The sequence below is a fragment of the Triticum urartu genome, chromosome 5 (assembly GCF_003073215.2).
Source record: "Triticum urartu cultivar G1812 chromosome 5, Tu2.1, whole genome shotgun sequence".
NCBI classification, from domain to species: domain Eukaryota; kingdom Viridiplantae; phylum Streptophyta; class Magnoliopsida; order Poales; family Poaceae; genus Triticum; species Triticum urartu.
In genome coordinates, this window is record NC_053026.1 from 247,399,029 (window position 1) to 247,471,117 (window position 72,089).

The following is a 72,089-nucleotide window of genomic DNA, read 5'->3' on the forward strand; positions in this document are numbered from 1 at the left end:
GCGGAGCTTCTGGACACGATGGCGCAGCGCGGGGACGACGGAGAGCGCGGCTACATCGGCGGTGCGGCTGCGGCAGCGTCGGCCATGGCGAGAGAGGGCGAGGGAGAGAGGCGGGGGGAGAATGGATGTGTCCAGGGGTTCGGGGAGGCGTCGTGGAGGTCATCCAGCACGTCTAGAGGCGAAGCTGAAAGCAGGTAGCGCCGTGGCGAGCTCGCGCACGCTGGCGTCACCTCCCTGCCTGCCTGGCGGGGAAGAAGCAGCTGGCTGGCACGGGCCAGCACAGTGCTGGGCCGCCAGGTGGGCTGGGTGGTGGGTTGCGGCCAGGTAAGTTGTTTTTCCTTTATTTTCGGTTTTCTTTTATTTCCGCAAGTTTTTGGCATTTCCAAAATTCACCAAACTGCACATGCTCACTGTATGGAACATATCCAACATGGAACATTTCAGTTTGGGATTATTTGGACATTTACAATAGTTACTAGCACTTAAATGCCCAAATGCAAGTTACATATGATTTAATTCAATGATCTTGTGACCTAGAAAATTGTGAACCCATTTTGTCAGAGGTTCTAACCCAAGACAAAAAAGGTGGACTTTTTAGAAGGGCATTTCAGGTTCATTGAAAATGATTTTAGTAAACCCTAGTTGTTTTCAAGGGGGGGTGCTGGGGGTTCTATCATCCCCATTTCAAGTTTCTGGAAAAGTAAACATGATGCAACACTCTAATGCATGAACTAGCTAGGATGTGACACGGGCGCCGCCAGGAGGCTCCAACTCCGGACAGCCCCACAGACTCTCGTTTCTCTGTCCAACCCTCGCCTTTAAATGAGGCTCTGGACATAATGCGATCACTCGCCATTACGGAAGGATCGTTTCCGAATTATGCCCGTCCCAGACTAGGGGCTAAGAGCGGGGAAATTTACGTCCCACCCACCACCCACTTCATAGCCACTATCGAAGATCTAACCGACATGCTGGACTACACCTCCGAAGACATCAACGGTATGGACGATGATGCCGGAGACGAACAAGGCCAAAACCCTTTGTTTACCGGACAATGGACGACCACCTCCACATACGATGTGTAGAGGATGGCGACGAAGGCAAGGAGGATCCGGTTGAGGACAAGCCTGCCGAAGCCCCTTTGAAGCGTCGACGTCAGCGGCGCCGCTCAAAATTGCGTCGCGACAAAGACGACAATACCGGCACCGAAGACAATAATACTCCGGATAATGTTGAAGACCCTTAAGCCCCTATAGAGCCAACATCCGAACAGGATGATTGGGAGGATGGGCAGGTAAACCCGATGATCCTATCGAGAACGAGAGCTCGTAGGATAGTAACTACCTACCGATCTCCGTAGAAGATGTGAGCCTCGGTGACGAAGATTTCGTCGTGCCGGAGGAACCCCTCGAACAAGAGCGCTGTAAGCGTCGGCTAATCGCCACTGCAAGAAGCCTGAAAAGGAAGCAGCAACAACTTCAAGCTGATCAGGACTTACTCAATGACAAATGGACTAACGTCTTGGCAGCCAAGGAATACGGCCTCGAACGCCCAACAAAGAGCTACCCGAAGAGCAAGCTGCTACCCCAATTCGACGATGAGGCTCTGGAGCCCATACCGCCAACGTGTGGCTATAATGATAGACCTGACCGACCACCACGTGGCCGGGACAGAGCGGCAATACAAGCCAAACACCAGCCCACACCACTTCACCGTAAAGGCAGGGGAACAGCAGCTCCGGGATACACCTACGACCTACGATAGGACCTGGGCAATTGAGCCGGTCAAACCAGATCAATCTATGGATCAAGGGGACGTGCCCCAACGCGGTAGGACGGCCGTCAGGCCTGGCGCGACAAGCACAACCTCACTCGGCCCGAAAATCGCATACAGACTTCATCTGAACTGTGTCGCGACATTGCCCGATATAGGGGCGCCGCACACCCGCTGTGCTTCACCGATGAGGTAATGGAGCGCCAGTTCCTGGAAGGATTTAAACCCGTGAACATCGACTCATACGACGGCACGACGGACCCCGTAGTCTGGATTGAAGATTTTCTTCTCCACAAACACATGGCTTACGGTGATGACCTACATGGCATCAAATATCTCCCTTAGAAAGTTAAGGGACTGGCACATCACTGGTTAAATAGCCTCCCAGAAAATTCTATTGGTAGCTGGGAAGATTTGGAAGATGCCTTTAGAGACAACTTCCAAGGTACCTATGTACAACCCCCGAACGCCGATGACCTCAGTCACAAAGTCCAGCAACCCAGAGAGTCAGCCCGGAAACTCTAGACAAGTTTCTTAATTAAAAAGAACTAAATTGTCAACTGTCCAGACACCGAAGCCCTCGCGGCCTTTAAACATAGCGTCCGTGACGAATGGCTCCCCCGACACCTCGGCGAAGAAAAGCCGAAGTCCATGGCAGCCCTTACCGCACTAATGACCCGCTTTTTCATGGGAGAAGACAGCTGGCTAGCCCGCAGAAGCAATAGCACTGGCGACCCTGGCACCTCTGAAGCCTGGGACGGCAATGGCAAACCACGACGGAACAAGCACAAGCGTCGAATCAATACTGCAAGTACCGAAGACACAGTGGTCAATGCTGGATTCAGCGGCTCTAAACCCGGTCAACGGAAGAAGCCATTCAAAGGAAACGGAGATGGTCCATCTAGTTTGGACAAAATACTTGATCGTCCTTGCCAGATTCACGGCACCCCCGATAAGCCTGCCAATCATACCAACAGAAACTGTAGGGTCTTGTAAGTGCATCTAGTGCCACCCCTAGTTGGTTTTGGAGTATTGACGACAAACCTAGTTGAGGGACTTATGAGTTGTAACACTTAAACTAGATGGTCGTCTGCTACTTATTTGCCACCTTGTTTTGCGAAGATAAATTCCGCATGTGCGACGATAAATTCCGCACTTAGCTCATTCTGCAGACGTCCATTTTCCATTATGCATGTCATTATCTTCATATACTTTCACATGCATAGTGGATTGTCATCATAAGTTGAAGTGGATCTCCACAAGTACAACCTGCCATGTGCATTTGCATTCCAAAAGGCAAATTAACTTATATGCCCATCTTCAGGGGGAGCCCTTGCAACTTATGAAGACAATTCCTTATCCTTTACAATTTCACAGATTATATTCCCCATTGAAAACTTCAACTAGTTTGTCATCAATCACCAAAAAGGGGGAGATTGTAAGTGCATCTAGTGCCACCCCTAGTTGGTTTTGGAGTATTGACGACAAACCTAGTTGAGGGACTAATGTGTTTGTGAGAGTTGTAGGATAACACAGGTAGAAGTCCCTCATTGATTCGGTTTTACTACCAGAGATGACCCCTAAAAATGTATGAAGACATTGAAGTCAAAGGTGGTATATGAAGATATTCACATTGAAGACTATGACAAGATAAGACACTATATGAAGCCTATGGAGCTCGAAGACTTAGATCTTTCATAGTTCTTTTTCTTTTGTGTTGAGTCATAGGAACCACCGTACTGTTAAGTGGGGTCCAAGAGAACCAGTCAGAATGACTGAAGTGATGCCTAAACCAAAAACCTATGTCTTCGAGTGAAGACTATGAGAGCGAATCTTGTCCAGAGTCGGACAAGTCAACTTTGCTTGTAGCCCAAGTAAAGTTGCCGTGTGAGTTTGAAATCTGACCGTTGGAACACATGTCAGTTCCTTAGTGACCCAGGGACATTTCAGACAAATCAGGTCGGGTTGCCAAGTGGCTATAAATAGCCCACCCCCTACAACCATAAATGGTTGGCTGCTCAGATTGAGAGTACGACTTTTGTCGTTTGAGAGCAACCCACCTCGAAGCCTTTGAGAGAGAATTCCTTGCGAGGATAAAGCCCTAACCACCAGAGCCAGAGAGAATTGGGCATCACTTAAGTCTTCTTCTCTGTGTGATCTGAAGACTTATTACACTTGAGGATTGTGCATCCTCCAGCCGGTTAGGCGTCGCGTTCTGAGCATCCAAGAGACATTGTGGATTGCCCGTGAACAAAGTCTGTGAAGGTTTGGGAGTCTACCTTGAAGACTTACCATAGTGATTGGGCGAGGTCTATGTGACCTTAGCTCAAGGAGAATACGGTGAGGACTGGGTGTCCTGAGCTGCGTGTTCAGGACTGGGCATCCGGGACTGTGTGTCCTAAGGTTTAAATACCTAGCCGCTCCAACCAGACGTACAGTTGTCACAGCAACTGGAACTGGTCCAACAAATCATTGTCTTCAACGAGTCACTGGTTTCATCTTCACTTCCCTTTACTTACTGTTACTCCTTGTGAAGTCATTGTATGTTTGCACTATCATTTGTCTTAACTGAGTGACTGCGTGTTCTGTTTGGCTTCACAATACCTTCCTACCCGATCCTTACTACCTAGCTGCTATTAGTCTTTGTGCTTTCACTTCATTGAATACTTGACTATGGTTTTCCTAGTGTAGTCTACCTTCCGCTGCATGGTAATAGGTTTAATTTTATCGTTTGTCTTCAAAACTTCTATGTTCTGAAGACTTTCATAAAAATCGCCTATTCACCCCCCTCTAGTCGATATAACGCACTTTCAATTGGTATCAGAGCAAGGTGCTCCCTTGTTCTGTGTGATTCGGTTTAACCACCTGGAGTTTTAGCTATGTCGACTGCAGGGATAATTAAAGTCTCCGCTGCGTGCCCCGTCTTCGATGGAACTGAATATCCCTACTGGAAGAATAAGATGTGCATGCATCTTGAAGCCATTGACGTCGACCTATGGTATGTCGTCGAGAACGGCGTTCCCAAGGCTGGAGAAGGTGTCACTGCTACTGATGTCAAGAAATTCGTTCAACTGGACTCTACTGCCAAGAATATCATCTGTGGTCATCTGACCAAAGGACAGTATGGCCGTGTGAGTGCTTTGAAGACATCCAAGCTGGTCTGGGACTGGCTCTCCAAGGTCAATGAAGGCATCTCAACCCAGAGAGATCAGAGAATCAGTGTCCTTCGCAACCTCTTCAACCGCTTCAAGCGAAATGACAATGAGAATGTCCAGCACACATTTGACCGACTCACTGATATCACAAATGAGCTTCAAGCCCTCGACGCCACTGAGATTACCAAACACGAAGTCGTCAAGACGCTGCTGAGATCACTTGATAGTTCGTTTGACATCCTGGCCCTGATGATTCAAGAACGTCCTGATTTCAAGACACTCGATCCGTCTGACATACTTGAGAGGCTCAACACACATGAGTTTCAGCTTTGGGAGAAAAGAGATATCTACGGTCCAAACTATGGGCGAACTCGTGCCTTGAAGGCAAAAGCTGTCTCCTCATCTGAAGAAGAATCTGACAGCAGTTCTGATGATCCTGAAGACATTGGAAGGGAACTTGCTAGGGTTGTCAAGAAGTTCCAAAAATTCACCAAGAAGAAATGCTCAAAGTCTTCTTCCAAGTCTTCCTCAAAGTCTTCATCACACAAGAAGAGCTCATCTGGCAAGGCACGTGCTTTTGTCGGCAAGGAAATGGATTCAGAGGAGGAGTCTGCTTCTGAGGAGGTGGAGGTGGATTCTGAGGAGGAATCCGACTCAGGCGTCGCAAGTCTGGCTACATCATACGTTGTCAAGTCCATCTTCAACATTGAAGACAATGACTTCATCCCCGACACCGATGCAAATGACAAGGACTACTCCGCTTCTACCTACTGCTTCATGGCACGCGGTGCCAAGGTAAACACACGCACTACTCACTATCAAACATCTAGTGATGATGACTCTTATTGTGATTCAAAACCTAGCTACAAAACACTTGCTAAAATTGCAACTGAACAACAGAAAGCTATGGAACATATTCAAAAACGGTTAGACAGAAGCGATGATCTATTAGGTGCTGAAATGACTCGATCGGAATCCTTAATTGAAGACATAAAAAATCTTCACGTTAAGTATCAGGAACTTGAAAGTCGTCATGAAACTCTCTCAACAACTCATGAAAAGCTTTCCTATGATTATATTCAAAGGAAGCAAGATCTTGAGAAATTGAGAGCGGTTCATGAAGATCTTCAAACGGAAAATGAGTCACTTCGCGCCAAACAGATCAGTCCCGCTCAGGAAGGATTTGAACCACCATGTCTTAAATGCATTGAGCGTGATAATGCTACTTCTGTTGCTGAATGTTCTACTGCTACTGCTGTTGCAATATCTTCAACTGTTGATGTGGTAACTAACCCCTCTGCTGAGGATACCACCGCTATTGCTGATGAGAATGCTAGGTTGAAGACATTGCTTGAAACAGGGATGTACAAAAGTCTTCAAGGGCATCAGACACTATGTGATGTCCTCAAAAAGTAGATTCTGAACCGAAACCCTAGGAAAGAGGGTGTTGGGTTCGTAAGGAAAATGAATGCAGATGGATCTTACTGGAAACCTGAGCAGTACCCCAAAACTATGTGGGTTGCTGCAAAGGAACCTTCAGCAGATCCATCCAATCTATCTGGCTTCACTTGTGCTAACCCCATTATCATTGATGAATCCTTTGATGCAAACTATATACTGTTTAAGAATCAGAATGGTGAAGTGTTTGCCAGGTACATTGGTACTAACTGCAGGAATGGACCGCCTATGAAGAAGATCTGGGTTCCGAAAAGGTGTCTGGAGAGTCTTCCTGTGGATGTCATGACACCTCACGTGAAGAAGAAAAACCTCAGACCAAAGGCTTCATACGGTCCAAAGGCTTCATACAGACAGAGGACTCACCTAAGTCGCACTAACGCAAACGTTTTGCAGGGAAACCACACTCAGGCATATGAATATGAGAGCGGTTCATCAAACCGCCATGTTCATAAGACCAAGAACTATTCTGCTTATTCTTATGAGTACTATTGTCCGCCTGCAAGACTGTTTGCTAGGGCTTCAAAGCCAAAATTCTTAGATGTTGCACTTAGACTTATTGCTTCTAAGCCACCCTTGAAGATGTGGGTGGCTAAGAAAGCTTAACTCTCTTTTGCAGGGAAAGGTCTCCAGCAGAAAACCAAAATCGTCTGACGCTATTGCTGGGGACCTTAAACATCTTGTAGGGTGGAACATCAAATGCCTGAATGGTCTTATTATGTACTTCATTCCTGAATCGCTTGCTACTCTCCCTATTAGTCCTAAACTGGACCTAAGCTTTCATAACCCACCGGTTTGTCAAATGTTTTTGCTTCACAATGCTCTTGGTGAAGCCTATCCCCCTAACTGCACTGTAGGGTACGACACCAGCGTCTTCAGAATGGATTATTGACAGTGGGTATACAAATCACATGACTGGCAAAAGAAGTCTTCTTATGGACTCAACCTTACGTCCATCCGACAAGAGCCACATCACATTTGCTGACACCGGTAAAAGTAAGGTATTGGGTCTAGGTAGAGTTGCAATCTCAAGGGATCAACACATGGATAAAGTCATGCTTGTTGAATCCCTTGGCTTCAACTTAATGTCTATCTCAATGCTTTGCGATTTGAACATGATCGTAATATTTGGAAAATATCGTTGCCTTGTACTAATGGAATCTGACAAGTCTCTAGTGTTTGAAGGGTATCAAAAAGATGATTTGTACGTGGTAGATTGCTCAGCAGGACCACAGCTTGCAGTATGTCTTCTAGCAAAGGCTTCAGAATGCTGGCTCTGGCATCGGAGGCTTGGGCATGCTGGCATGAGGAACCTCCACACCCTTGCAAAGAAGAAGCATGTCATAGGCATCGAGGGCGTCAAGTTCAAGAAAGACCACTTATGCGGTGCCTATGAAGCAGGGAAGATGACGAGGGCCAAACATCCCTCGAAGACAATCATGACCACTACTCGACCCTTCGAACTGCTTCACATGGATCTTTTCGGTCCCACTCATTACTCAACTCTTACTACTACTGCTTTCCTCTATGGCTTCGTTATTGTTGATGATTATTCTAGATATACTTGGGTGCACATAATCCTTTACAAGACTGAAGTGCAGGATGTCTTCAGACGCTTCGCCAATCGAGCTATGAACAATTATGGCGCTAAGATAAAGCACATCAGAAGTGACAATGGCACTGAATTCAAGAACACTGGCCTTGATACATATCTTGATACCTTGGGCATCACACATGGATTCTCAGCCCCGTACACGCCACAGCAGAATGGCGTCGTCGAACGCAAGAACAGAACACTAATTGAGATGGCCAGAACGATGCTAGATGAATACAAGACCCCAAGAAAATTCTGGCCCGAAGCCATTGATACTGCATGCCATACAATCAATCGTGTTTATCTTCACAAGCTACTGAACAAGACATCTTATGAGCTCCTTACTGGCAAGAAGCCAAATGTCAGTTACTTTAGAGTATTTGGCGCAAGGTGCTGGATCAAGGACCCACATCACACCTCAAAGTTTGCACCAAAAGCACATGAGGGTTTTATGCTTGGATATGGAAAGGATTCACACTCCTACAAAGTCTTCAAGCTCTTTCATTACAAAGTGGTTGAAATAGTGGATGTGCGGTTCGATGAGACCAATGGTTCACAAAGAGAGCAACTGCCAAATGTGCTAGATGAAGTTCCATCCAGTGAATCAATCAACCTAATGGGAACTGGAGAAATTATACCTTCTGAAGCTCATCCTGAAGAAGAACTTATCATCTCAGCACCTGATCAACATGAAGACAATGCTCAGCCTGAAGACATTCCTTCTAACAACGACAATAAACAGCAAGAGAAAAGTCTTCGCCCTGTACATCCTCGCGTTGCCAATGAAGTGCAGATTGAAAGAATAATTGATAGCATCAATGCACCTGGTCCACTCACTCGTTCAAGGGCAACTCAGCTAGCAAATTTCTGTGGGCACTTCGCATTCATCTCAATAACAGAACCCAAGAAAGTTGAAGAAGCCTTCATGGAACCTGAATGGATTCAAGCTATGCAAGAAGAGCTTCAACAGTTTGAGCTGAATAATGTATGGGAACTAGTTAAGCGTCCTGATCCACGGAAGCACAATATAATAGGCACCAAATGGATATACCGCAACAAGCAATATGAGCATGGTCAAGTTGTCAGAAACAAAGCTCGTCTCGTTGCTCAAGGATATACTCAAGTGGAAGGCATTAACTTCGATGAAACATTTGCTCCTGTGGCTAGACTTGAAGCCATACGCATACTGCTGGCCTATGCAAATCATCATAACATACTTCTATATCAAATGGATGTGAAGAGTGCCTTTCTCAATGGCAAGATTGAAGAAGAAGTGTATGTTGCACAACCGCCTGGCTTTGAAGATCCAAAACATCCTGACATGGTATACAAGCTCAACAAGGCACTGTATGGCCTCAAACAAGCCCCTCGGGCCTGGTATGACACACTCAAATACTTCCTGAAGAGCAAAGGCTTCATACCTGGTTCCCTAGACCCCACTCTTTTCACGAAGACATATGATGGTGAACTGTTTGTGTGCCAAATATATGTGGATGACATTATCTTCGGCTGCACCAATCAGAAGTACAGTGAAGAGTTTGGATATATGATGCAAGAGCAATATCAGATGTCTATGATGGGAGAGCTAAAGTTCTTCCTGGGTCTTCAAATACGACAACAACGCAATGGCATCTTCATATCTCAAGAGAAGTATCTCAAAGATTGCCTGAAGAAGTTCGGTATGCAAGACTGCAAAGGCTTCACAACACCAATGCCAGCCAAACATCATCTGGGTCCTGACAACAATGGTAAAGAGTTCGATCAAAAGGTATACCGCTCCATGATTGGTTCTTTACTTTATCTATGTGCATCTAGGCCAGATATTATGCTTAGTGTTTGCATGTGTGCTCGATTTCAAGCGGCACCAAAGGAGTCGCATCACTTAGCTGTGAAGCAAATTCTTCGATATTTGGCTCACACCCCAACTCTAGGATTATGGTATCCAAAGGGCTCAGAGTTTGATCTGGTTGGATTTTCAGATGCTGATTATGCTGGTGACAAAGTCGATCGCAAGTCTACATCAGGCACATGTCACTTTCTGGGACGATCACTTGTATGTTGGTCTTTAAAGAAGCAAAACTGTGTATCTCTCTCCACTGCTGAATCTGAATACATTGCTGCTGGATCTTGCTGCGCTCAGCTTCTGTGGATGAAGCAAACACTCAAGGACTATGGCATTCATCTAAAGCAAGTGCCACTTTACTGCGACAACGAAAGCGCCATCAAGATTGCCAACAACCCAGTTCAGCACTCGAAGACAAAGCACATTGAAATTCGTCATCACTTTCTCAGAGATCATGTTGTGAAGGAAGACATTGATATCATACACGTCAACACTAAAGAGAAATTGGCAGATATCTTCACCAAGCCCTTGGATGAGAAGAGGTTTTGCAAGTTACGGTGTGAGCTAAATATCCTGGAATCCTCAAATGTCCTGTGATCAGGCACACATCCTAACCCTTATGCATATTGATGACTTAGATGTGCAACACACGAAGTAAAGTATATCTTCAATCAATGAATACATACATTCTAAGTGTGAATACACTAATGTGGAATTTGACTTCGGAGCGCCACGATAATTGTGCGCCGTGTCTGGGTCTACTACTTCCTATACAGTGGGTAACGCCACCACCAAACGTTCTATTTTGAAGTGTTTCACTCATGGCGTTACCTTGCAATGTATTCACATTTGGTTTGGCTTCGATCTCAACATATTTTCATGTTTATCTTCACTATGTTGATTATAGATATATATATATATATACTAGTGTTCTGTCCTCTACAGCATTCACTTATAGCTATGTCTTCGTGTTGAATCTTTTGAACTAAGTGAATGTGATCGGACCCTAACCTCTCTATGCTTTCTATCTCAAACTCTATCTCTCCAAGTCATATGCATTCTATTGAAACTGTCGAATGTCTTCTCTGCGTCCTTGTCAGCAGAAGATACAGAGACAACCATTAAGTCCGTTTTCAATGCTCATTCCTCCACATGAAATCCGGAGAAGTAGGAACGACCACCCGACAATCCAGGCGTGCGTGGGACATGGAACAAACCCCAAAATTCCGCATAATGGCCACGTGTTCCTCAGATGCGAATCGCCAGGGGCACCTGTGTAATAGCACAGTGCTGCCCCTGTACCTATAAATACACACTCACAGCGGTCATTATCTCTTCTTCCACCCTCGCACGAACCCTAGCGCCACCGCTAGCCCTTGACGACGCCGGCGACGAAACACTTCGCTGCCGCAACCTCTCCGACGTCGTCTTCACGCCGACCGCGGACATCATCCTCTCCGTCGTCGCCGTAGGTGTCCTCCGTCGCCAAGTTAGGGCACGGAGGATCGAACTGCTCGGCTTCATCTTACACTCCGTCTAGCAGTTCTTAGTGTGGTAAATAAAACTTCCTCTTTTTACAGCACCATTGATCCTATGGATTTGTCACTTTCTACCACAAGCAGTTTCTGTTCACACAAGCTAGATCTCTCTCATACTACATCTCATAACATGCCTAGTATATTCACTTGTGCTTCACAAAGTAGTTAGATTCCTCACTTGTACTGATCTGTGAATTCGTACAAATCTGGAACCAACTTCTTATCTATGAGTGAATGTCTTCGCACGATGAGGTCAATGTCTTTTAAACTGATTTATCTTCAAAATCTTCTGAGAATGCATATGACCTCTTCCCCTTCCCTCGCACCTTAATGCTGTCACAGGTACATGTCCATGGGAGAATCCTTTGGTTCTCATAGTCTGCATTCATTTGCAGAATTTTTACAGCATCACATAAATTCTCCCGAAGCCAGTTCCTGTTGGTCCAGCAAGCGGAACCCTTTGAAGCCTTTGAATGTCTTGAAGCCTTTCAAGTTAAAGTTTATGGCTCCAGAGAAAGCAGCAAGGAAGGGTGGCAGAAAGCGTCATGGTGAGACCTCCAGAGATCTGCTAGATGAACTCTTAGAAATGTACAAGACAGATCCTGAAGAGGATTACAGTCAGCGCAAGACCCGAATCCAATGGATTCGAAGATATTGGGCGGGACAATGGTTCAAATACAGATTTGTGACCCAGGAGTATGCTGAGAAAAACGCCATCAAGAGACCGTGGGGAGACATCCTATTCAAGAATCTTCTACCCAGGTCCAGAGATGAAGCCATTGCTCAAGGCTTCTATCCATGCATGGTCCGTGGACCACAGCCTGCTGATGCACACTCGTCGTCACTGCTATGGTGTCGTGACGACAATCTGTTCAAGCGCAACTTCCAGTTTGCTCAGAACTCAGCGAAGTAGAACAAGAAGACTTTTGGGTTAGACTTCAACCCTGGTCCCTCAGCACCAAGGGCAGATGGCACACGAGATGCTGAACCCTTTCGCCAACCTTGAAGGCCTCATCACCTACATCTTAGTTCAAGGGACTGCAGTGAATGAGCCTGCAGCTGACACTGAATCAGAAGAAGCTCCTGCAGCTCTGAAGACAAAGAAGCTGAAGAAGCCTAAAGCTTCAAAACCTGCCCCTTCACCAAAAGTCTCAAGGGCGAAGCCACTGGCAACTGCACCTCCTGAAGACAGTGTGCAGTCTGAAGACTTATCACGCGTCTCCAAGCCCCAGAAGGCCAAGATGCCTCTGCCTCACACTGGCCAAGAGCTAACAGCTGCTGCCATTCTGCGCAATGACGACATTGATCTGTCAAGTGATGAAGATCTTGCAGATGACGCTCTTGAGCAACTCATCAAGAGCAAAGAAGAAGCAGAAATCTTCAATGATCTGCCTCTCTTTGATGTCACCATCATCCACAACTTCATTGACGAGTGGTTTGACACGCCAAACATCAGCTTTGAAGATCTGCAGCTACCCATTGGCCTCAGTGTCGCCTTCCAAGGCGCCATTGTTTCAGAACTTGCTATTGCCCAACGCATTGTTGAACTGAAGCAGAAGATTGACCATGAAAAGGCTCAGTTCAAGAAGCATATGGCCAAGCTCAGCGTGCAAGAAGTGAAGAACTTCAAGACAATGATGCACGAGCTCAAGGAAGCCTTTGTGAAGAAGCGTGCAGAAGCTCAGGGTTCGCGTGAGCGCATGAAGACTCTGGCGGACAGATGTGTGCAAGCCTATAATGAGGCTGAGAAGCGACTGGGCGTCCTGGCATCGACCCCAGAATGGCCGCAAAGAAGAAGAAGAAGCCTGCTACGGCTGAACCTGATGCACCAAGGCAAGAAGCAGTTCCGATTGTCTTCCCAACTAGACTGACTGGCTCGAAGCCAAAAAGCTGGTCAACAGCTTCAGAGCTCAAGAAGACAAGGACTGCTGAGGCTGAAGCCAGGAAGAGGAAACACTCTGAAGCCTCTCCTACTGCCCCCTCCAAGAAGAAGAGGAATACCAAGAAAGCTCGGGCTGCTTCCACAGAGCCCTTAATAGTTGAACCCATTTCTATGGTCTATCCTGAAGCTAAACGACAACTGACAATTCATGAGCCTGCTTCCACAGAGGCTCATGAAGCTGAAGACATTCCAGCAGCTGATCCCATCACTGCTCAAGACATTGGTCATCATGACAATGTAGTAGATGGTGCAGTCCTTCCTTAGTTTGAAAACAGCGAACTCATCAGCATTGGTCGTCCATTGACGCCAATTGCACAGGATGCTTCATGGGCGGATCGCCCACAAGAGGAAGAAGACTATGAGGCCCAGCCCACTCCAACTCCACAGGCGTCGTCTGCGTTCCGCAGGCTTCGCAAAGGTCCAAGGCCTCAAGTCTCTGCTGAAGACATTCTGGCTGCATCAGCCGCAGAAGAAGGAGTCCCACAAGATCCCACTCCCCTGTCCCACCAAGAAGCAGTTCTCCAGGAGAATGTGCTTGTGACCGACCCTCCAGCTAGTCAAGTGGAGGATGAAAATCGTGAGGCTGCCACAATCACAAATGAAGCTAATGTGGAGCCCTCCCCAACAAAGGCATCAGAAGACAGCGAAGCCACTGATCCCGCCACTTCTGTTCCTGAGTCTGCTGCCGGTCCTCAATTTGACTATCATGTTGAGCACAGGCCTCAGGTCCAGAAGCCAATCCCAAGACTGCCAAGGTTTCCAGGTCCTGCATCAGCACCTGGCTCCTTCAACATCAATGGCTTCAGGGCAGACAACACGTTCTTCAATAGCTCCAGGAACCCCTACTCAAGGGAAAGGATATCATCTGATCGGTTCTGGAGCTATCCTCAGTGAAGCTATTACTCTTGCATTCTTTACAACCAAGTTTGCATCTTCCCACACAAGCGCCTTGACGTTGAAGCTATAGTTGGTCTGCCCTGTCTGGAAGAAGCTTTAGATTGCTTCAAGGAAGTTGGACTGCTGCCGTTCATTACTGACGAAGAGCATTGGAATGAAGAGCTGCTGCTTCAATTCTATGCCACACTTCACATCAGAGGGTACAGCAGAGATCCGAAGACTTGGGTCCTGGAGTGGATGACTGGCAACGTTCATCACGAAGCCAATGCATTTGACATCATTGAGCTCACTGGCTTGCCCACTCCTGGCGATCTCTTCGAGCAAGGCTGTCAGGTGCATATTGAAGCTATTGAGAGCATCTTTCAGCAGCCAGAACCTGATATGAGTCAGATGCTCAGCATGATGAAGCCATTGCCCCAAGATGCTGCTTATCCCACAGAGTTCTTCGTTGAAGACCTTGAGTATCTGCCAAGAACCATCTATCACATCATCAGGCGAACTCTCTGGTCTATCAAAGGGCATTCTCCAAATGCCAAGCTTCAGGGTGCAATGAAGACTTTGGTCTTCTATATACTTCATGGAAAATGCTTCAATGCACAGGACTTCTTCATACGCCAACTTGCTGCATTAGGCATTGATCTGTTTGGTTTGAAGTTCTACGCCCCTTGGGTCATGCGGCTGATCAAGCTACACTCCGCCATCTCGTATCAGCCCTCAGCCCGCAACCATCGGATCTTCTTGCCTGACGTGGACATGTCTACTGAAGCCATATATTCTGAGCCTGCCAAGCAACCTCTAAGTCTTCAGAATGCAGAACATCAGAGTTTTACTCAGAACGTTGAAGGCGTTGAAGCAGTTTCTCGGGTGTATCCTTTGGCTGGCACTACACGTGCACCACACCCTGCTTCCACTGAAGCCACTGACAGTGCCACTGCTCCAAGACCCAAGAAGCGCACTCGTGTTCTCAATGACCGAGAGCTTCTTGTGGCTCTACATCAGAAACAGGATAGGCATCATGACTGGCTGAAGCGTCAGATGAAAAGCCTCTTGGTGGAAGTTAATCGTGTTCGCAATCTTGCCACCAAGAATGCTTTCGTTACCCATGAAACCTGTCGCCGCACATGGAAAGGGCTCACGATGATGTGTTCTAAAGCTGATCTTCAAGAGGATGGCTTCATTGAGAGATTCAAGTTTGACTCCACACCTCCTCGAAGGGCTGTGCTTCTAGGAACTCCATCCCTTGAAGACTCTGAGTTCTGTTCCTCTGCTGCCACAGTGACTGCCAGAATTATTGAGGAAGAAGACGATGCTACTTCACCGCCACCTCCTTCAGCACCACCAAGCTCTTCTGCACCACCAAACAACACCAACAACCCTGCTACTTCACCTACTCCTCATGGGAACGAGTAGAGGCTCTATGTCTTCAAACCTTTTTGGTCATTACTAACAAAAGGGGGAGAAGCATATGAGATTGATAGTCTTCAAGCGGGTCCATATGGACGGGTGCTTTATATTTTGCTTCGTGCTTACAACTCTCGTTTTTGCTACATTTGGTTCTTATGAGTTGTAACACTTAAACTAGATGGTCGTATGTTACTTATTTGCCACCTTGTTTTGCGAAGATAAATTCCGCATGTGCGACGATAAATTCCGCACTTAGCTCATTCTGCAGACGTCCATTTTCCATTATGCATGTCATTATATTCATATACTTTCACATGCATAGTGGATTGTCATCATAAGTTGAAGTGGATCTCCACAAGTACAACCTGCCATGTGCATTTGCATTCCAAAAAGCAAATTAACTTATATGCCCATCTTCAGGGGGAGCCCTTGCAACTTATGAAGACAATTCCTTATCCTTTACAATTTCACAGATTATATTCCCCGTTGAAAACTTCAACTAGTTTCTCATCAATCACCAAAAAGGGGGAGATTGTAAGTGCATCTAGTGCCACCCCTAGTTGGTTTTGGAGTATTGACGACAAACCTAGTTGAGGGACTAATGTGTTTGTGAAAATTGCAGGATAACACAGGTAGAAGTCCCTCATTGATTCGGTTTTACTACCAGAGATGACCCCTAAAAATGTATGAAGACATTGAAGTCAAAGGTGGTATATGAAGATATTCACATTGAAGACTATGACAAGATAAGACACTATATGAAGCCTATGGAGCTCGAAGACTTAGATCTTTCATAGTTCTTTTTCTTTTGTGTTGAGTCATAGGAACCACCATACTGTTAAGTGGGGTCCAAGAGAACTAGTCAGAATGACTGAAGTGATGCCTAAACCAAAAACCTATGTCTTCGAGTGAAGACTATGAGAGCGAATCTTGTCCAGAGTTGGACAAGTCAGCTTTGCTTGTAGCCCAAGTAAAGTTGCCGTGTGAGTTTGAAATCTGACCGTTGGAACACGTGTCAGTTCCTTAGTGACCCAGGGTCATTTCAGACAAATCAGGTCGGGTTGCCAAGTGGCTATAAATAGCCCACCCCCTACAACCATAAATGGTTGGCTGCTCAGATTGAGAGTACGGCTTTTGTCGTTTGAGAGCAACCCACCTCGAAGCCTTTGAGAGAGAATTCCTTGCGAGGATAAAGCCCTAACCACCAGAGCCAGAGAGAATTGGGCATCACTTAAGTCTTCTTCTCTGTGTGATCTAAAGACTTATTACACTTGAGGACTGTGCATCCTCCAGCCGGTTAGGCGTCGCGTTCTGAGCATCCAAGAGACATTGTGGATTGCCCGTGAACGAAGTCTGTGAAGGTTTGGGAGTCTACCTTGAAGACTTACCAGAGTGATTGGGCGAGGTCTATGTGACCTTAGCTCAAGGAGAATACGGTGAGGACTGGGTGTCCTGAGCTGCGTGTTCAGGACTGGGCATCCGGGACTGTGCGTCCTAAGGTTTAAATACCTAGCCACTCCAACCAGACGTACAGTTGTCACAGCAACTGGAACTTGTCCAACAAATCATTGTCTTCAACGAGTCACTGGTTTCATCTTCACTTCCCTTTACTTACTGTTACTCCTTGTGAAGTCATTGTATGTTTGCACTATCATTTGTCTTAACTGAGTGACTGCGTGTTCTATTTGGCTTCACAATACCTTCCTACCCGATCCTTACTACCTAGCTGCTATTAGTCTTTGTGCTTTCACTTCATTGAATACTTGACTATGGTTTGCCTAGTGTAGTCTACCTTCCGCTGCATGGTAATAGGTTTAATTTTATCGATTGTCTTCAAAACTTCTATGTTCTGAAGACTTTCATAAAAATCGCCTATTCCCCCCCCCCCCCCTCTAGTCGATATAATGCACTTTCAGGTCTTTAAACAGGCCGGCAAGCTTAACTCCGAACATAAAGGGAAAGGGCTGCCCAGCGAGGACGACGACGAAGAGCCTCGCCCACCGAACACGGGGGAACAGAAGAAATTTCCCCCGATGTAAAAACGGTGAGTATGATATATGTCACACATATCCCCAAGCTGGAGTGCAAGCGCGTGTTAAGGGACGACTACGCCGTCGAACCGGTCGCCCCAAAATTCAATCCATGGTTGGCTTGCCCGATCACCTTCGATCGAAAGGACCACCCAACCAGTATCCGTCATGGAGGTTCGGCAACTGTGGTCCTCGATCCAATCATCGATGGATTCCACCTTACGCGAGTCCTCATGGACAGCGGCAGCAGTCTCAACCTACTCTACCAGGACACTGTCCGCAAAATGGGCATTGATCCGTCAAGAATCAAGCGCACTAAAACTACCTTTAAAGGATTAATACCTGGTGTAGAGGTCCGCTGCATGGGCTCAATAACATTGGAAGTCGTCTTCGGTTCGCCAGACAACTTCCAAAGTGAAGACTTGATCTTCTATATTTTCCCCTTCCGTAGTGGATATCACACACTGCTCGGACGAACCGCTTTCGCTCGTTTTAATGAGGTCCCGCACTACGCTTATCTACAGCTCAAGATGCCCGGCCGATATGGCGTCATTACAATAAATGGAAACACGGAATGCTCCCTCCGTAATGAGGAGCATACCGCGGCCATCGCGTCCAAAGTATAGAGCGGCCATGTCAAGCCGCACACCTCATCGGCCATCAACCCGCTGGACTTTATTAAACAAGACCGGTCAGTTCCGCACACTGACAGCTCGATAATTCCATAGCTGTACGAGTAGTGTAGCCTTCGTCGATCGCCACACACATCCGCGAAATTCGTACCGCGCGTGCATAATTATACACTCAAAATACCTTGGGCATCAGTGGAGGCATAATACGGACAGGCCCATAATACAGTTCGACCCTATATGGCCTTCCCCTTTTCCTTAATTATGTTTTCTCTTTACCACAAGTGAATTAAAACCTATTCCTCCTACGGACTTACAAGGACTCTTTTCGAGCCCGGTTTCAAACAAATAGCCGAAGACCATTCCACTCAAGGAATCTTTCTCTCCAAGGCGAAAGGGGCACAGACGTGCGGTAGGAGGTCCAAAGGATTTTGTAGTCCCAAAATTTATTCAAGAACCTATATAGAGCTTTTCCCCTTCTTCTTAGACCCCTGGCATGTAAAATGGCCTTGGTGATTATGGTGACCTCTGTAAGATCACCTTTTGACGTATCAATCAGATTCAAGTGAAAACAATTTTTATTCGATATCGCCTTTATTCATAGGCTGTTTGCTGTCTCCTATGTTGACTCACTCACACACCTCGGCACAATTGCCAGGGGCTCCATATGGCCACACATGTGTTGCCAAACAAAATCCCAAATAGCTTTATAGCACAATTCAGCGTCCCGAGCTTGGCATTATATGCATCGTCTCCGAATCATGTCTTTGATCAATAGTTGGGTTGCCCGTCTCCTATGTTTGCTACTTTACGTTCCGTTTGTTTGGCTAGGGTAGTAAAGGGAGAACTACTGCGATTGTGTTTCTGGTTTGTTCGGTAAAGCACCTCGGTAGAGAAAGCCAAAAACTGATTATCATGATGCGGCGAGAGCTGGTCAGCCATTCGGCGACTTATTAAAATCTTTAGCGATTGTTTCCATATTATACGAAGGACCGTTTCTCCGGTCACATACGTAACACATCCGCATCCGAATAGCCGCATACATACCAGGGGCTATCCCTCTAGCCGCATCATGAAATTCCTATGGCTAAGTGAGAGTGGTAAAGCCACATAGTCCGATTGCCTGGTTCGCTGCACTGACACCTCCTTCACGGACCAAGATGTTGGTCCAGTGTGATCATGTGCTATTCCGAACACCCCCGCAGTATCTACTTGGGGGCCGAAGCCGACGACTGGAAAACTTTGAGGAATACAAAAACGGCCGCACAGGAGGGAAGAACTTTCATACAAAGGAACAAATATATTACAAAGCCTTGATATATAATACAAACATCCGGACAATTCGGGTACATTTATTCGAACATAATGTCCTTTGAGCATTGGCTCTCTATCAAGCGGGCGCCCTCTAGAACGTCCTCTAAATAGCGCTCCAGCGTGCAGTGGTTCTTGCATCCGGGAGGGCCCTCGACAGCCACTTCGGCAGCCTTCATCTTCGCCCAGTGCATCTTGACGCTGGCGAAGGTCATCCATGCACCTTCTATGCACACCGACCGCTTGATTACGTCGATTCGGGGCACTCCATCGACAAGTCACCGCGCCTGGCCGAAATAGCTACTCGGAATGGGTTCGGCTGCCCATAGCCGAACTATGAGGTCCTTCATGGCTGCTTTGGACATCTTATGCAACTCGGCCCACTGCGCCATTTGGCCGTTCAGCAGCACCGGGCGCTCCCGCACCGTGTACTGTGACCAGAACAACTTCTCCATCGCATGCCCCTCCTGAGCCTAGAAGAATTGCGCAGTGTCGGCGGCACACTTCGGAAGATCCTCAAAAGCGTCTGGAGAAATCCACAGTCGATTAAGAAAGGCATATCTCTGGTCGCCAAACTTAGTCTGTAAAAGAAAGGGCTTACCAGCCGCTATCTGTCCGTCCTGCCGGACCTCCTCACGAGCCGCCCTAGATTCAGACCGCGCCTCTTTGGCCTCCTCAAGGGCCTTGGTGAGCTCAGTTGCTTTGGCTTTATTCTCCTCCTCGAGGGACTTGCACTTGCGGGCGGCGTCCTTGAGCTCTTGCTCTACTACAGATACCCGCTCCTCGACCTGGCGCCGGGTGGCCTGTTCGGCCTTCAAATCTGCAGCCGCTTTATCAGCGGCCGCATTGCTCACTCTCGCCTGCTCCTTGGCCCGGGCAAGTTTACCACTGAGGGTCTCGACCTCAGCAGCGCCATCTGCAATTTCACACATAACAAAGTCTAAGTTTCAACTTTGCATTCGCACATTCATATAGGCACAAATGGGATGTTCGCAGCATACCCTGTGCCTCGTCGAGCCATTTGTTAATAAGGGTAATCTCCTCATCGGCCTGCTTTAGTTGGCGTTTCAGTTTGGAAACCTCCGCGGCCTGGGTGGTTGCCGCTAACAGTGAAGCCTGTTTATTCAACCAAATAAGTATGTTAGTTCCTGAAGATATATATAGATCCTTTGTTTGCCCTTCTTCATGGGCCGACCAGAATCTGAGGGGCTACTATCTATATACAGGCATATTTTCCATATGGAAAGTGGCTAAAGACATTACATCGCATACCTTGAAGCCTGTTAGCAGGCTCGTAAAGGCTTCATTCAGCCCGCTTTTAGCGGACTGAATATTCTCAACCCGTACCCATCAAGGTACGGTGCTCCTCCAAGATGGACGCACTTCGCAGTTCGTCCCTCAGCATGTTTGGCGCCTCCGAATTCATGGAGGTCGCCGCAAGAATTGGCGCTCACCCCTCCCTTGAGGGGGGCGCTCACTCAACTCCGGATCCTCCTCCGGAGCGGTATTCAGGTGGGGCCGAATGATCCAGGGCCCCCATCGTGGTATCCACGGGGGTCGTGCCCCCCGTGTCCTCAACGGCCGAGGTATTACCCTCCGGTGTCGTATTAATGGTCCCCTGCACCTCTCGACGATCTGGAGAAATCCTCTGGGATGACACCTCGATGTCATCCACCCTACGGGGCGAGGAAACATGTGGAGGCATCTCGCTCTCCATCATCTCGGACGGCAAATCCCCTGATGAGGAGGATTGTTGAGGGATATCGCGGGCCGGACTGAAACACATGATTTAATATTATTCTCACAATTCTTAAAGGAGTGGATGTATGTAAAGCGTCCTCGGGCACTTACAATTCGGCAAGGGGCTTGGTCCGGGGGCGGGTCTTGGGGATATCCTCGGTGCCCGAATCCGAATCATCCGAAAGGGATAACTTTCCCCTCTTAGACACCCTCGCCTCCGGGTCTGCGGAGGCTGCCCTCTTTTTCCTTCGAGAGGAGGGTTATCTTCTTCCTCCTCCTCCTCGTCCTCATTTTCGTCTCCCTCGTGAGAGGAGGGAGCCCCGGTCCCTCCGGACATAGCGTCCGAGGTACCTTCATGGTGGGGGCCACTTTCGGCCTCCTTGTTCTTCTTCTTCTTCATGTCCTTTACCGGCACCTGGTATGGCGCCAGGACCAGCATCCTCATTAGGATAGGATAGGCTGAGCCTTCGGGAAGGGGGGTCAGACACCTGATCCGCTCTGCCTTCTTTGCCGAGACCTGTTTAAAGGATGGAATGGTTAGTGTATCCACTTGTATTAACAAACCAAGCTATAGGCGGAAGCTTAGCCCTTACCGGGTGGGGGCGTATGGTTGCAGTCGAGACCAACATCTTTGGACATCTCCGGCCACGACTTTTGAGATTTAAAGAGCAATTTCTAGATCTCTTTGTGCGTCGTGCCGAAGAATTGTTGCAGAGTTCGCGGTCCTTCCAGTTTAAACTCCCACAGACGGAGAGGCCATCGCTGGCAGGGAAGGGTCCGGCGGATGAGCATCACCTAAATCACGTGGTGAGGCGGGTGTTCTTATCTATGGTATTTTTGATGCACTTTTGCAGCATCAGCACCTTGTCGGTCGATCCCTAGTCTGGACCCTTGTTGGTCCATGACACGAGTCGTAGAGGGGGTCCGGATCTAAATACGGGAGTGGCCGCCCACTTGGTACCGCGGGGTTCGGTGATATAGAACCACTCCTACTGCCATGTCTTGACAGTATCCACAAAGACCCCTTTAGGCCAGAGAGCGTGAGGAAGCTTGCTCACCATGGCCCCGCCACAATCCGCGTGCTCCCCGTCAACCACCCTTGGCTTCATGTTGAAAATCTTGAGCCACAGGCCGAAGTGTGGGGGGATGCGAAGAAATTCCTCGCACATGACAATGAACGCCGAGATATGGAGGAAGGAGTCTAGGGCTAGATCGTTAAAATATAGCCCATAGTAGAACATGAGGCCGCGAACAAAAGGGTGAAGGGGAAACCCTAACCCGTGAAGGAAGTGGGGGATGAACATGACGCTCTCGCTAAGCTCTGGGGTAGGGATGACTTGCACCTTTGGCAGAAGCCTGTGTGCGATTTCCATGGTTAAGTACCTCGCCTCCCGGAGTCCATGGATACCCTTCTTCGTCGCGGAAGAGGCCACCCACTTGCCTTGAGAGCCGGATCCGGACATGGTCGGGGAACATGGTGGCAATGGAGAAAGATTGAGACTTGGGCGCTGGAGCTCAACGATGGGATGACTGAGGAAGGAAAATGTGTGGGGTAAAAGATGGGTTCTTATCCCTTTATAAAGGCAGCGAATATCAAACAACCTCGCACAAGCCTAAAAATTTGCCTATTCCCAAGGGGTCGAGCGGATGGCACGGTTGGATTACGCAAGCACTCATTGATGATAATCCCTCAATAAGGGGACATGATCTCTGCTTTGACAAGATGTGCCACTGGGAGTTGCGTCTCTAAACGCGAAACAGAAGGCTGAAAAAATGGTTCGAAATAATAACAAAGCAGGGACTCAATGCCTCACCGAAAAAGTTATTAGAAGACATAACCTATTTTTGTTTAAGTATTTTGCCCTTGCAGTTCAGGGTTGTAACTATTGTACAGAGCCAGATATAATTCTTTTGATCAACTACTTTGGAGTATTCAGAGGAGGAACCCGCCATGCAATGCCGAATAGAATCTGCGCGCCGGAGACATCATCATTGAAGCCTGGTTCAGGGGCTACTGAGGGAGTCCTGGATTAGGGGGTCCCTGGGCATCCGGGCTATGTGACATGGGCCCGACTGGTGGGCCGTGGAGATACAAGATAGAAGGCTTCCCCCCATGTCCGGATGGGACTCTCCTTGGCGTGGAAGGCAAGCTTGGCATTCGGATATGAAGAACCTAGCCCCCTCCGGTGTCCATATAAACCGAAGGGTTTAGTTGGTAGAGGCAATCATAACCATACAGGCTAGACATCTAGGGTTTAGCCATTACGACCTCGAGGTAGATCAACTCTTGTAACCCCTATACTTATCAAAGTCAATCAAGCAGGAAGTAGGGTATTACCTCCATTAAGAGGGCCTGAACCTGGGTAAACATCGTGTCCCTGCCTCATGTTACCTTTTATCATTAGACGCATAGTTAGGGACCCTCCACCCGAGATCGGTCGGTTTGGACACCGACAATGACCTCACGATGTGGTGCTTGACGATAACCACACGATGGTGGTTCATGACGATGGCCTCGAGATGATGGCGCCTGACGATGGCCTCGCGATGGTGGTGGCGTCGGTGATCCAACAGCTGGGCGACAGGAGCAGGCAAATTGTGGTAGAGAAGTACATCCGCGTTGGCATTCGCCACTCTAAGCAGATCAGGATGATGAATGAGAGGGAGGAGTGAAGATGTTAAGAAATCAAGTGGCAATTTTAAGCATGTTAATCTGAACATGTCAATGTTAAGTATGTCAGGTTTAAGTTTGTTAGTGTAAACCTCTTCAGTATGACATTGTTAGCCAAGCTCAGTTTGAAATTAATGAGAATTGAAATTTTGCGCATGCTCATGGATGCTCAAGTATGAATGTGTCATCTGAACATGTCAGTTTCTTAATTATGTGTGTCCTTGTCCATCACCTTCCAAACTCAGTTTGGTAATTGATGGGAATTGAAATATTGTGCATGCTCATGGATGAAAGATAAAATTATGGGCTTTTGTGCCTGCTCATGTATGAAACAATATAAGATTGATTTTCTGATTGTTAAAAACATGGGTTTTCGCTAATATTTGAACTGGCTCAAATTTGAACTATGGGTGCCCCATAGCTTGCCTGTTATTTTTACTAAAAATCATTTTTAGCTTCACAGGTAGGCATTTCATCAAAGAATAGCCAACAGCTTTGCATGATTCAACCCCTAGCCACGGACGACCGCCGCGATGAGTTTGGCCGGATTTTGAAAACATAGTAAAAAATAAAAAAATGGGAAACCTTCGCGTCACATCATCAAATGTGGCCTACCAACTAGCAAAAATATTAAACTTGGAATACTGTCGTTTTCTTGAAAAGGTGTTCTAAAAAATGACCTACCATGAATGAACATTCATGGCTTTCAAGCCAAACAAGCAATGATGTGGCCGCATTCATTGAATAGTTTGTGAGAATATGCCCAAAATTGGCACATGCCTACATCTTGGGTTGGCAAACAATGTTTCCAAAGCGAGGTTCCAAATTGTTTCACAAAAAAACATTTTCCATTTTCTGAATGCTAAAAACATGTGTTTCTCGTGAAGCGGCTACAAAGAGAGTCATTCCAAATGGCGCCATTCCATGTCTATCTCAAAGTAGACCCTATTTTATGGACGATCGCCGAAAATCATGCATTTCCGAGCCTCGTAGATTCTCCCGGCCATTCAGACAACATCGGTTGATTCAGTTGGAACCGACTGAAATCTGAACTACGGGTGCTCCATAGCATGCCTATTATTTTTACTAAAAATCATTTTGAGCTTCACAGGTAGGCATTTCATCAAAGAATCAACAACAACTTTGCATGATTCAACTCCTATCCACGGACGACCGCCACAATGAATTCAGCCGGATTTTGAAAAAACCATAAAAAATCAAAAAAAATCAAAAATGGGAAACCTCCGTGTCACATCTTCAAATGTGGCCTACCAACTAGCAAAAATATTAAACTTGGAATAACGTTGTTTTCTTGGAAAGGTGTTCTCAAAAACAACCTACCATGAACAAAGATTCATGGCTTTCAAGCTAAACGAGCAATGATATGGCCACATTCGTTGAATATCTTGTGATAATATGCCCAAAATTGGCACATTCCTGCATCTTGGGATGGCAAACAATGTTTCCAAAGCGAGGTTCCAACTTGTTTCATAAAAAAACCATTTTCCATTTTCTGAATGCTAAAAACATGTGTTTTTCGTGAAGTGGCTACAAAGAGTCATTCCAAATGGCGCCATTACATGTCTACCTCAACGTAGACCCTATTTTATGGATGGTCACCAAAAATCTTGCATTTCCGAGCCTCGTAGCTATTCCCAGCCATTCAGACAACATCGGCTGATTTAGCTAGAACCGACTGAAATTTGAATTGCAGGTGCTCCATAGCTAGCCTGTTATTTTTACTCAAAATAATTTTAGCTTCACAGGTAGGGATTTCATCGAAGAATAGCCAACACCTTTGCATGATTCAACCCCTATCCACGGACGGCCCCAGCGACGAATTCGGCCGGATTTTGAAAACACCGTAAAAAATTCAAAAAAAATATTAAAAAATGGGAAAGCTTTGTGTCACATTATCAAATGTGTCCTACCAACTAGCAAATATATTGAACTTGGAATAACAATGTTTTCTTGAAATGGTGTTCTCAAAAACGACCTACCATGAACGAAGATTCATGGCTTTCAAGCTAAACCGGCAATGATATGGCTGCATTTGTTGAATAGTTTGTGATAATATGCCCAAATTTGGCACATGCCTGCATCTTGGGATGGCAAACAATGTTTCCAAAGCGAGGTTCCAACTTGTTTCATGAAAAACCATTTTCCATTTTCTGAATGTTAAAAACACATGTTTTTCATGAAGCGGCTACAAAGAGAGTCATTCCAAATGGCACCATTCCTTGTCCATCTCAAAGTAGACCCTATTTTACGGGCGGTCACCAAAAATCATGCATTTCCGAGCCTCGTAGCTACTCCCGGCCATTCAGACAACCATCGGCTGACTCAGTTGGAACCAACTAAAATTTGAACTGCGGGTGCTCCATAGTTTTCCCATTATTTTGATTAAAAATCATTTTTAGCTTCACAGGTAGGTATTTCATCAAAGAATCGCCAACAGCTTTGCATGATTCAACCCCTAGCCACGGACGGCCGCCGCGACGAATTCGGCCGGATTTTGGAAACACTGTAAAAAATGGGAAACCTCTGCGTCACATCATCAAATATGGCCTACCCACTAGTAAAAATATTGAACTTGTTATAGCGATGTTTTCTTGAGCTATTCGGTATGATTTTAACCATTATTTTTACAAAGTTTACAAAAAACCCATGAAAATTTCTGCCTCCAAACCCAAAAGAATTTCCCTCCACTCCCTTTCCCAAAATTTCCCTCCACTCCCTCCCCCACTACCAGGCAGGACACACCACTCCCTCTCTCACTAACACGCAGGATCCCCTCCCCACTCCCCAAAATTTCCCCATTCCCCTCCTAACCCTAGCTCCATGCCCCTCCGACGCCGCCCCGTAGACGATGAGTCCCCCCCCCCCCTCCCTCCCATGCTCCGCGCCGCCCCTCTCCCCTCTCCCGATGAGGAATCCTGCCTCCCCTCTTCCCTCGACGACGGCGGCTGCATCGACGATAGCAGCTACATCGACGACATCGACAGCTACATCAACCGCCCTTACTATGACTACATCAATGACGACGGCTACATCATCCACACCATCGATGATCAATGATGGCACGTACTTCTCCCCTTGGGTTTGGTAGACCCCCTCCTGGTCGATCTAGGGTTAGGATTCGGTCGATCTAGGAGCTCCTGGTGGTTCTTGTTCATGTTCACGGGATGGATTCTAGGGTTAGGAGCTCCTTGTGGTTCGGTCTATCCCCTCCTGGTCGATCTAGGGTTTGGACCTCCTGGTGGTTCGTTCGATCCCCCTTTGGTAGTCTGCTTCATGGGGTTAGGGTTCATGTTGATGGAGAGTACGTGGATGATGTTAAGGGATGGATCCACGGGGATGGGGATGGATTCATGAGGATGACCTCCCTCTGTTTCATGGGGTTAGGGTTCATGTTGCTTGACTACTATGGTTTGCTTGCTTTCTAGCATGTATGGTTAATTAGGGTTTCCATTAGAAGTACTTGCTTGTATCAGTAGCACTTGGAGAAGAAGCTACTAGGGTTTGTATCAACAATACTTGCTTGTGGTAGAGGCAAAGGTGTCCTGTCTTTCGATGAGATGGTGGCTATCGTTTTGGTGGAAGTCGACTTTAATGATCCGACTACAAACATGCGAGGATGTCGCGCCTTAGCAATCGCTAAACCAACTCCGAGAGGTTATTGACCACGCAGGAGTATGATCAGCCTGACCATGAAGGTCTGTTTCCTGCAGGCAAACAAAGAACAAGCAAGAAATTAAGATTGCAATATGGATATTGCGAATATAAGAGGAAAGCTTTATTGATCAAGGTGGGGTTCTGTGACGCCTTTGTCTGGTCGTTGAACGCAAACGAACTACGCGAAGTTGCAGCTATGGCGAACATTAATCTAAACAAAACCCAAAGTCTAACCGATGTCCTAAGGGTTGTATATATGGAAGAGAGAGGGGGAATTCCGTGGCCCTTGGGGAGGGGTCCGAAACCAACCCTAACTCTTGTTTCCCCACACATACGGACTCTAAAAACAACCTATAATCAAGTATTTCGAAATTACATGGGCCTGGCCCAAAAATAAGGTGACACGGCACCTAGAATAGCCTCTGGACGGAATTTATGAAGTGCCATCTTGTATATTTCGTCGAAGGCTTCATGCACTCATTATGGTGGCTTCAAAGTCCTGGAATCATCACTTGTATCTCTGTTCTTGTTCCCCTTGCGCATGCCATCATCTCCATGCTTGAACTTGCTCCAAGGTTCATCTTTCTTGTCCAAGCTAGGCCCTTCATTTGTAAGCAAAACAAAAGTATCCAATTTAGGGAGCATCATATTCTCATGAACATTAGCATCATTACCAAGAAACGAAAGTACCTGGTAATTCAATTGGCGTGCACGAGCTCTAGTAATTGGTCCAGTATGTATAGCAGTAGGGGTTGTGGGTGTAACAATGGTATTGATGTCCTCATCATCCTCCCCTTCTTGAAATGAAGTCGTCCTCGACGGAAGCTCATCTTCCTCACCCAAATAAGGCTTCAAATCTGCAATGTTAAAAGTGGGACTAACCCCAAAATCTGCAGGCAGCTCAAGTTTATATGCATTATCATTTATTTTCTCTAACACCTTAAAAGGACCATCAGCACGTGGCATTAGCTTTGATTTGCACAAATTAGGAAATCTATCCTTACGCAAATTTAACCATACAAGATCTCCAGGTGCAAACGCAACATGTTTTCTACCCTTATCTCTCTCAAGTTTATATTAAGCATTCATATAATGTTTTCCTTAGTTAACTCATGCATTTTAAAAATAAATTCAGTACGTTCTTTAGCATCAAATTTAACCTTCTCCGAAGATGGAAGAGGCAATAAATCGATAGGTGCACGAGGTAGGAAACCATACACAATTTCGAAAGGGCACATCTTAGTAGTAGAATGCAATGAACAATTATAAGCAAATTCAATAGGAGGCAAGCATTCTTCCCACATTTTCTTATTATTCTTCAAAACAGCCCTCAGCATAGTAGACAATGTTCTATTGACTACTTTAGTTTGTCCATCAGTTTGGGGGTGACGAGTAGTACTAAAAAGCAGTTTAGTCCCCAACTTAGCCAATAAACATCTCCAAAAGTGGTTAAGAAATTTTGTATCACGATCTGAAACAATAGTATTTGGCACACAATGCAAGCGAATAATTTCACGAAAGAACAAATCAGCAACATTAACAACATGATTGCTTTTATGACATGGTATAAAGTGTGCCATTTTCTAGAAACTATCCATGACAACAAATATGCTATCCCTCCCCTTCTGTGTTCGAGGTACCTAAAACAAAGTCCATAGATATATCCTCCCAAGGAACACTAGGTACAGGCAAAGGCATATATAAACCATAAGGATTGAGTCGTGACTTAGCTTTTTGACATGTAGTGCAGGGAGCAACAAAACACTCAACATACAGTCTCATCTTTGGCCAAAAACATGTGTAGAAAGTATGCCCTCCGTCTTCTTCACGCCAAAGTGTCCCATTAATCCTCCTCCATGCGCCTCCTGCAACAACAAAAGACGAACGGAGCTAGCTGGAATGCATAACTTGTTAGCACGGAACACAAATCCATCATTAACGACAAACTTGTTCCACGTTCTCCCTTCTTTACAATTCTGCATTACATCTTTAAATCAGCATCATGCACATATTGATCTTTGATGGTCTCCAAACCAAATATTTTGAAGTCAAGTTGTGAAAGCATAGTATAGCGAAGAGACAATGCATCAGCACCAACATTTTCTTTACCCTTCTTGTGTTTAATGACATAAGGGAAAGTCTCAATGAATTCAACCCATTTAGCATGTCTACAATTCAGTTTAGCTTGACTTTTAATATGTTTCAACGATTCATGATCAAAATGTATAACAAATTGATAAAGACTGAACCCCGTGGCGAGATCCGATCCGTTGTTATGGCCCGACCTTTCACGACACTCCACCACCAATAGCAGCAACCTCTCGCCCGCGCACGCGATGTACACGAAGTAGAGGGTTTGAACCTTGTGGCCCAGCACGAGAAAACCAATCTCGACGAAGGTACTCACGCGCAAAACAATTTCCACGAAGAGAAATCGCAACACAGAGGTTTTCTAAAGATCCCTCCAAAACTTGATACGAGTGTCTACCCTGAAAAACACGTCGTGTCTATTTCATATAAAAATAACCTGCTTTACAACGAACACATCATGGCTTTATATATCAGCCAATCCATCTAACTTGAGCAACAAACTGAACTATTCATCAATTGATATCTCTCACGGCTAAACATAAAAGGAAACTAATTCTGTTGTAGGTTTGTGCGTCTTCTCTGATTGCATGGCAGGTGGACCCCATCCAATTTCCTTTAAGGAAAGAAGACTCCATGCACTTCATCTTCTACATGTTCCTCCCTGATACATCTCTTTGCCTGGCAAGAATAAATATAAAAATCTAAATTGCATTGATTTCCTTTTAAACCAGCGTACAACGCCTTTATATCTCCGATTAGAATATTCCCTTGTAAACTCATCCATACATACAACCTTGTGGCCTGAGTATGCACGGCTCAAGGACCGATGAGATCCATGCAAGTAGTACTCACGTTGTAGTTTTCCATTACCATATAACTCAATTCGTTTCTTATCTCCCGGGACCAAATCAAGAAATACACCGTAATTGCATGCGCTCAGAACAAAACAAGAATGATTGTTCAATGATTTGACCACCGAGCCATCTTCACTCAACTGAAAATAATTAGGAGCGTAGATATTTCGCTGTATTGATCCCTCGACATCACTAGCATCAACGTCTGTATCATCCTCTCCTCCTTGAAACAAAACCGTCCTCGGTTTCAGATTAGTCTCTTCAACAATATTTATTTTTGCAGACTGAGCAGCCATCAAAAAAATTCTAGAGTTTCAACCTTCTTCTTTACTTCTGATGCAGCTTGAGAAATATCCCGCTTCTTGCGATCGGCCATATACTTCTCCGATGTGTATGAATCAAGTGGTACGTATTGTCCTCCACATAGAAAAGAAAATTCTCCAGCCGAATGATATGTCAATTGTCTTTTATCTATCCATGGTCTGCCTAGTAGTAGAGAGCAAGCATGCATGTGCATAGGAAGCACATCACACACGACCAGATCATCATATCCAGATAAAGTAAATTTTACCTCAACACGATGCTTGATCATGACAAACTTGTCCTCCTACCAAAGCTCATATGGTTCTAGATGTTCAGTTAACGGCAAGTGCAAAGCATGAACCATGGTCTGACTCACCAAATTCATATTGGAATAGCAATTCATCAATGTTGCACAACTCGCCGGCCCTACACGCACACGCGTAAAGCATTGGTACCACGGCAAAGCACGCAATGGATCCTTCTCCACCGCCATCATCATTTGCGAGCTACAACTTTTCTCATGATAAAAAAATCTTCAATAGTAACTCGAAGAAAAATATTGTGTCGTGAACAACCTTTGCTCTGAATACCACCTGATAAAGACCGAACCCCGTGGCGAGATCCGATCCGTTGTTGTGGCCCGACCTTTCACGACACTCCACCACCAATAGCAGCAACCTCTCGCCCGCGCACGCGATGTACACGAAGTAGAGGGTTTGAACCTTGCGGCCCAGCACGAGAAAACCAATCTCGATGAAGGTACTCACGCGCAAAACAATTTCCACGAAGAGAAATCGCAACACAGAGGTTTTCTAAAGATCCCTCCAAAACTTGATACGGGTGTCTACCTTGAAAAACACATCGTGTCTATTTCATATAAAAATAACCTGCTTTACAATGAACGCATCATGGATTTATATATTAGCCAATCCATCTAAGTTGAGCAACAAACCGAAATATTCATCAATTGATATCTCTCACGGCTAAACATAAAAGGAAACTAATTCTGTTGTAGGTTCGTGCGTCTTCTCTGATTGCATGGCAGGTGGACCCCATCCAATTTCATTTAAGGAAAGAAGACTCCATGCACTACATCTTCTACATGTTCCTCCCTGATACGTCTCTTTGCCTGGCAAGAATAAATATAAAAATCTAAATTGCATTGATTTCGTTTTAAACCAGCGTACAACGCCTCTATATCTCCGATTAGAATATTCCCTTGTAAACTCATCCATACATACAACCTTGTGGCCTGAGTATGCACGGCTCAAGGACCGATGAGATCCATGCAAGTAGTACTCACGTTGTAGTTTTCCATTACCATATAACTCAGTTCGTTTCTTATCTCCCGAGACCAAATCAAGAAATACACCATAATTGCATGCGCTCAGAACAAAACAAGAATGATTGTTCAATGATTTGACCACCGAGCCATCTTCACTCAACTGAAAATAATTAGGAGCGTAGATATTTCGCTGTATTGATCCCTCGACATCACTAGCATCAACGTCCGTATCACAAATTCTTTGGGACATAAATAATGTTGTCATGTTTATAAAGTCGGAACAATAGCATATAATTCTTTATCATAACTAGAATAATTCAGACTAGGCCCACTAAATTTTTCAGAAAAGTATGCAACAAGTTTGCCATCTTGTAATAGCACACCTCCTAATCCAATTCCATTAGCATCACATTCAAGCTCAAAAGTCTTATTAAAATCAGGAAGTTGGAGTAAAGGAGCATGTGTCAACTTATCTTTCATTACCATGAAGGCTTCTTCCTATGCGGTACCCCAAACAAAAGGTACATCGTTCTTTGTAAGCTCATTGAGAGGTGCAGCAATGGTGCTGAAATCTCTCACAAAACGCCTATAGAATCCAGCGAGGCCAAGAAAACTCCCCACTTGTGTGACCGTTTTGGGTTGCGACCAAATCTAAATAGCTTCAATCTTGGCTTTATCAACTTCAATTCCCTATGGAGTAACAACATACCCAAGAAAAGATACTCGGTCGGTGCAAAAGGTGCACTTCCCATGGTTACCAAACAAACGTGCATCATGTAGAGCAATGAAAACAACATGTAAATGTTCCAAATGTTCTTCCAGAGATTTGCTATAAATTAGTATATCATCAAAATAGACTACCACAAATCTTCCAATGAAAACACGTAAAACTTCGTTCATTAGTCTCATGAAAGTACTTGGTGCAATAGTTAACCCAAAAGGCATGACTAACCACTCATATAAACCAAACTTAGTTTTAAATGCTGTTTTCCATTCATCTCCCAATTTAATACGAATTTGATGGTATCCACTACACAAATCTACTTTCGTAAATAATCTAGAGCCACTCAATTCATCAAGCATATCATCTAGCCTAGGAATAGGATGACAATAACGAATAGTAATATTATTAATGCCTCTACAATCAACACACATACGCGACGTACCATCCTTTTTAGGAACTAGTATAATAGGAACAACACAAGGACTAAGAGATTCGCGTATATAACATTTGTCGAGCAGCTCCTGTACTTGACGCATAATCTCCTCCGTCTCCTCTGGATTGGTACGGTATGGCGCACGGTTAGGCAGCGAAGCATCGGGAATTAAGTCAATCTGATGATCAATCCCTCGAATAGGTGGTAATCCCAGTGGCACGTCTTTTGGAAAGACGTCAGTGAACTCCTGCAAAATGGTAGTGACAGCAAGAGGCAAAGAGGAAGGTACATCCTCGAAAGAAAATAAGGCCTCTTTGCACACAAAAGCATAGCAAACAGATTTGCTGAAACCTAGATCATCAATATAAGATTTGGTGGTGAGTAAACATGCACTTTTCAATTTAATTTCAGAAGCAACACTAGATGGTTTATTATTAGGCTTCATTTGTTTCTCCAATTCTTTTGCTACAATCTGATTTTCCCTCTTTTTTTCTCCTGTTTTGCTTTATTAACTCTATTAATACCATCTTTCAAAATGGAATCGGAGTCATAGGAAGCAAAGTAATATTTTTGTCCTTCTAAACAAGAGTATACTGATTGTTTCTACCATGGTGTACAGAATTTTTATCAAATTGTCACGGTCTACCAAGTAATAAGGAACATTCTTGCATAGGTACCACATCACAATCAACATAATCAACATATGTAGAGATACTAAAATGCACATGAACAGTATGTGTTACCTTAACCTTGCCGCTGTTGTTCAACCATTGGATGTAATAAGGATGTCGATGTGGTCTTGTGGTGAGAGATAGCTTCTCCACCATCTCCATGCTAGCCAAGTTGTTGCAGCTCCCTCCATCTATGATGATGCGAACAGAATGTTCCTTCACAACTCCCTTTGTATGGAACAAATTATGCCTCTGATTTTGCTCAGCTTGTGTAACCTGCACACTCAAAACACGTTGAGCAACTAAACACTCATAATTGTCAGCATCTTCAGCAGCCAGGTATTGCGTCTCATGATCAGAATCATCTCCACCGTGTTCTTCACTTGTAATAAGAGCCCAAGTCTCCTCATCATAGTCACTATCAGACTCATACCCACCATCCTCAGTAGCAATCATCACACGCTGAGATTTGCATTCTCTCGCATAATGACCTCTTCCCTTACAACGACGACACATAATATCACTTGTCTGCCCTATTGATGCCATGGAAGAAGAAGAGCTCTGCACAGGCCCAGCAGGTGTGCTCTTGGCAGATAGTGGTGGTTGTGACTGCTTTCTTGTATCACGGCTGGAGGTGGCACCTGATGGAGGTGCTGGTGCAGTGGAAGTAGAGGATGCACGTGGTGTCCATGATGAAGGTCGACCTGTAGAAAAGTTAGTTTGCACCAATGCATGTCGGTCCTGCACTTCACATTCAGCTTTACAAGCAAGATGGAATAAATGATTGATATTATTATACTCCTTATACTCTAGAATGGTCTGAACCACTCTATTTAATCCACCCATAAAACATGCAAGCATAGATTCATTCTCCTCAAGAATACCACATCTAATCATGCCGGTTTGTAATTCTTGATAATATTCTTCTACAAAAAATTTCCTTGTCTTAAACGCTGCAATTTTTGAAGTAATTCACGTTGATAATATGGTGGAACCCAATGAGTACGCATAGCAGTTTTCAAAGCAGCCCAAGTAGCTGGAATAGGATATAATCTACAATGTTCAGACCACCAAACACATGCAAAGCTAGTGAAAGCACAAACAGCAACAGGAACACGTCTCTCCTCAGGATATTGTAAACATGTAAATCGTTTTTCAGTTTCTAACTCCCAAGTAAGATATATATCAGGAACACATCTACCCTCAAATGGTGGAATATTCAATTTTAGTTTAGGAAGATGGTCATGATATCGTACCTCAGGTGGTGCAGCCCTACCGTTGTGATGATATGCATGAGGATGACCTGGTGGTGGTGGTGCTGGTGGTTGCACGTAGTTATGATTTTGATCAACCTCATCCTCGTAATGGTCCTCCACCTCTGTAGTAGCAGCAGGAGCTACAGAAGTATCAATAGTAGGTACAGTGGCACCAGAAGTTTGACCAGGCTCAAGGGGAACGCGCTGTGCTCGTCCCACTTGATTTGGAAGGCGTTGTTGTTGTTGTTGTAGAGGTGCGACAGGTGCAGCGGGCGGTGGTAGTGGAAGACGTGCGAGCAATTCATTAAACTTGTTATCGAGCTTTGTTTCAAACGCCTGCTCAATGCCATCTATCTCCTCCATGGCCTCTTCAAATCTGTTTAGCACATCTTCCACTTGTCCACTCATCATTTGCTGAAACTTATCATGTAACTCTTTGTTCATCATGTTCTCCCAGTCAATATCGTCGGCTTGTGGTCTTGCCATGGTTAGCAGCAATAGAAACACACAAGAATATGATCCTACAGACTACTAGAAAGTGGCAGTGTGTCACAAATCCATCAAGCAAATCTCAATTTCTTACCAGTTCTTACCAAATGACAGGTGGTGATTAGCAACTGTTGTAGTCAAAACTCTCAAAACTTGGATAGAGCTATTACCAGGGAGAGTCAAATGCACGACGTAAATGTATGTGGAGCTGGGAAGGCTTATAATATGGTAGCAAAAAAGGGTCAACAATAATCAATTAAGAGATGCAAAGTTGAATAAACGCTCAACAACGGTACTGTGCTGGTCCTAGGCTAGACCGTGCTAGAGACGCGAGCCTAGAACACTAACAAAATCATGACGCCACACGTAAACAAGGGAGGAGCACACTCTGAATTTTTTTCTCTTTTTTTCACTTTTTTTTGCTCCGCAACAATTTTTTTCAAAAAAGTCTACAAATGGTCTAAAAACTGCCTAGCTAGAATTCTCCAGACTTAGTTTTTTTAAACTGGAACTATTTTCTTGTACGGGTGGCACTGATGTTGGGAAGTCCTACTTTGTCATGACTCGGAGTATGGCGTGATCTGGAGATCGAACACAAAGACACAAATACTGGATTCAGACTAGGAGTGGTGGCGGAGATGAAACTGGTGGAAACTTGGACTGGTGGCGAATATATGTAGGGCGGTCGAACACAGACTGGTGGCGAATCTATGATGGAGGTGGACTCGGATTATCGTGATGGCGGTGGATATGTGGTATATGGTAGTGGCGATGACGGTGGTGGTATATGGGAGTAGTGACAATGACGGTGGTGGTATATGGGAGTAGTGACGGTGGTGGTATATAGCAGCGGTGATGATGATGGTGGTATATGGCAGCGGTGATGATGATGGTGAGGCGGGTGCGTGACAACTTGTCAATAGAACTTGAAACTCTAAAGGACTAGACACTAAGACCAGCAACTTGACACGACGATGCAACCACAAATTCAACAAAGCAAATACAAAAAAGATTATGCAAAGGCTCAGATTGGTTCGGATAGGATGAACTAACCCTATTTTTTTGGCTTTTTCATGGACTATAGGTATGAAGAACAGACTCGATCCAAAACAACGAAAAAACTATAAAATCTCACCGAGCAACCTGGAAATCTGATACCAATTGATAGAGGCAAAGGTGTCCCGTCTTTCGATGAGATGGTGGCTATCGTTTTGCAGGAAGTCGACTATTACGATCTGAATACAAACGTGCGAGGACGTCACACCTTAGCAATCACTAAACCAACTCTGAGAGGTTATTGACCACGGCGGAGCATGATCAACCTGACCACGAAGTTTTGTTTCCTGCAGGCAAACGAAGAACAAGCAAGAAACTAAGATTGCAATCTGGATATTTCGAATATAAGAGGAAAGCTTTATTGATCAAGGTGGGGCTCTGTGATGCCTTTGTCTGGTAGTTGAACACAAACGAAGTACGCGAAGTTGCAGCTATGGCGAACTTTAATCTAAACAAAACCCAAAGTCTAAACGATGCCCTAAGGGCTGTATATATGCAGGAGAGAGGGGGGAATTTCATGGCCCTTGGAGGAGGGGTCCGAAACCAACCCTAACTCTTATTTCCCCACACATACAGACTCTAAAAATAACCTATAATCAAGTATTTCGAAATTACATGGGCATGGCCCAAAACTAAGGTGTCGCAACACCTAGAATAGCCTCTGGACGAAATTTATGAAGTGGCATCTTGTATATTTCGTCCAAGGCTTAATGCTCTTATTATGTTGGCTTCAAAGTCATGGAATCATCACTTCTAACTCCATTCTTGTTCCCCTTGCGCATGCCATCATCTCCATGCTTGAACTTGCTCCAAGGTTTATCTTTCTTGTCCAAGCTAGGCCCTTCATTTGTAAGCAAAACAAAAGTATCCAATTTAGGCAGCATCGTATTCTCATGAACATTAGAATCGTTACCAAGAAACAAAAGTACCTAGTAATTCAATTGGCGTGCGCGAGCTCTAGTAATTGGCCCAGTATGTATAGCAGTAGGGGCTGTGGGTGTAACAATGGTATTGATGTCCTCATCAGCTTGCTTGCTGCTCTTTAATTTCCTTCCTTGTTTGGTTTTTTCTATCAGAAGCACTATGCTTGTTTCTATTAGTAGCACTTTGATTGCTTGCTTGCTTGTATTAGTAGCACTTATGCGCTTTGCTTGCTTGCTAATAGGGTTTGTATCAACATGTTGTAGCGACCCGACCCGAATGGATCAAGTCTCTATGCTTAAGTGTCATCCCTGGATCGGTATGCTGACACACACAGTACTCGAGGATTTATAACAGAGGTAAATCACATGTATAAAGTAACGTAAATACTATTACCTCAATCCAAAATAGCGGAAGTAACAAGGTTGTGGATTCCCATCAACACCAACGGCAAAGTTGAGTGTAGAAATCATAACCCTAACGTATCACTTACTCGTCGTAAGAAATCCTGCAACATGAGACGTTACAGCCACAGAGGGTCAGTACATTGAATGTACTGGCAAATTCACACCATAGAGAATGATGAATAAAGGCTATCACTACATGCATATTTGGCTAGTGGAAAAAGCTCTATGGTTATAAGGTTTTTGCGAAAAGCCAATTTTTCCCTACTGCAAAGGAATAAATTTTATTTAACTATCATGGTGGTTGTTAAACATTGAGAATGGTTGACAGAATTCTCAATCCCAATTAAGTAACATCATTAAACCCAACAAACTTAATTTAAAGTAACGTGATGAGATCAACAGGATAATCCAAGAACTAGATACTCAAGATGTCCATAACCGGGGACACGGCTAACCATGATTAGTTTATACACTCTGCAGAGGTTTGCGCACTTTTCCCCACAAGACTCGATCGCCTCCGTTTGGTTTCTCGCACTACATGGTGTTTGAGAAGACGGATGACCGAGACATAGTCTTTCAGAAGCGCTAGCACCTTACTATGGGTAGACCGTACCACCTACATCCCCTACATCTGCTAGTCTACCACTGTAAGAGTTCGCACGACTTAGTCAACTATGCTAGAGCCCATAATAGCTTGTGGTTGCACACGGAAGTTTCTAGCATGAATGATCTTATGATCCCTTTGAGCCTGGGTGGCGGACCGTAGGATGATCACACAGTATATCCCCGGGATCTCCTAGGACAACACTGGTATATCCCCAGGTGTCCGGGCAAGTCCACTGGTATATCCCCAGGGTGCCCCTAGCAATCCACCCAGATTTGTATTCAAGTTGCCACCTTAAGTTGAACCATTAAATAACAATCTCACATCTGTCATGGATTTCACTCATACCCAAACCACATCTACAAGCATAGCATAGCAATATAAGCAACACATAGAAGTAACTCCCAAGCGTTTGATAGTAACAGGGCAATAGGTTCCTACCTCATCAACTACTTCCCAATCCCACAATTTAATTAGATCCTAATCATGCAATGTTTGAGGTTTGATCTAATGCAATGAAAACTGGGTATGAAGGGGATATGATCAAAGTGTGAACTTGCCTTGCTGATGATCCGCGAAACCTAACGATTCGAAGTAACAGGCGGCGCACTCCGGGTATTCTATCGCAGACAAACAAACAAGCATACAATAAGTACTCATCTAATGCACAGGTAAAACTCAAATAAGAGATCTAACCAGAAGGTTCAACTTAAGAACTCCGGTTGGCAAAAAGAATCAAATCGAACGAAGCAACGAAAGTCAAACTGCAAAAGAAAACAACTTCGTTCTAGTAATCTGGATCTAGGGTAAATTTTACAGTAGAAAAATCTAGTTTAAGTTGGTTAAACGGATAAAGGGTTTCGAGACGAATCCCTAGGCGCTTGAATCGCCTGATTCCGATAAACGAGCGAAAAGTTAAACTAAAACGAAAATCAGATCAGCAATCGCGATCAGAAAAATCGCGGATTTAATCCGAGAAAAAGAAAAACGACGAACGACAAATTCTTTTTTCTCTTTTTTTTCGGCACAGAAAACAAGGCGCGACGAACCTCGGGCGGCGGGATCGTCGTCGTCGGCAGCGGCGGCTCCAGCGGCGCGCGCGGATCGAGGCGGCGCTATTTAAAGGCTGCCCCGGGGCGGTGTCCCGCTCGGCTACGGCCCGAAGTCCGTTCTTTTTTTTAATTATTCCGCTTGGAAGAAAAATAAAAAGAAATACTAAACGGACTCCAAAAATTCCGAAATAAATTTTCACGGGAATCTAAAATCAAGCCGCACAAGGTGAACATTTATTTGGGCCCTAAATGCAATTTTGAAAAACGCACATTTTTCCTAAATTCAAATAAAACACCGAAAAACTCCGAAATAAAATCTTATTTGATTTTTTTATTAAATCCTCAATATTTCTTTATTTTGGGAAATTCATTTTATTCCCTCTCTCATATTTTTGTAATAGAAATAGTTGATGATAAAATAAATAAAATCAAATGATCCTATTCTCAACATTTGAGAAAACTCAAATATGAAAATAACGAAATCCCCAACTCTCTCCGTGGGTCATTGAGTTGCGTAAAGTTTCAGAATTGGAAATATTTTCCAAATGAAATTCAAATATTTTCAACACCCCATGTCATTTAAATAAATGGAAGAAGTCATGCCATCTTCTCTCCAGGGTTTTGTGATGAAAAGAATTTGAATTCTCGGGGATCAAAAGAAAAAGGTGAAAGTTTGGGAAAGTCCTTTTATTCCCTCTCATTTAACTTTCAAAAAGTTTCAAACTTCACTCACTTTCAGACAATCAATCAACCAATCAATCAAATCTATCTATTTGTTTATAACATTGCAAAAATTAGAATTTTGGGATGTTACAAACCTACCACCCTTGAAATGAATCTCGTCCTCGAGATTCGGAGAGGCTAGCAAGAAATAGGTTAGGGTTTTGGGGTCTCCTCAAAATCCATCGATCATCACACGGGGTCTGGAGTGCTACCACCCTTAGAAGCATGGTTACTGTTCCATCAAAACTCATATACTCCATCCTTATTCTTGATAGTGTCGGTCTTCTCAGATCCTCGAGAAATTCCTTCTCTGAGCTCTTCCGGTAGTGGCATAACCTTTACCACAATTTTTCTGTCCTTTCATTTGGTAAGGGTATTCCGAGACTGGGTCTTCTTAGCTGACGGGTCTGGCGCCAAAACTAAACAACTATCGATATCTCATGGTGGTCAACAATTTATGGTTTCTCCTGCAGGAAATGGGTCTGGGTTGATCCTCACCGTATAACCTACAGTTGGCAAAGCTGCCTTGTACAAGGAAAAAAATACCTATACCATTCTAAGGCTTCAACCAAGGTTTAATACCATCGTCTCTCTACTATAGGTAAGTCACTCAGATTTACCATCCCATATAGCAAGGCGAATAATAAGAGTAAGTCGGTATGGTGATCAATCCATCCCGCACCCAAATCATTACCATTTATATAGTTTAGTGAATCTCGCATACTAACACTTGGTCATCCTCACAAGCATTGCAGAATTTCTCTTGTCGACGAACGAAGTTCGGATATATCCATAGATTCCACAAGCCAGACAAGCATCTATCGTTCCTTCACAACTCTCAGGTTTTGTGTTACTCCTATAAAATCGTCTATCGATAAAATCGTAACTTCTTCCAGGGTTTTTCCTTCAGCAAGAATGTGCTTGCTTCTTGGCAGGTCCTGGGGCCTGTGGGTTATGGCCCATCTCATCACTTGTAGTCCTTGAACTTATCATCGGGCAACTGATCATTATTCCAACTTCCAACTTCCTAGTATTCTTAAATCCATCCAATTGTACTGTCTTTCTTCCTTCTATTGGCACCAAAATCGGACATGAGTACTCAGACTCATCATGGAATTTCCCTTGATCCATATTTCCAACATCATACCTCCTTTATATCCAATAGTAATTCATCTCTTCATCTTTGTGGAATATCCCACATACCGAGATAAAACTTATACTTATGAAGTCCCTATTCCACTTCGTGGAACATCATTATCCTTTCTAGGGTCAAGCGTCCTTACAGGGGAATATGGGCCATCTCTGCATGGCACTTCTTAAACTGGGAAACGTGAAACACATCATGAACTCCTGACAGTCCTTCGGGTGACTCCAACTTGTTGGCCACTTCTCCCATATGTTCCAAAACTCGGTATGGTCCTACAAATCCCGGGGCTAACTATCCCTTAACTCCAATCCGTTTAACTCCTCGCAGAGGGGACACATGAAGACATGCTCTATCTCCAATTTCATAGACTACCTCCTTGCGTTTTTTTGTCTGCATGACTCTTCTGCCTGGACTGAGATATCTTCAGTCTACCTCGAATCAACTTAACATTCTCGTCTGACTCCTTGATCACATTTGGTCCAAACAACTGACGGTCTCCAACTTCATCCCACATACTCTTGGGGCATCACACATATCGAGACAAAACTCGTATTCATTTTGTCCGAAATCCATTACAGGGTACTACCACCCTTAAAATGCACAACTCTTCCATAGACCATATTTCTCTTATCCTCAAAAATGGTCAAAATCCTTCTCCATAGAGTAACAACTCATAAAATCCATATCGGTACCAATGATGCTAACTTTATTCACTCTCAATTGATTACAATCTCTCGCATGTCTCAACTCAACACCTTAATATAAAAGAATATGTTCTCACTTCTACTACTCCATTTCTTTTGCTACAAACTCAACTATCTAGCACAAGTTTCCTTCTCCTTGGGGCATTCTCTGGCAAAGTGCCCTGCTCCATTACAACTAAAACATATTACTTCTGACAAGTATCGAGGTTTCCTTTTTGGGCAACTGTTGAGGTAGTGCCCTGACTCCTTGCACCTGTAACAGGTGATATGGCTCAGGTTCTTCCTAGAATCCAATCTGCTTCTCTTCCTAGATTTTTCCATTCCAATCAGGGCTTCTATTTCCTGTGGGTCATATTCTACTTCCTCTGTCGGGAATTATACTAGATCCCCATTCATACAATTCTGGGAGATGTGTCCTTCTTCTCCACATGAATAGCAAGACTTAGTGCAGGGTTTACTCAGGTTCTCTTTAGGTGTGTCCTCCACATCTTCCTTCATCACGGGTTCTTCTAAAATTTCCATAAGGGCTCCTTTCTTTACTTCTTTCTTCTACTGGATGGTTTGTTGTACCATGGGGTAAATGTGACACTGAGCAGGATAGTGGGTAGTCCCTTCACACAAGAAACAAGTAATCTGCCTAGTTGGGCATTCTTCAACTGGGTGACTTCCTTCACAATTAGGGCATTCATACTTGTGTTCTTTATGGGTGTGTCCGATTTCTCCACAAATCTTGCATGCACAAGGTTTCTTCATGTCCTTTCCATAAGGCTTCAACTCCTGGGAAACAAGCCGAGCATTTGGTAGAGTCAACTTAAATTCTCTCCAAGTGGTTACTCCTTGCCATCCATTCATGGTTTGGTACATCCTCCACCAAGTAGCAGCACCTCTTTCAAAGCACTGAAGAGCATGATGGGTCATATCCTTTCCGACTATAGGGTTATTCTTCATGTGATCCTCCATGTTCTGAATCCATCGGTCTGTCTCCAACTGACTCATCGGTCCAGAAAATACAAGCTCATCTCCATTCATCCTCTATTGGGTCCATGTGGGTTTGGGGTAAGATAAGAGAGATAGAGAGGGATACACACAATGCAAACAACAGTTTTGAAAAGACAGATTTTATTTTTGGCCATCGGGAAAAACATCAAACAAATGACAGCTCACAAACGTCGCATCTAACGTAGGTATATAACAGGGGTTTGGTCTTCTAAAGGTCAATAAATCTTCAACGTCTCCAAACTCTTCAAGCCTTGTTCATGCCTCCAATGGCTTCTTCCGATCAGGCTTGTCTTCTCAAGTTCTTTTGCCAGATCATCTCTATTGACGTGAAATCTCTCGTGACATCCTTCAATATCCTGGAGTTGTATTTCAAACTTCTAGGTTTCAACATCCTTGGCATGAACCATGGTCTAGTTCCTGATGAATCTCCGGTTTCTCGAGGTTCTGCTCCTCCAGCTTGGCTACTTTCAGATTATGGGTCCCGTGTTCTTCACGAACTGCTCCTTGTCAAAATACGGCTTCTTGTAGCTCCATCTTAACTTCTTGATGTAACACTCCAAATCCTGGTGATACTCCAGCTAAGGTTAAAACTTCACCTTACTGATAGGTGCTTCATCAGCCTTCTTCCATCAAATCCATTCTGAAGAAATGCATCCTTAACTCAGCACGGTGACAATAGCATCAGCGGGCGATGATATCACGGTTAACTGTGTTTCTGCTTTTGTCATTCCCATGAGCTATCATTCCATAGTTGATATCTCCTGCCTTAGGGTTTTCTTTGACAAAACTTCGAGTTCTCATGCTCCTTGTTTCAGTCTTTCTCCGATACACCTTGATCTCGGGTATTGACAACTTCCATAGTCTGCCAAGTTCCATAAGGGTAGCCTTCCTAGGTCATACAATTCTGGGAATTCTTCAGAGCCTTCAAATTCTCCTTGTCTTCGGTCCTCAACCATTGTAGTTTCCATTTTTTAGATGCACGGAAAATACTCTTCATTCTGAAGTGGCTTTAGTTGTCCGATATCTTGTACTTCTTGGAGTGGTCTCATCAGTCGAATCTTCGTGTGGTCAAAAGGGAAAAAGGGTATGGTCTCACTAAAATGGAATATTTGAATAAGCTCAGAAGAGAAGAGAGGAAAAGATCTTTTTGAAAGGGAAAGTTGTAGAGAAAAATCTTTGCTATGGGCTTGCCAGTTTCTAGGGTCGCGTCCTACAGTCAACATGTGCTCTGATACCATCTTGTAGCGACCCGACCTGAATGGATCAAGTCTCTGTGCTTAAGTGTCATCCCTGGATGAGTATGCTAACACACACAGTACTCGAGGATTTATAACAGAGGTAAATCACATGTATAAAGTAACGTAAATACTATTACCTCAATCCAAAATAGCGGAAGTAACAAGGTTGTGGATTCCCATCAACACCAACGGCAAAGTTGAGTGTAGAAATCATAACCCTAATGTATCACTTACTCGTCGTAGGAAATCCTGCAACATGAGACGTTGCAGCCACAGAGGGTCAGTACGTTGAATGTACTGGCAAATTCACACCATAGAGAATGATGAATAAAGGCTATCACTACATGCATATTTGGCTGGTGGAAAAAGCTCTATGGTTGTAAGTTTTTTGCGAAAAGCCAATTTTTCCCTACTGCAAAGGAAGAAATTTTATTTAACTATCATGGTGGTTGTTAAACATTGAGAATGGTTGACAGAATTCTCAATCCCAATTAAGTAACATCATTAAACCCAACAAACTTAATTTAAAGTAACGTGATGAGATCAACAGGATAATCCAAGAACTAGATACTCAAGATGTCCATAACCGGGGACACGGCTAACCATGATTAGTTTATACACTCTGCAGAGGTTTGCGCACTTTTCCCCACAAGACTCGATCGCCTCCATTTGGTTTCTCGCACTACATGGTGTTTGAGAAGATGGATGACCGAGACATAGTCTTTCAGAAGCGCTAGCACCTTACGATGGGTAGACCGTACCACCTACATCCCCTACATCTGCTAGTCTACCACTGTAAGAGTTCGCCCGACTTAGTCAACTATGCTAGAGCCCATAATAGCTTGTGGCTGCACACAGAAGTTTCTAGCATGAATAATCTTATGATCCCTTTGAGCCTGGGTGGCGGACCGTAGGATGATCACATGATATATCCCTGGGATCTCCTAGGACAACACTGGTATATCCCCAGGTGTCCGGGCAAGTCCACTGGTATATCCCCAGGGTGCCCCTAGCAATCCACCCAGATGTGTATTCAAGTTGCCACCTTAAGTTGAACCATTAAATAACAATCTCACATCTGTCATGGATTTCACTCATACCCAAACCACATCTACAAGCATAGCATAGCAATATAAGCAACACGTAGAAGTAACTCCCAAGCGTTTGATAGTAACAGGGCAATAGGTTCCTACCTCATCAACTACTTCCCAATCCCACAATTTAATTAGATCCTAATCATGCAATGTTTGAGGTTTGATCTAATGCAATGAAAACTGGGTATGAAGGGGATATGATCTAAGTGTGAACTTGCCTTGCTGATGATCCGCGAAACCTAACGATTCAAAGTAACAGGCGGCGCACTCCGGGTATTCTATCGCAGACAAACAAACAAGCATACAATAATTACTCATCTAATGCACAGGTAAAACTCAAATAAGAGATCTAACCAGAAGGTTCAACTTAAGAACTCCGGTTGGCAAAAAGAATCAAATCGAACGAAGCAATGAAAGTCAAACTGCGAAAGAAAATAACTTCGTTCTAGTAATTTAGATCTAGGGCAAATTTTACAGTAGCAAAATCTTGTTTAAGTTGGTTAAACGGATAAAGGGTTTCGAGACGAATCCCTAGGCGCTTGAATCGCCTGATTCCGATAAACGAGCGAAAAGTTAAACTAAAACGAAAATCGGATCAGGAATCGCGATCAGAAAAATCGCGGATTTAATCCGAGAAAAAGAAAAACGACGAACGCCGAATTTTTTTCTCTCTTTTTTTGGCACGGAAAACGAGGCACAACGAACCTCGGGCGGCGGGATCGACGGCGGCGGCGGCTGCGGCTCCGGCGGCACGCACGGACCGAGGCGGGGCTGATGGACTGGGGCGGCGCTATTTAAAGGCTGCCCCCGGGCGGTGTCCCGCTCGGGTATAGCCCGAAGTCGGTTCTTTTTTTAATTATTCCGCTCGGAAGAAAAATAAAAAGAAATACTAAACTGACTCCAAAAATTCCGAAATAAATTTTCACGGGCTTCTAAAATCAAGCCGCACAAGGTGAACATTTATTTGGGCCCTAAATGCAATTTTGAAAAACGCACATTTTTCCTAAATTCAAATAAAACACCGAAAAACTCTCTGAAATAAAATCTTATTTGATTTTTTATTAAATCCTCAATATTTCTTTATTTTTGGAAAGTCATTTTATTCCCTCTCTCATATTTTTGTAATAGAAATAATTGATGATAAAATAAATAAAATCAAATGATCCTATTCTCAACATTTGAGAAAACTCAAATATGAAAATAACGAAATCCCCAACTCTCTTCGTGGGTCATTGAGTTGCGTAAAGTTTCAGAATTGGAAATATTTTCCAAATGAAATTCAAATATTTTCAACACCCCATGTCATTTAAATAAATGGAAGAAGTCATGTCATCTTCTCTCTAGGGTTTTGTGATGAAAAGAATTTGAATTCTCGGGGATCAAAAGAAAAAGGTGAAAGTTTGGGAAAGTGCTTTTATTCCCTCTCATTTAACTTTCAAAAAGTTTCGAACTTCACTCACTTTCAGACAATCAATCAACCGATCAATCGAATCTATCTATTTGTTTATAACATTCCAAAATTTAGAATTTTGGGATGTTACAAACGTACATGATTTCTTGTAGCACTTTGCTTCATTATTCTTTATGTTGTTACATCTTACGGGCTTGTTGATGCATTGACTGCTCGGGTCCGTCATCGTTTGATTTTCTGTTGCATTAATGTTGGGAATGATGTGTTGGGCCCTGCATTGAGGGAGAGATCTTATAAATTGCCTACATAAGCATGATTTCAAGGCCTAGTATTATTGTTAACACCACTTGCTTCTTTATTCATTAACTGTTGGGCAATCAGTTGATATGAATTCATAAGTTTACCTCCATTAGGGAAAACAGATGTGTAATTCATTAGGTTATAGATGATTGCAGGTACATGGATCAAATTGCAAGATAAAACATAGAAGTAATTATTGTAAATAGTTGTTTTTGCTTATCCACCTTGATGAAGTATAATTCATGTGCACTGTATTTGTATCCAACTATGTATACTTGTAATACATGTGAGTTGTGTTCTTGTCTCTGGTACCACAACCTTAATTCACTTAGCTTGGTGTAGTTTGCTTCATATATTACTGCTAATGCATTCCTTCACATATATAGTTTGCTTAAATTTAGTTGCTTGCTAGCTTACATAGGGTTAGGGTTTGCATCGGCAGTACTACTAACACTTTGCTTACTTGTGTACTTTATATGAGGCACTAGACAGATTTCTTGATGTACATTACTACCTCCTGCTTGATGTACTGAATATATTAAGAGATGCTTCATATCTTTCCAGTGTACATGCATGCTTGTTTAGTGCACTTACATGTTTTCATAATTGTTCTAACTACATCACAATATTGTTGATCCATCAAGTTTGCTTCACATGTATTACTACTGATGCATTGCTACACCTGTATGTGTATGCTGGTCCAAGTGCTTTCCTTTATTGATACAAGTGCATCATTTTACTTTATATATGTTGTATCTGATTGTTGTTTATTCTATTTTGCAAGCTATTAGGGTAACCAGATAGAAACAGTCCCACCACCTCAAGATCATCCATGGCAAGGATGTTAAGATCAAACATGAGGTCGGCCGTTGGTATGCAACTTGCTCCTTGTGGTTATACTGCTAGTTTTATAAAAAGATGTGTCTTAATATGCTAAGTGAAATGTATTGCTTTAATCTGGATAAGCTGGCTTAATGGTGCCTGTGTGCTGTTAGTCTTCCTTAGCCGAATAACTAGTATTAAATGATAATGAAATCTCATAAGATATGTTTGGCTGTCTGTCCATGCATTCCAACCATTCAACTAATAGTTATGTTTCCTTTATCATGCAAAGAAGAGCATCTCACCGAGTATGAGAAGGTTAGGGATAGAAATATGGCGAGGAACAATAGGATATTCCGGCCCCTTGGCATCGGTGCAATAGCATCAAAGATTAGGAAAATGAATGATGACCCATAGTACTAATGAAGGTAGAACTAATGAGGTTCAAGAAGGTAGTGGAGTTGGCAATGATGACCCATAGTACAATCCTAAGGAGGATGAAGTTATTGATGGAGAGGAAGCGGATGATGTTGTAGAGCAGAAGACTGTTAAGGTGCAAACTCTGTCTTGCTTGGAGGGTTGGGAGTACTTATGTGCTTTGTGTTTCCTTGTGCTCACATATTTGTCTTATTATCTAATGCGTTTTCTGTGCTATTTATATGAGGCACTGAAGGAATCTAGGAGGAAGAGGCCTGGTGTTAAGAAGAGGAAGATCTTAGAAATATCTGTTGTAATGCCTCCAGGAAGGATGATGGCCCAACCTCCAGGTCAAACAAAAAGGATCCTGGAACCTGGTGAACCTGCCCCTGATAGAGTCACAAGGCAAAAAGCAAAGATGGCGGCTGCAACGGACCATCAGGAAAGTCCGCTGCACATGGACTCGGAGAGCTCGGTGCGAATGGGTGATGAGTTTCCGCCCATGGGTGAAGAAACCACTCTCCGCATGGATGAAAGAGGCACTATCTAACTAGATGAACAAGGAACTATCTGCATAGATGAAGTAGGAACTGTCCACACATACCTCAACACTATTGCACCTTCTGTGGAGAAGAATGTTGTCATCAGTGGAGAAGAACAGCAACTTGTGCTTCAATCAGGCAAGTTCACCTTTGCAATGCTCTCTTTTACTAGTGCATTTTCTAAATGGAAGAGATCATGTATGCTTACCTGTTTGGCAGATCCATTCCCGAATTGGTCGATTTCTCTTCTAATTTATGAGATCAATTTCATTTTTAGATGTAATGACTACCAAGCCTAGAAATAGAAAGGGCAAAGGGCTAGAGAGGATCACCAAGTCGCTTGGTACCAAGGTGCCTATCCAAATTGCCGAAGGGATGAAGCATCCAGAGAAGCCTTTGCAGGTTGCAAAGCTTGCTTCTGAGTGTGGACTCATTGCAAGAAGTCAACTGCCGATTCTTCCTCACTTCAAGGAATACAAAAAAACATTAATCTATTGGAGAATTACAATGGAAAAGTTGATGTAAGCTACTTGTTTCGTAGCTAATGTGCTATCTATTTTCTGTTACACCTATGTATGATCACTAATCTTGTTCCTGCCTTGTTTGTTGTCTTGGTAGGCAAATTCTGAGATGAACACAGACCCGGAGACCATTAAGACCGCGTGTAAAGATATTATGCAGGAAAGTTCAAAGAACAGACGCCATTAGATCAAGAAGAAATATTTTGGTACCATAGTAGCAAACAAAGTCAGCATCAAGTCTCCAGTGCGAAATATGACGGACAGTGAATGGCAAGCTCTGGTGGAGATGTGGTCTTCCCCAAGACATGAGGTTTGTATCTGCTGCTGTGGCATCTTGTCTACATGTAGCTGCTGGTTCATGTTCTGCACATGATATGCTAGTGCTAGGTCATGCTGACAGTATGCTTTTTTGTAGGAAACCTGTGTGTCGAACAAGATGAGTTGAGAAAAAGTCGTGTACCAACAGAGAACTGGTTCCAGGCACTACACATCACACATTTTTGCCACTGTGAGAACTTTTATCTTGAGACTTTACCGTTTGACCCTCGTTGAATAACATTTCCGATTCTTGCTGAATGACATCTTGATTTTTGTTGAAAAGCATTTCAGAAAGAAGAGTGTAAGGGTGAGGAGTTGTCTGCGATTGACTTCTTCAAGGCCACCCACAGCAGCAAGAAGCACGGGTTTTCGGAGCCAGTTAAGATTGCTATAGTAAGTCAGTCCATGCTTTCTCTGAAGGAAATATGCCCTAGAGGCAATAATAAAGTTGTTATTTATATTTCCTTATATCATGATAAATGTTTATTACTCATGCTAGAATTGTATTAACCGGAAACTTAGTACATGTGTGAATACATAGACAAACAAAGTGTCACTAGTTTGCCTCTACTTGACTAGCTCGTTAAATCAATGATGGTTATGTTTCCTAACCATAGATATGAGTTGTCATTTGATTAACGGGATCACATCATTAGAGGATGATGTGATTGATTTGACCCATCCATTAGCTTAGCACGATGATCGTTTAGTTTGTTGCTATTGCTTTCTTCATGACTTATACATGTTCGTATGACTATGAGATTATGCAACTCCCGAGTACCGGAGGAACACTTTGTGTGCTACCAAACGGCACAACGTAACTGGGTGATTATAAAGGTGCTCTACAGGTGTCTCCGATGGTACTTGTTGAGTTGGCATAGATCGAGATTAGGATTTGTCACTCCGATTGTAGGAGAGGTATCTCCGGGCCCTCTCGGTAATGCACATCACAATAAGCCTTGCAAGCAATGTAGCTAATGAGTTAATTACAGGATGTAGCATTACGGAACGAGTAAAGGGACTTGCTGGTAACAAGATTGAACTAGGTATTGAGATACCCACGATCGAATCTCGGGCAAGTAACATACCGATGACAAAGGGAACAACGTATGTTGTTATGCGGTTTGACCGATAAAGATCTTCATAGAATATGTAGGAGCCAATACAAGCATCCAGGTTCCGCTATTGGTTATTGACCAGAGACGAGTCTCAGTCATGTCTACATAGTTCTCGAACCCGTAGGGTGTGCATGCTTAACATTCGGTGATGACCGGTATTATGAGTTTACGTGTTTTGATGTACCAAAGGTAGTTCAGAGTCCCGGATATGATCACGAACATGACGAGGAGTCTCAAAATGGTCGAGACATAAAGACCGATATATTGGATGACTATGTTTGGACTTCGGAAGGGTTCCGGGCAAGTTCAGACAAATACCGGAGTACCGGGGGGTTACCGGAACCCCCCGGGGAGTGTAATGGGCCTATTGGGCCTTAGTGGAGAATAGGAGGGGCCGCCAGGGCAGGCCGCACGCCCCCTCTCCCTCTAGTCCGAACTGGACAAGGAGGGGGGCGCCCCCCTTTCCTTCCCCCACTCTCCTACTCCTACTCTTGGAAGGGTTTGAGTCCTACTCCCGGTGGGAGTAGGACTCCCCTTGGGGCGCGCCTAGGAGGGCCGTCCTCTCCCCCTCCTCCACTCCTTTATATACGGGGGAGGGGGTCACCCCATAGACACACAAGTTGATCAGTTGATCTTTTAGCCGTGTGTGGTGCCCCCCTCCACCATAATCCACCTCGGTCATATCGTAGCAGTGCTTAGGCCAAGCCCTGCGTCGGTAGCATCATCATCACCGTCATCACACCATCATGTTGATGGAACTCTCCCTCGAAGCTCTGCTGGATCGGAGTTCGTGGGACGTCACCGAGCTGAAAGTGTGCTAAACTCGTAGGTGCCGTACGTTCGGTACTTGGATCGATCGGATCGTGAAGACATACGACTACATCAAGAGCGTTCTCATAATGCTTCCGCTTACGGTCTACGAGGGAACGTGGATGACACTCTCCCCTCTCGTTGATTTGCATCACCATGATCTTGCGTGTGCGTAGGATTTTTTTTGAAATTACTATGTTACCCAACAGTGGCATCCGAGCCAGGTTTATGCATAGATGTTATATGCACGAGTAGAACACAAAGGAGTTGTGGGCGTGGGTATATACATATTGCTTGCCGTCACTAGTTGATTCTTGATACGTCTCCAGCGTATCTACTTTTCCAAACACTTTTGCCCTTGTTTTGGACTCTAACTTGCATGATTTGAATGGAACTAACCCGGACTGACGATGTTTTCAGCAGAATTGCCATGGTGTTATTTATGTGCAAAAACAAAAGTTCTCGGAATGACCTGAAACTCCACGGAGCATATTTTTGGAAATAATAAAAAATACTGGCGAAAGATCAAGACCAGGGGGCCCACACCCTAGCCACGAGGGTGGGGCGCGCCCCCTACCCCGTGGGACCCTTGGAGCTCCTCCAACCTCAACTCCAACTCTATATATTCACTTTCGGGGGGGGGGAATAAAAGAGAAGGATTCATCGCGTTTTACGATACGGAGCCGCCGCCAAGCCCTAAAACCCCTCGGGAGGGCTGATCTGGAGTCCGTTCGGGGCTCCGGAGAGGGGAATCTGTCACCGTCGTCATCATCAACCATACTCCATCACCAATTTCATGATGCTTGTCGCCGTGCGTGAGTAGTTCCATCGTAGGATTGCTGGACGGTGATGGGTTGGATGAGATTTATCATGTAATCGAGTTAGTTTTGTTAGGGTTTGATCCCTAGTATCCACTATGTTCTGAGGTTGGTGTTGCTATGACTTTACTATGCTTAATGCTTGTCACTAGGGCCCGAGTGTCATGATTTAAGATCTGAACCTATTATTTTTTCATGAATATATGTGAGTTCTTGATCCTATCTTGCAAGTCTATAGTCACCTACTATGTGTTATGATCTGGCAACCCCGAACTGACAATAATCAGGACCACTCCCAGTGATGACCGTAGTTTGAGGAGTTCATGTATTCGCTATGTGTTAATGCTTTGGTCCGGTACTCTATTAAAAGGAGGCCTTAATATCCCTTAGTTTCTGCTAGGACCCCGCAGCCACGGGAGGGTAGGACAAAAGATGTCATGCAAGTTCTTTTCCATAAGCACGTATGACTATATTCGGAATACATGCCTACATTAAATTGATGAATTGGAGCTAGTTCTTTGTCACCCTAGGTTATGACTGTTACATGATGAACCGCATCCGGCATAATTCTCTATCACCGATCCATTGCCTATGAGCTTTCCATATATTGTTCTTCGCTTATTTACTTTTCTGTTGCTATTGTTACAATCACTACAAAATACCGAAAACATTACTTTCGCTATCATTACCTTTTGCTACTGTTACCACTACTATCATATTACTTTGCTACTAAATACTTTGCTGCAGATATTAAGTTTCCAGGTGTGGTTGAATTGACAACTCAGCTGCTAATACTTGAGAATATTCTTTGGCTCCCCTTGTGTCAAATCGATAAATTTGGGTTGAATACTCTACCCTCGAAAACTGTTGTGATCTCCTATACTTGTGGGTTATCAAGACTATTTTCTGGCGCCGTTGCCGAGGAGCATAGCTCTATTCTTTGAGTCACTTGGGATTTATATCTGCTTATCATTATGAAGAACTTGAAAGATCCAAGAACCAAGATTTATCCCTCAACTACGAGGGGAGGTAAGGAACTTCCATCTAGCTCTGCACTTGATTCACCTTCTGTTTTGAGTAAGCTTGCGACACCTAAACCTGCTTCTGCTATTTATTCTGATATGTCGCGTGTTATTGATGATGCCACTTTTGCTATGCATGATACTTATGATGAAACTACTTCTATGTTTGATACTACTGTGCCACTTGGTGAATTTCTTGATGAAGAACTTCCTAGGGTTAGAGAGAATGAAATTATTGAAACTGATAATATTGATGAAAGTGATGATGAAGACTCTCCCCCTAATAAATATGAATTGCCTGTTGTTTCTGAGGGTTATGTTATGGATGAAGAAGCTACTAGAGCTATTTTAGCTTGCAATGATAGATATGCTCTAAAGAGGTTATTAGCTAAATGGAAGCAGCAATCCCTTACTGCTAGAATGAAACCTGACCCTTCTTTTGCTACTTCACCTATCTGTGTTACTGATAAGGATTATGAATTCTCAATTGATCCTAATATAATTACTTTGGTTGAATCTGATCCTTTTTATGGCTATGAATCTGAAACTGTTGTGGCACATCTTACTAAATTAAATGATATAGGTACCCTGTTCACTAATGATGAGAGAACTCATTACTTTTATATCCTTAAAATATTCCTGTTCTCATTAAAGGGTGATTCTAAGATATGGTTTAATTCTCTTGATCCTGGTTGTGTGCGTAGTCCCTAGGATATGATTTATTACCTCTCTGCTAGATATTTCCCTGCTCATAAGAAACTAGCTGCCTTAAGGGATATATATAATTTTGTGCAAATTGAAGAAGAGAGTTTCCCACAAGCTTGGGGGAGGCTTCTCCAATTACTTAATGCTTTGCCTGATCATCCTCTTAAGAAAAATGAAATACTTGATATCTTTTATAATGGACTAACCGATGCTTCCAGAGATTACCTGGATAGTTGTGCTGGTTCTGTTTTCAGGGAAAGAACATCGGATGAAGCTGAAATTCTATTGAATAATATGTTGACAAATGAAAATAATTTGACACTTCCTGAGCCAACTCCTGAGCCTATTCCTAAACCAACTCTGAATAAGAGAGGCGTTCTAATTCTCAGTCCTGAAGATATGCAAGAGGCAAAGAAATCCATGAAAGAAAAGGGTATTAAAGCCGAAGATGTTAAGAATTTACCTCCTATTGATGAAATACATGGTCTTAATTTACCGCCTATTGAAGAAATACATGGTCTTGATAACCCGACACAGGTAGTAAAGGTAAATTCTCTCTATAGATATAATAAAGCTGAAATCCCATTTACTAAGTTTGCTAGCCCATGCTTAGATGAGTTTGATAAATTTATGGTTAAGCAAGAAGACTTCAATGCTTATTTTGATATAGAATTAAAACGCAGTGTTGATATGCTTGAACACTTGGGTGATTATATGGCTAATGTCAAAGGTGAACTTAAACTTATTAGTAAACATGCTTCTATGGTTACCACTCAAGTAGAACAAGTACTTAAAGCTCAAAATGATTTGCTCAATGAATCAAATAGTAAGAATAATGATTTTTCTGTTAGAGTGGCTACTAGTACTGGTAAAATGACTCAGGAACCTTTGTATCCTGAAGGCCACCCTAAGAGGATTGAGCAAGATTCTCACAGAAATAATATAGATGCACCTAGTCCTTCTAAAAGGAAGAAAAAGAAAAATGATAGGACTTTGCATGCTTCTAGTGAACCTATTACTGAAACACCTGAGAATCCAAATGATATTTCTATTTCTGATGCTGAAACACAATCTGGTAATGAACCTGAAACTAGTAATAATGTTAATGATTATGTTCATGTTGATGCCCAACCTAGTAATGATAATGATATAGAAATTGAACCTGTTGTTGATCTTTATAACCCACAATCAAAGAATCAATGTTATGATAAGAGAGACTTTGTTGCTAGGAAACATGGTAAAGAAAGAGAACCATGGGTTCAGAAACCCATGCCTTTTCCTCCTAAGCCATCCAAGAAAAAGGATGATGAGGATTTTGAGTGCTTTGCTGAAATGATTAGACCTATCTTTTTGCGTATGCAATTAACTGATATGCTTAAAATGAATCTTTATGCTAAGTACATGAAAGAAATTGTTACTAATAAAAGAAAGATACTGGAAGCTGAAATTTCCACCATGCTTGCTAATTATACTTTTAAGGGTGGAATACCAAAGAAACTTGGAGATCCAGGAGTACCCACTATACCATTCTCCATTAAAAGAAACTATGTTAACACTGCTTTATGTGATCTTGGAGCCGGTGTTAGTGTTATGCCTCTCTCTTTATATCGTAGACTTGATTTGAATAAGTTGACACCAACTGAAATATCTTTGCAAATGGCCGAAAAATCAACTGTTATACCCCTGGTATTTGTGTGGATGTGCGTGTTGTGGTTGCAAACGTTACTATTTTAACGGACTTTGTTATTCTTGATATTCCCGAGGACGATAGTATGTCTATTATTCTTGGAAGACCCTTTTTGAATACTGCAGGGGCTGTTATTGATTGCAACAAAGGCAATATCACTTTTCATGTTAATGGTAATGAGCATACAGTACACTTTCCGAGGAAACAACCTCAAGTCCACAGTATTAATTCTATTGGAAAAATTCCATCGATTATTTTTTGAGGTTTTGAATTTCCTCTTCTTACTGTCAAGAAGAAATATGATATTCTTATTGTTGGGGATGTGCATATCCCCGTTGAGGTAACCTAGTGTTATTCAAAAATTCTCCGGTTCCATGTTATTCGGAATGAGTTTGTTAACAAGACTTGATCAACCTTGTTAATGGATTCCTTTTGATGATCATGAGATGGATGAATTTAGAAAACACAACTCTCTGTACCCTCTTTCTACTTTCTGTTATTTATATTAAATAAAATAAAAATAGTATTTTCTGTCTGTTATCTGAATTATCCGTGCAATATAAAAATACCCTGAAAATAAAAGTTCTCCAAATGCCTTGAAATTTAAATATGGTTTTTTCTGGAATATTTGAGAATATTTGGCACTGAGAACACAACAGGGGGGCATCCACCTGGCCACGATGGTGGAGGGTGCGCCCTACCCCCTGGGCGCGCCCCCTGCCTCATGGGCCCACGGTGGCCCTCCTCCACTTATTCCTGCACCCACACACTCCTTCTTCCTCCCACAAACACCATTATCCAGCTCAAGCACGAGTTCTAGCTTATTTTGCTGCGATTTTCGATCTCCTTGCTCAAAGCACTTCTCACAAAACTAATTTGGGGGATTGTTCCTTGGTATGTGACTCCTCTATTGGTCCAATTAGTTTTTGTTCTAGTGCTCTATTCATTGCATATTTTTTCTGCTTAGGTGACCCTGTTCTTGAGCTTGCAAGTCAAATTTATGTGGTTCCAAGTAGTTTTGATGCATAATATAGGCTCTAAGCACTTGTAGGAGTAGTTGCTATCAATTTTGTTGAGCTTGGTTCACTTTTATTTTGAAGTTACTAAAAATTTCAGAATTTTTCCGAAAATAATGAAGATATTTTTGAGGGGCTCATCGAGCCGAAGCTCGAAGGAAAAGCAAAAGGAAGAAGCAAAGAAGCCCAAATATAATATGCCTCGCATCGCGGAGGTTCGGCCGTGTGAATGGTCTTGTGATGATTTCTTGAGAGCAGCCGAGATTTATGATGATTTCTATGAATTGGCTAAGAATGCAGGCCTCACCGCCTTCCTCCGCGACCAGCGCAAACAGCATCTCCTACTCACCAATATCTTTGTGCAAAACTTTCATTTCCATGCTAGGAGCTCACCACCTACGGTGGAGTTTTATTTATATGATGAGCATAAGGAGATGTCACTTCATGATTTTTGTCGGGTTTGTTTGATCCCTTTCGAGGGCATCATAGAGGAACCACGTCATGGAGATGTGGATGGGTTTATTGATACCATCACTATAGGGGAAACGAGGAAGGTTTCCGATGCACGAAATACTAGCATACACTTTCCAGTTCTACGTTACTTTGCTATATTTGATAGTAGATGCTTAATTGGGCGTGGAAACTATGGAAACCTGAATGCCCTTGATATTGTTATTTTGTGCCACGCCTTATTTCGTGATGATACATCCAACATAGGTGATATTATTGCAAAGCGGTTAAATCTTAACCGTACTAAGGGCCCCGTCTTTGGAGGCATCTTCGCCTCGCACCTAGCTGCACATTTTGACATACCTATTAGGCATAATGAGAAGGAAGAAAAATTTCTACCTCCTGTTTATTTAGATTATAAGAGTATGGTAGCACACGATTTTATTATTAAGAATAGGGGAAATGAGCTCAAATACAAATTGTTCTTTGATAAACATCATCCTGAGACTATTACCCTGCCTGCTCCTTCCTTGTTTGATTTATCTGCAGGCAAGTACCTTGTTCCGTTGGAGGCTATTCACGACTACCGGGACCCTACATCAGCCACAGAGCCAGAGTCAGAACCACAAGTTAATCCTCCACGACAGTCTAATTACCAGTGGGATCCGGAGATGATTGCCAACCAGTGGCAATCAGAGTCTTCTTCTTCTTCTCAGTACGACCCCAACCATGGCCATAGACTAACTTAGGCCAAAAGCCTAAGCTTGGGGGAGTACATATTTCTCACCGACATTACATTTATGTTCACACACTCATTGCTAGATGTCGGTGCTCATACTTTTTCATTGTATCATCCATGCTAGTTTATTTTCTCTTTTTATGCCTTCTTCTTGTGTGTTTAATAAACCTTAAGAAAAACCAAAAAAAATTAGTTCTAGCCCTTAGCTAGTTTTAATTTCCATGCTTGTAGTAGTAATTAAAAAGAAAACCCAAAAAGATTTCCTATTCTTCTTTTGCTTGTTGGGAGCTTTCCCGTGTAAATAGTTTTATTTCTTTTCTTTTCTTTGGGGGTCGATAGGAGAAGACCATAATTAAATTGTTGAAGTGGCTCTTATATGCATTATTGTTGATCTGAGAAAAGAGCCCATATTGCCTTGTCTTCTCCTGTTTATTGAATGCTTGCAGATTCCAGCTTAGTCCAATGCACGTGCACTATTATTATTATCCACATCGTTCGGTTGTGCAAGTGAAAGGCAATTATGATGATATATGATGGACTGATTGAGATGAGAAAAGCTGGTATGAACTCGACCTCTCTTGTTTTTGTAAATATGATTAGTTCATCGTTCCTGATTCAGCCTATTATGAATAAACATGTTTGCAATGACAACTAGAGATCATAGTTTCTTGTGCCATTCTTAATTAGCTAGGAGCTTATAATGGTTTACCTTGCATGCCAACATGCTATTAAAATGGTTGTGATGTGGTATGATAGGGTGGTATCCTCTTTTGAACGATTCGAGTGGCTTGACATGGCACATGTTCACGCATGTAGTTGAAACAAAATCAACATAGCCTCTACGATATTTATGTTCATGGTACATTATATCCTACTCATGCTTGCATTCGGTGTTGATTAATTTTAATGCATGTTCATGACTGTTGTCGCTCTCTAGCTGGTCGCTTCCCAGTCTTTTTGTAGCCTTCACCTATACTAAGCGGGAATACTGCTTGTGCATCCAATTCCATAAACCCCAAAGTTATTCCATATGAGTCCACCATACCTACCTATATACGGTATCTACCTGCCGTTCGAAGTAAATTTGTATGTGCCAAACTCTAAACTTTCAAATAAACATTCTGTTTTGTATGCTCAAATAGCTCATGTATCAACTAGGGCTGTCCATATCTTCCATGTTAGGCGGGTTATTCTCAAGAGGAGTGGACTCCGCTCCTCACTCACGAGAAAATGGCTGGTCACCGGGATGCCCAGTCCCATGCTTTATGCAAATCAAATCAAAATAATTGCAAACAAAACTCCCCCTGGGACTCTTGTTAGTTGGAGGCGCTCGTTGTTTCGAGCAAGCCATGGATTGATGCTTGTTGGTGGAGGGGGAGTATAAACTTTACCATTCTGTTTGGGAACCGCCTATAATGTGTGTAGCATGGAAGATATCGCCATCTCTTGGTTGTTATGTTGACAATGAAAGTATACCGCTCAAAATATTATTCATCTATATTTCAAAACCGAGCTCTGGCACCTCTTCAAATCCCTGCTTCCCTCTGCGAAGGGCCTATCTATTTACTTTCATGTTGAGTCATCATCCTCTTATTAAAAAGCACCAGTTGGAGAGCACCTCTGTCATTTGCATTCATTACAGTTAGTTTACATTGAGTATGACTTGACTGGATCTCTTTTACCATGAATTACAATGTCTAGTCAGTCCTTGATCTTTAAAGGTGCTCTGCATTTATGTTTTGCGGTCTTAGAAAGGGCTAGCGAGATACCATCTTGTTATATCATATTATGATTGTTTTGAGAAAGTGTTTTCATCCGAGATTTATTATTATTGCTCGCTAGTTGATTATGCCATTGATATGAGTAAACATGAGACCTATGCATTATTGTGAATATGGTTAGTCTATAATCTTTGCTGAAAACTTGAATGCTGGCTTTACATATTTACAACAACAAGAGCAAATATAGTTTGTAAAAGTTTTTCTTTATCACTTTCAGTTTATCAACTGAATTGCTTGAGGACAAGCAAATGTTTAAGCTTGGGGGAGTTGATACGTCTCCGTCGTATCTACTTTTCCAAACACTTTTGCCCTTGTTTTGGACTCTAACTTGCATGATTTGAATGGAACTAACCCGGACTGACGCTGTTTTCAGTAGAACTGCCATGGTGTTATTTATGTGCAGAAACAAAAGTTCTCAGAATGACCTGAAACTCCACAGAGCGTATTTTTGGAAATAATAAAAAATACTGGCAAAAGATCAAGACCAGGGGGCCACACCCTGGCCACGAGGGTGGGCGCGCGCCTGCCCCCCTGGGCGCGCGCCCTACCTCGTGGGCCCCCTGGAGCTCCTACGACCTCAACTCAAACTCTATATATATTCACTTTCGGGGGGAATAAAAGAGAAGGATTCATTGTGTTTTACGATACGGAGCCACCGCCAAGCCCTAAAACCTCTCGGGAGGGCTGATCTGGTGTCCGTTCGGGGCTCCGGAGAGGGGAATCCGTCGTCGTCATCATCAACCATCCTCCATCACCAATTTCATGATGCTAACCGCTGTGCGTGAGTAATTCCATCATAGGCTTGCTGGAAGGTGATGGGTTGGATGATATTTATCATGTAATCGAGTTAGTTTTGTTAGGGTTTGATCCCTAGTATCCACTATGTTCTGAGATTGATGTTTCTATGACTTTTCTATGCTTAATGCTTGTCACTAGGGCCCGAGTGCCATGATTTCAGATCTGAACCTATTATGTTTTCATGCATATATGTGAGTTCTTGATCCTATCTTGCAAGTCTATAGTCACCTACTATGTGTTATGATCCAGCAACCCCGAAGTGACAATAATCGGGACCACTCCTGGTGATGACTGTAGTTTGAGGAGTTCATGTATTCACTATGTGTTAATGCTTTGGTCCGGTACTCTATTATAAGGAGGCCTTAATATCCCTTAGTTTCCGCTAGGACCCCGCAGCCACGGGAGGGTAGGACAAAAGATGTCATGCAAGTTCTTTTCCATAAGCACGTATGACTATATTCGAAATACATGCCTACATTACATTGATGAATTGGAGCTAGTTCTTTGTCACCCTAGGTTATGACTGTTACATGATGAACCGCATCCGGCATAATTCTCTATCACCGATCCATTTCCTACGAGCTTTCCATATATTGTTCTTCGCTTATTTAGTTTTCCGTTGCTATTGTTACAATCACTACAAAATACCAAAACATTACTTTCGCTATCATTAACTTTTGCTACCGTTACCACTACTATCATATTACTTTGCTACTAAATACTTTGCTGCAGATATTAAGTTTCCAGGTGTGGTTGAATTAACAACTCAGCTGCTAATACTTGAGAATATTCTTTGGCTCCCCTTGTGTCAAATCAATAAATTTGGGTTGAATACTCTACCCTCGAAAACTGTTGCGATCCCCTATACTTGTGGGTTATTAATTCTTGGTTCAGCGGTAGATGAAGCGGCCCAGATCGACATTACGCATATGCTTACGCGAGACTGGTTCTACAGACGTGCTTCACACACAGGTGGCTAGTGGGTGTCTGTTTCTCCAGCTTTAGTTGAATCGGATTCAATGAACATGGTTCTTTCTGAAGATCAAAAAGAAATCACCATACCGCGTTGTGGTTTTGATGCGTAGGTAAGAAAGGTTCTTGCTCAACCCGTAGCAGCAACGTAAAACTTGCAACAACAAAGTAGAGGATGTCTAACTTGTTTTTGCAGGGCATGTTGTGATGTGATATGGTCAAGACATGATGCTAAATTTTATTGTATGAGATGATCATGTTTTGTAACACAGTTATCGGCAACTGGCAGGAGCCATATGGTTGTCGCTTTATTATATGAAATGCATTCGCCATGTAATTGCTTTACTTTATCACTAAGCGGTAGTGATAGTCGTGGAGGCAATAGTTGGCGTGACGAGACACCACGTTGCGAAAGTTGCGAAAGTTCGTCATGCCGAGACACCACGTGATGAGCGGGTGTGATAAGCTCTACGTTCACATACAACAGGTGCAAGCCAGTTTTGCACACGCAGAATACTCGGGTTAAACTTGACGAGCCTAGAATATGCAGATATGGCCTCGGAACACTGAGACCGAAAGGTCGAGCATGAATCATATAGTAGATATGATCAACATACTGATGTTCACCATTGAAAACTACTCCATCTCACGTGATGATCGGACATGGTTTAGTTGATATGGATCACGTGATCACTTAGATGATTAGAGGGATGTCTATCTAAGTGGGAGTTCTTAAGTAATATGATTAATTGAACTTTAATTTATCATGAACTTAGTACCTGATAGTATTTTGCATGTCTATGTTGTTGTAGATAGATGGCCCATGCTGTTGTTCCGTTGAATTTTAATGCGTTCCTTGAGAAAGCAAAGTTGAAAGATGATGGTAGCAATTACACGGACTGGGTCCGTAACTTGAGGATTATCCTCATTGCTACACAGAAGAATTACGTCCTGGAAGCACCGCTAGTTGCCAAACCCGCTGCAGGAGCAACACCAGATGTTATGAACGTCTGGTAGAGCAAAGCTGATGACTACTCGATAGTTCAGTGTGCCGTGCTTTACAGCTTAGAACCGGGACTTCAACGAAGTTTTGAACGTCATGGAGCGTATGAGATGTTCCAGGAGTTGAAGTTAATATTTCAAGCAAATGCCAGAATTGAGAGATATGAAGTCTCCAATAAGTTCTACAGCTGCAAGATGGAGGAGAATAGTTATGTCAGTGAGCATATACTCAAAATGTCTGGGTATAACAATCACTTGATTCAACTGGGAGTTAATCTTCTGGATGATAGTGTCATTGACAGAATTCTTCAATCACTGCCACCAAGCTACAAGAGCTTTGTGATGAACTATAATATGCAAGGGATGGATAAGACAATTCCCGAGCTCTTCGTGATCCTAAAGGCTGCGGAGGTAGAAATCAAGAAGGAGAATCAAGTGTTGATGGTCAACAAGACCACTAGTTTCAAGAAAAAGGGTAGAGGGAAGAAGGGGAACTTCAAGAAGAACGGCAAGCAAGTTGCTGCTCAAGTGAAGAAGCCCATGTCTGGACCTAAGCCTGAGACTGAGTGCTTCTACTGCAAAGGGACTGGTCACTGGAAGCGGAACTGTCCCAAGTATTTGGCGGATAAGAAGGATGGCAAGGTGAACAAAGGTATATGTGATATACATGTTATTGATGTGTACCTTACTTATGCTCGCAGTAGCACCTGGGTATTTGATACTAGTTCTGTTGCTAATATTTGCAATTCGAAACAGGGACTACAGATTAAGCGAAGATTTGCTAATGACGAGGTGACGATGCGCGTGGGAAATGGTTCCAAAGTCGATGTGATTGCGGTCGGCACGCTACCTCTACATCTACCTTCGAGATTAATTTTAGACCTGAATAATTGTTATTTGGTGCCAACGTTGAGCATGAACATTATATCTGGATCTTGTTTAATGCGAGACGGTTATTTATTTAAATCTGACAATAATGGTTGTTCTATTTATATGAGTAATATCTTTTATGGTCATGCACCCTTGAAGAGTGGTCTATTTTTGATGAATCTCGATAGTAGTGATACACATATTCATAATACTGAAGCTAAAAGATGCAGAGTTGATAATGATAGTGCAACTTATTTGTGGCACTGCCGTCTAGGTCATATTGGTGTAAAGCGCATGAAGAAACTCCATTCTGATGGACTTTTGGAATCACTTGATTATGAATCACTTGGTACTTGCGAACCATGCCTCATGGGCAAGATGACTAAAACGCCGTTCTCCGGAACTATGGAGAGAGCAACAAATTTGTTGGAAATCATACATAGTGATGTATGTGGTCCGATGAATATTGAGGCTCACGGCAAGTATCGTTATTTTCTCACTTTTCATAGATGATTTGAGCAGATATGGGTATATCTACTTAATGAAACATAAGTCTGAAACATTTGAAAAGTTCAAAGAATTTCAGAGTGAAGTGGAAAATCATCGTAACAAGAAAATAAAGTTTCTACGATCTGATCATGGAGGAGAATATTTGAGTTACGAGTTTGGTCTTCATTTGAAACAATGCGGAATAGTTTCGCAACTCACGCCACCCGAAGCACCATAGCGTAATGGTGTGTCGGAATGTCGTAATCGTACTTTACTAGATATGGTGCGATCTATGATGTCTTTTTTTGACCTTGAAGACTGCAGGGCTTGAGCCTCACATCATTTTATTAATAAAATAAGTAGTACAATACATGCTTCCTCAAGATGAGGAAAAGAAAAGGAATCTACAGGAACCTAAAGGAGGCTATACAAATTAAGGGGGAGGAAACTATACCTAATAATTACAGCATTACACAAAGAAAGCTCCCCTAAAGGAGGTAGGAAATCAATCCACTTAAGCAAAGCCTCTTTATACTTCCTCTTGATTCTATGAGAGAGGAGTGTAAGACCACAAATGAAGCCATTTCTCCACGCCCTGAAAGAAGGTCTGATGTTCCTGAAAGCTCTGTCATTCCTGACCTTCCAAATATTCCACCAGGCAATAAAGACCACTTCTCCAAAGAAAGGTTTGTTGAAATCCTTTCTAGCATGACACGCAATGTCCACCATGTCATCACTGTCTTTCCAAATAATTTGCAGATAATTCCACACACGGACACTGAAATTGCATTGGAAAAAAGGTGGTTTCTGTCCTCAAGTGTCCCAGTTGGACAGAGTACACATTCAGGCTCATCATTAATCTTCCAATGTCTCCTCTAGATCATGTCTTTAGTGTTAACCCTATCCATTATAATAAGAAAAGAAAACATTTTGATCGACATGGTGCAGCAAGTCTTTCAGATCCACCCCAGAATGGGGTTTGCTACCATTGGCTGATAAACAAAGTCATAAAACTTCTTTGCAGTATATTCAAACTTCTTACCATGCCTCCACCCCCAAGAATCATGATAGCACTGTCCATTTGGAAAGATCCCATCAAGGATGAAATCTGTTGTAGATCCTAAGGCTTGCTCAGACAGAGGCAAATAAAAAAGATCTTGGAAACTATTAGCCAGAAAGACTTCCTTGGCTAAGAGGTTTTTGTGGAGACAGAAGGAATAAAGTCTAGGAAAACGCTCTTGAAGAGGAACACAACTGTTCCCAATTTGCCAATGATCAGACCAAAACAGAACAGTATCTCCACTATGAACATCCACAGAAGTTACTGCTCTGAATTTATCCATTAACTTACAGACATCTCTCCACCAAAAAGAACCACATAGTATAGTATCATGTGGGACCCTTTGGAAATAGTAAGTGTCCCAAACCAAGTGAACCCATGGCACATCCATCTTATTATAAAATTTATTCACATGCTTAAGAAGGAGGGCTTCATTTTGCAAACCAAGATTTAGGATTCCAAGCCCACCCTTGGATTTGGGTCTGCAAACAAGTGGCCAGGCAGCCAGAGAATGACCCTTCTCATATTTCCTCCATAAACACTGTCTCTAAATCCTTTCCAACTGCTTTAGAATACCCTGAGGAATTGACAAACTACAAAGGAAGAAGATAGGCAAGGAAGAAATGGCAAAGTTCACTAATTGCAATATGCTCCCTTGAGGCAAAAACCAAGAACTGGCTGTCAGTCTCCTCTCCATACAATCCACCACAGGAAGGAGATCCACAATCTTGGGTCTGGTAGTCCCCACTGGCAGGCCCAAATATGTGAAAGGCATTTTGCCTAAATTACAGCCAAATAAAGCAGCTAGATCAGTAGCATCATGATCACTCACATTAATAAGATACATGGAGGATTTATGAAAGTTGATCTGAAGACCAGTTGCCTCTGAAAAAGTATATAACACTGATTTCAGTGCCTCCAATTGACCACTTTCAGCCTTTAAGAAAAGCAGTGTATCATCAGCATATTGAATAACAGGGAAATCTGGATCATGAGTTGGCAATGGCCTACTTATTAAACCCTGCTGGAGGAGATCATTAATCAATGTCTGCAAGAGATCTGCAGCAATAACAAAGAGCAAGGGAGAAATAGGGTCTCCTTTCTTTACTCCGCACTTGCATTTAAAATTGTTACCAGGAACTCCATTAAGCAAGACAGAAGAAGTTCCAGATGACAACAACTGTTTAATCCATGTGACCCATCTATTGTCAAAACCTTTTGCAACAAGAATCCTTATGATTTCCTCATGCTGGATAGAATCAAAAGCCTTTTCAAAATCTAACTTAAGCAAAAGGATGGGCTGTTTAGACTGATTACACTGATGGATATACTCAAATGTCCAAGCAAGGCAATCCTGGATTGTTCTTGATTTTACTAAACCATACTGATTTTTATGCACACATTTGGTGATCTCCTCTTAAAATCTGTTAGCAGCAAGCTTTGTAAGAAATTTCGGACCAACACTATTGAGGGAAATAGGCCTAAAATCCCCCACACTCTCTGGAGTCTGCTTCTTTGGGATCAGAGTAATGTATGCATCATTGAGGTTCTCTAACTGAGCATTTCTAGCATAAAACTCATGTACTAGCCGAATAAAATCAGCAGAGATGATATGCCAACACTTATTTTAGGAAGAGTCCATTGAAACCATCGGGTCCAGGCGCCTTATCAATGGGAATTTCTTTAATAACCTGTTCAATTTCCTTCAGATCTAATGGTTTGGTGAGTACTTACAAGCCTTGGAACCTTGGTATTAAAGACAAGATGTTGTCGTCTAAAGTTATAGGCCGAACAGTACCCATTCTACATTTGAAGGAAGATAAGAACTCCTTGGCCATTTCCTCATGATCTGAAGTGATAGAGCCATCCGACAACAGCAGGCTAGCAATAGAATTTTTTTCTATATCTCTCAGTTGCCATAGCCTGAAAAAACTTGTAATTTTCCTCTCCCACTTTGATATACCTGATGGTACATCTTTTCCTCTAGTATAGATATTGCATGTGAAGAAGATGCTCATGCTGCAGTTTACTAATTTTCCTGAAGTTGCTCTTAGGCCTGGATAAAGATCTCATGTCCTGAAGATTATCCAACCAAAGAATTACCCAATTGCATTTCTCAATTAACCCTTTAATATGTGATAAACATTTTTGCCATTTCTTTAATGCAAACCTCAAGGCCTTTAGTTTATCAACAAGAACTGCCGAAATATGGGTCTTATGAGAAGGACGAGCCCAAACCTCCTCCACACAATCCATAAAACCTGGCTGATGGACCCAATAATTTTCAAACCTGAAAATATGAGCCTTTGGAATCGATGTACCGATGGAAATCAAACATGGCACATGATCAGATGCAGTTTTTGCAAGAGGAGTCAATTGCGTCATGGGTATAAGCTAATCCAACTAGCAGAGGTAAAAACCCAGTCAAGTTGTTCCAGAAGTGGTGTGTCCTGCATGTTAGACCAAGTAAATTTTCTTCCTTTTAAAGGAAGTTCCAATAGTCCCAAGTGGTCAATAATTTCATTGAAAATAAACATGTCGTTGATATCGCCACCAGGGAGGTTCCTATTGTAAAGGGGTCAAATAAAGTTAAAATCCCCCATCAACATCCACTTCTAATCCAGGTCAATATCCAAATTGTAGATCCATGAAACAAACTCATCTCGCAACTCACCCTGACAGGGGCCATAAACGTTCACGAGAAACCATTGCTCATTATTATGAACTAGGGTAAACTGGATAACAATGGCATAAGGTTTTACTTCCAGCAAAGTACCATGAAACACGTCAGAGTGCCACGCAGTTAAAAGTCCCCCAGAAGCACCTCTCGAGGGGGACTCAACAAATTGATCAAAGCCATAAGGGCAGATGCATTTAATAGTTGTACGCGAGCATGAAGAGAGCTTAGTCTCCTGAAGACAAATGACAACACACTAACTTTCTGTCATTTTCTCCCTGACAGATTCCTTGTTGGCTGAAGAGAGAGCTGCTCAAAAACCAAACTTTTGAAACCATCCAACTTTGTCGCGCTCCTCGTGCAACGTCTCAGTGACGTATCAACAACAGGCACCTTCTTCTTCCCTCTCTGCTTTCTCCCAATAGTTTGTTCCATAGAGAAAACCACAGGTGATGAAGAAGACTCAGCAGAGATAGAAACAACAGAATTACCACACATAGCCTCTTCAGTAATAGGAGCAGAATCCGCAGGCAGTTCCTCAAATAAAGCTCTCTCCACTAGGCGCTTTACCATCACAGATTTTCTTACCGCAGCAACAATGGGCAAAGAAGCAGTCAACAAAGACATCTTCATGGATTCATCAAAGGCTATGGACCAAGACCGCTTGGAATAGATGATTGTACCCATTGGTTTGAAGAAGATAGACCTTGGTACCTCCTTAACCGAAAAATCGAACATTAGGTTCTGAAAAGATCTCTTCCAGATCATCTCTGGAGGGAAAGGAGGCCCAGCCACAATGCGTGCCATTCCTATAAAGATCTCATGGTGCTGAATAATAGGTGGTTGATAAGGCACAATTTCTAGCATATTCTATTTGAAGACAGGTTGCTGCAGGGGCTGGAGTTGATGATCTGGGAGATGCACATCATGTTGTGGCTGAAGATCAATGCCCTGCTCCTGCTGGTCCATAGAAACTGATCCCTCCGGCTGATCAATCGCAATAGAAACCTGGTCTTGTTCAGGAGCAGCCGGCTGCGGGGCTTGCAGCTTCATCTCCCCACACAGCATTGCCCCAACCAGGAGCAACATCATTCACAACATTGCCTCAACCAGGAGAAGCATCATTCACAGGTGGAGGGGGGGAGGAACAACAGGTGCATCATTCCAACCCGACATTAGGAATGGTGGCAAAACAAATGGCAGATTATCTCGTTCAAGATTGCCAGGCAACGGATGAGGATTCCCATCCAGGGGCATTGGGTCTTCATCATTCGACATTTGATCTGCAAAATCCGCACCAAGAACATAACAAGTAGCAGTCCAAGAAACCACATCTCGTGGCACCAAAGGCGTATCTGGAAAGCTAGCCTCAACCAATGTTCGGACAAGATAGGGATCCTCACTGTCCCAAGAAATAAACTTCCCGAAAGTGCCGACAACCTATGAGATGTACTCTGGAGTACAATAATCTAGAGGAATTCCAATAAACATCAACCAGCCCTTGCAAAAACCATGCATCCCTTTGAAGTTTTCCCCTTCATCATGCTTCATAAATCTAACAAATCGATCATTGCCCAACGAAAAAGGAGCATGCTGAATCAAGGTGTATCTAACTGACGGATCCCTCACTTGAAACAAACCAACCCCATGAAACCACGGCTGAGCAGATCGGACCAAAGCACCTCTATCTTGCAGAAACTGGACGACTTCCTACCGCACCGGTCAGAGAGGCCCCTCAGGCACAGGCATCACCTCCGCGACCATGTAGTCCTCATGACGATGGGGAGGACGAGCAGCAGGCGTGAAGAAGGTGCGAGGAAGACTACGATCGCCGCCGTCGATGATGTGATGACCAGCAGGCACAAAGCGCTGAGGATCGAGCTCATAGTTCGCCATGAAAGAGCAAGAAGCTTGTCGGGGGTTTTCTTTGGGTTGGGGAGGGGGAAGATGCAATGTGGGCGGCAGCGATGGGACTGGGCAGTCTATCCCAATAACTCCGACTCGCTTCCCATGATAAGCAGCCGATTCCGATAAAATCATATTTTGTTGCACCGAAATTGGCCTCCAAACCAATCCATTGGAGCGCGCGAAATCATTGCAGTCCTGCCTAGAGTGACCCGGACATGAGCAAGCCGTACAGACTGCTCGCATTCCACAAGCCGCTGACATGTGGCCCCTCTGCGAGCAAATAGTGCATGTAACAATATGGTCCACCATGTCATCGACCATGGCTTCAAACTGTCTCGCAGCCTCTTGCGAGGAGGGTATATCTATGATGTCTCTTGCCGATTTACCACTATCGTTTTGGGGTTATGCTTTAGAGATGGCTGCATTCACATTAAATAGGGCACCATCTAAATCCATTGAGACGACGCCTTATGAACTGTGGTTTGGCAAGAAACCAAAGTTGTCATTTCTTAAAGTTTGGGGCTGCGATGCTTATGTGAAAAAGCTTCAACCTGATAAGCCCGAACCCAAATTAGAGAAATGTGTCTTCATAGGATACCCAAAGGAGACTGTTGGGTACACCTTCTATCACATATCCGAAGGCAGGACATTCGTTGCTAAGAATGGATCCTTTCTAGAGAAAGAGTTTCTCTCGATAGAAGTGAGTGGGAGGAAAGTAGAACTTGATGAGGTAACTATACCTGCTCCCTTATTGGAAAGTAGTTCATCACAGAAATATGTTCCTGTGACTCCTACACCAATTAGTGAGGAAGCTAACGATGAAGATCATGTAACTTCAGATCAAGTTACTACCAAACCTTGTAGGTCAACCAGAGTAAGATCCGCACCAGAGTGGTACGGTAATCCTGTTCTGGAAGTCATGTTACTTGACCATGACGAACCTACGAACTATGAGGAAGCGATGATGAGCCCAGATTCCACAAAATGGCTTGAGGCCATGAAATCTGAGATGGGATCCATGTATGAGAACAAAGTGTGGACTTTGGTTGACTTGCCCGATGATCGGCAAGCCATCGAGAATAAATGGATCTTCAAGAAGAAGACTGAGCTGACGGTAATGTTACTGTCTACAAATCTCCACTTGTGGCAAAAGGTTTTCGACAAGTTCAAGGAGTTGACTCCGATGAGACCTTCTCACCCGTAGCGATGCTTAAGTCCGTCCGGATCATGTTAGCAATTGCCGCATTTTATGATTATGAAATTTGGCAAATGGATGTAAAGACTGCATTCCTGAATGCATTTCTGGAAGAAGAGTTGTATATGATACAACCTGAAGGTTTTATCGATCCAAAGGGTGCTAACAAAGTGTGCAAACTCCAGCGATCCATCTTTGTAACATCCCAAATTTTCAATTTGGGATGTTATAAATAGGTCATTCCCACATATCATATTTTATTGCATTTTGTTTTACGATCCTAGAAAATCCTAAGAAACTCAAGGACCCACGGAGAGAGTTGGGGATTTCACGATTTTCATATTTGAATTTTTTTCAAATATCGAAACAAGGATCATTATGGTTTCAATTATTTTTTCCTTCGAAAATATTTCATATTAAAATATATGAGAGGACATAATATGACTTCTCCAAAATAAAATAAATATTGGAGGAAAATGTTAAAATCAAATAAATAATTTTATTTGGATTTTATAGCTATTTTATTTTGAATTAGGAAAATATGCGTTTTTCAAAATTCCATTACAGGCTTAAATAAATGTTCACTTTGTCTGCAATATTATTAGAGGACTGTGAAAATTTATTTCCGGATTTTTGGACTCCATTTAGTATTTCTTTTGTTAGTTTTTCCGCGTGAGGATTATTTAAAAAAAGTCAATCGACCTATCGGGCCGTGCCCGAGCCGGACTCGTCCGAGCTCAGGCTTTATAAGCATAAGCCCGAGGCGCCCCGAGGCCCAGCTGCCGCCGCCGCAAACCCTAACCCTAGCACCACCCAGCCGCCGCCGCCGCGCTGCCTCCCGCGCCGCCGCCCGTCGCCTCCCCGCCGCCCATCGGAGTTCGCGCCGCCGGTTTTCTTCGCCGGTTTTCATCGGTTTTGTTTTCAGTAAAAACC